Source organism: Euleptes europaea, chromosome 1, assembly GCF_029931775.1.
Source record: "Euleptes europaea isolate rEulEur1 chromosome 1, rEulEur1.hap1, whole genome shotgun sequence".
Taxonomy (NCBI): Eukaryota; Metazoa; Chordata; class Lepidosauria; order Squamata; family Sphaerodactylidae; genus Euleptes; species Euleptes europaea.
This window is the reverse complement of record NC_079312.1, coordinates 64,581,867-64,653,955: the sequence shown is the minus strand read 5'-3', so window position 1 is coordinate 64,653,955 and position 72,089 is coordinate 64,581,867. Positions and strand designations below refer to the sequence as shown.

Genomic DNA, 72,089 nt, shown 5'->3' with positions numbered 1-72,089 from the left:
CTAACAAGCACATTATCTGTATAGCAACAACTGAAGTAATACAGGCCTACAAGCAAGTTAAGAGCTTAATCCATCACTATACATGGACTGCTGTGTTCCCCCAGATGCAAGAAGTTCTTCTTACCTCAGCAGCCCTTGAATCCATGCATCATGAAAGTAGTTGTACATGGAAGCCCACTTTCATATATGTGCATTAATAGCGGGACTGAAGTCATGTTGTTTTAGATGAGCACAACTATGACAAAACTATGCAATAATAATATCTGGACAAAACTTTTACTTCAAAGAAATATATGCTTAGTCACACCATTAACTTTACTACTGCTATTAGTAGTACATAAAACCGTGTTGCTTCTGTCTGATTATGCTGCGTGTAGAAACTGCATATGCAGTTTGAGGTAGGAAAAGGAGAATAGCTTGTTTTGGATAACACAATTTAAATCATACCTAAATTAGTTGTAACTATTGCATTGAAATTATTATAGATGTTTATGTACAAAATATTCTTCTTTGGAAATAATTGTCATTTCATATTGCTATGTGAGCTGATCTGTCAAGTTGGTCAAAAACCTTCAGATGTTATCTTTTGTCTAACTATATGTAGACCAATATTGTCATGGCAAAATAACATTTTCCTGCAATGTATAGCAGTATCAAAATATATCAATACTACATTAAAACGTCCAGCAGCAACTTTAATTTTTAAATCAAAACTATACATAAACGTCATTTGATTGGACAAAACATCTACCATAAACGGTGGAAATGCTTAATTCGAAGGGGCCTAAATGAAACTGATATTTATTAGATCAATTTAACAGATAAATGCTGATCAGATTCTGGTGACAACTGTTCTTCAAGATTGTGCTATTTTCCTACTTTTCTTGGAACCATCATTATCATTCCAAATTGAGATCACGCTTTCCCAGAATCAGAAATAGCTCAGGGGGTTTAGTAAACAGCTTAACAAAACCCCTGCTACCAGGAATCAACGCAAGCAACAACGTAAACAGTTTCCAAATACTTTCCTTTATCATAATCTTCAGTGCTGTCAGACTACCACATCTGAGGCCCAGGTTTCTCCTTTTTTTTTTTTTTCAGATGCTATAATGAAAAAGACAACCTGTCAGTCTTCAAGGAAGTCACATTTTCCTACCTTGGACCAATGCATGTCTCTCCCCATCCCCACCCTGGCATGTGAATTGCTTTGCAAGTCTTCCATCTACATCACGGATATAATGGGTTACAACAAAAAGCACAGCCCAGAAACAGTGAGCCATAGATAAGTTGGTTTTTTTTTGGGGGGGGGGGAAGCAAATACTCTTCATCATTAAAACATCTGAAGTTGACTTAGTTCGAATGTCGACACACGAACCAGAATGGCTGGGGAGGGGGGGGGGAGGAGGCGGCTGGAATAAGCAGGGTGCGAGAAGGAGCCACTCCAAACTAACAAGTCACAGCTTGACTTTCGCGCTAAAACCAGCGAGCAGCCAGACAAGCACCACCGATCCTTCAATGAAAGCGCACGCACTCGCCCAGATCTCTTTCGTCGCCTGCGAAATTAGGCGCAGGAGAGAACGCGCGGGAAGGAGAGGCGGTGCGCCTCGTGGTGAACAGGGCAGCCTGCCAAGGCAAGCCCACCCTTCCCCTTCTCCCTTCCCGCCCGCTCTGGCAGAGCTCAGGCCACGGGGCGCCCCCAAACCGCCGCGGGGCGTGTGGGGCAACAGGCCCTCCACCTCGCCAGTGCCCTCCAGGGCCCAAGTCCGAGCCAATGGCGGGGAGAGGGGGGGGGGAGAGGCTGGCGGATGGATGAACTCCAGCAGGAAGCAGCGCCGGCTCTCCGGCGGCGGCGGGCGGTCCGCGCGGGGCTAGAAACCGTATCCTGCTTCCGGAGTCCCCGCCGCAGCATCGCCGCGCGCCGCGCCCCTTCCCCCATCCCCTCCATCCTCCTCTCGCTCGGCAAGGTCTGTCCCTCGCTCGGCACAAACGCGCTACGGGAACTGACGCCACCCGGACAGGCAGCATTCGTGCCCAATCGCGACAGAACGCAGCCCAGGGAGCCAATCAGAAGCAAGCGATCGGGCGGCACTTCTCGGATGCTTGGGTTTGTCGGGAAAGGGAGGGGAGAAGCGCGAGATGCAGGAGAGGACCAAAGACTGGGGAAGAAGGGGGGGGCGCGTGACCAGGGAGGGAGGACCGCTAGAGAGGGGGGGCGGGAAAACCAGGGGCACGTGACTTCCGAAGCCAGCTTTAAGTGACAACGGAGAGACCCTTTCCTGGCGCACAATGAAAGAAACTCTCCTCCTCCCCCCCCCCCTCCGCATCCACCTGTCCCGACCGTTCCTTTCAAGGTTTAAGGTCCGTTACCTGCAGAAGGGTGACCCAGCCACTCCGGCAGCAGCACCACCGACACCCAGGACCCGGATGAAGTCTTTGCGGCGGCTCCTCCTGCAGCACCGCTACCGCCTTTCGCCGCACTGGATCACGGGAAAAACGGATGACGCTTCCCAACCTCATTGATGGGGGGGGGGGCGAAGGAGAGAGACAACGGGAAGCTCCGCCTTAAAGTCATCTGGTGGGCTAAGCGGGAGAGGGGAGAGGGTGACCTGTCCATCACCCATGCTTTCCCCCCAGCCATTGGCGGAGACGAGGGGCTACACCCCAGTGCTACATCCTCTTGCCTGATTGGGGAAATGCTGAGAGAGGCTTCCTGTGTCTCCCTGTTGCTGCCTACCTGGCTGAAAGAGGTGCTCGAGCGCTGTAGGGGATGCCCGCCCTCAAGTTCCCCCTCTCTTCCCCCCACCCCCGGGCAGCTTTTAAGCGGGAGGATGCCTGCAGCCACGCAACCCCTTCCCGCCGTGAACCTTTGGGGAGGACTGTCCTCCAGAGTCAAAAGAGTCTTACTCTCGAGTAAGCACGCCCAAGGCGATGACAAGTCTATGCATATGAGAGCCAGCGTGGTGTAGTGGTTAAGAGCGGTGGTTTGGAGTAGCGGACTCTGATCTGGGGAACCGGGTTTGATTCCCCGCTCCGCCACCTGAGCAGGGGAGGCTAATCTGGGGAACTGGATTTGTTTCGCCACTCCTACACACGAAGCCAGCTGGGTGACCCTGGGCTAGTCACTCTCTCTCAGCCCCACCTACCTCACAGGGGAGGGGAAGGGAAGGTAATTGTAAGCCTGTTTGAGTCCCCCTTAAGTGGTAGAGAAAGTCAGCACATAAAAACCAACTCTTCTTTATATTTAAAGGATTTATATCCCATGCTGTCCTAAATCTGACCGAGCTTTTGAAAATCTCACAAAAGCCGTTTCCTTGAAGAATAACGGGAACTTGCTCCCCTCTGGAAGATGAATGAACATTTAACAGGTTTATTGTGGCATCAGCTGTTGGGAACCCGCAAAAATTTACACCACAATGAATCAGTCTTTAAAATGCAACCAGGCTGTACCACAGAATAACTCTGAAATCTGAGGAGGAATGAAGTTAAACGCCAGGCCAGGGTGGAGTTATGTTTCAGGAAATGTGCCTAACAAGAAGCGAAATTCGGGGGAACATTAGTGTCTGCTTTGCAAAAGAATTGCCAGGAGTTTCAGGAAGGGAAGAGGAAACTGCCACAACATCCCTGAAAGTATACAGAATCAGAAAAAGGCGACGGCCACCGAGTTGTGAATGGGGAGGAAAAGGGTTCTGAGAGGTCAAGCTCGGTGTTTAGTCTGTGAGGGGAGGAAATGCAGAAAGCTGCTGTTAACCGCTCAACCGAGCAGGGAGGAAGTGAGTAATTCTATGAGGACACTTCCCCTTTTCCCTGTACTGCATCATATGTATGGAAGTGTGTGCTTAATAAATCTGCACCAGATCTCCAAAAGCTACACTGCTCCATAGAACCATTGATTCTAATTCTACTTTGTCTATAGCCCTATTCACAGCTTGAAGTGAACGCACGTACAATCTGTGTACAGGATACACTTGATAGTTCTTTGTATGTTGCATAATTCTCATGTTACAGTCAACGCGCGTACAGCTGAATGTGTTATGCAAACCCCACCTTTATCCAGATACTGGTCCTCAGTTTAATTTGTAAAATGACCAGACATGGCTCTTTCTTACAAATGGATAGACACATGTATACGCAGGAGGTGTGTGCATTTGATATAGTTTTAATTGTAAGCTGCATCAAGTAGGACTCTGACTAGGTGGAATAGAAATATACTAAATAAATAAATAATATATTGACTGTTCAAGATCTTTCCTGTATATTCAAGAGATGGAGATTATGCCTTAATAGTGAGCTCCATTCCCACTCCTATTACATATTACTTATAAACTCCCCCAAAGTACGATTTTTTTAAAAAAAACTACTTACTATATACTCTGCCTTTCTCAATGAGACTCAGTGGATTTACAGTGTAAATTGCTGCAATCAGTGTGAGACATCTAATAAGCAATGTAGTAGGACTAGGATTGCAGAAAGCTGAACAAGCATATTAAATGTCATATGGAAGGCAGATACACTAAAGCAAAATGGGTTTACATCAGTAGAAAATACCGTAATATCAGGGTAATATAAACAGCAAACAGATAATACATCCTATACATGATGGATATAGTCCACAGTCCCATTCTCTTTATAAAGTGCCTTTGTGACGGATAAGGGGTTAATCTGCAGCAAGAGCTGACAGACTAAGTGTGGGCAGAGCCAGAGAGCTGACACCCTGAGCTCTGAGAGACAAAGCATTCGAAGGTTGGGACCCAGCCTGGGTAGAAGGCTGTGAAAGTAGTCGAAGCTTGGGACCAGTCAGAGAGGGCTGTGATAGACTGGAAGCTTGGTAGCGAGACTGAGCGGAAGCCAGACTGTACTCTGTGAACCTGAGGGGGGTTCTGTGAAAGCCAAAGCTATTGAGACACACAACCTGTGGTAGTGACAGGAGTGAGAGTTGGGTTAGAGAGGGCCCATTCTCAGGTCACAAAGGGGAATTAGTCTCTGAGGTACAGCTATTCCAGTAGCAGGGAGGTGTGGAGGATTACAGCCACTGAGGTGGGGTAGTCAGAGAGAACTGGAAGAGGGATTGTGGATATTTTCCCAAACTTCTGTGAGTTCTCTGAGGAGAGAGGAACTCAAACTTCCTTCGCTCCTGTGAGCTAGGCTGGGGACAGAGTCTGAGAGTCTGAATCTGAATAACAGTTCTGAGGGGCAGAACTAAGCTTGAAGCTGAATCCGAGTAACAGTTCTGAGGGAAAGAACTAAGCTTAAAACTAAGAACGAAAGGAACTTGAGTGAAGAAAACATCTAAGTTATATCTCCGAAGTAATCTTATGTAGATAAACCTGACTGAGTTTTCCCTCCAATTTCTGCCTGTTCCTTGAAAATCAATCTCTTGTGAGTTCTGTTTAATAAACTTCTCTGTTTTGTCTGTTTAAGTTAAAAAGCCTCTTGTGTCCTATTTCTCTCTGAGTAAATACTGGTGTGGGACTGGAGAAGGAAAATAATCTCCTCACAAATATACTCAGACCAACGCTTTTCCCTCAGCATATACAGGCGGGCTGAGTGAGTGGGATATTGAAGTGGTTGAAAGGGGGGTGCGTCATAGCCTTCTTTCCCCTTTTCCCACCCATTAACATCTTGTGGCTCCTCACACTGGGTACAAATCAGAAATCATAACATCAGGGACCCATGACCATGTTTATTAATAATCGAAAGGTTAGTTATATATATGCTATTTATGGTTTTAATCACAATAATTTTATATGGTTAGCTGCCTGAGCCCAGCTTTAGTCGGGAAGGGTGGGATAACAATATAATAAATACATAAAATATAGGAGGTTTTCCTGTAAGATCGCTTTTTCACCTGATGCTATGTTAATAGTTTTTAACTGCTGGATTTTGATAGATTGATCTCTGGTGTATGCTCCTATACTGCATTCTTGCATTGTTTTGTAAGTTACTTCAAAGAAACTTGTATGCATAGTGCAAAGCAGAAATAAATAACCAGAGCAAGCAGTTAGGTAACATTCTACTCCAGTAAACCAAGGAAAAGTGTTTGGCTGCCCAAACTGTCAGATTCTAGGACTCCGTTGCCTCTCAGGAATCATCAACTTTACTCCAGACGTTAGCAGAGAGTTAAAGTAGAATTTATTTGAAAGGAAGGGTACAGTAATCTATGAAACACAACGTTACAATGGCGCAAAATCATTTGGAGGGCATTCTTATAGAGTACACAAGCTAGAATGTTTACAAGTAAAAGCTTTGAAATGCAAAACATCAGAGGTTCCCCAACACCAAGAGAGAGAATTCACACCTTAAGATCAGAGCAGGATTACAATCAGGAAGTCACTTTGAAATGGAGATCTCTCGAGCCTTTGGCTGTTGCCTCTTCCTTCCTTTCTCTTTCCCACGGGAAGGAGAGGTGAAACGAAAGTCACCTCGCTATCCAGGGTCCGATTGCATGCCCTCGCTGACACTCCGCCTCCCCAAAGCCCCCCCCAGATTTCCTGGTTTGTCAGGGTAATGGCGATGGAAATCCGCTACAAGGGTTGGAGCCTGTACGTGAACAGCGGACACCCACTCATCGTGACTGGAATTTAAATGTTTCCAACGCACAAGATATTCCAGTCGCCCCCTGCGCCTCCGAGAATCGAGCACCTTGGAGATTTCAAAGTGCTGTTCGCCCTGCACCATGATGGGAGTTGCCGCTTCGGGTTCGGGGTGCCATTCTGGTGCTTGTAGAAAGGGTTTTAGCAGACTCACGTGAAACACTGGGTGTACCCCTTGTAAGGATTTGGGTAGCTCCAACTCCACCGTAACCTCATTGATAACTCGGGAGATAGGAAACGGACCCACAAACCGTTGGCCCAATTTTTTACACGGGCGTAAAGACCTGAGATTCTTAGTGGAAAGATACACCTTCTCTCCGACCCTCAATTCCCACTGAGGTGCTCTGTGTTTGTCTGCTTGTATTTTGTACCTGTCTTTAGCCTGTTCCAGGTTTTTTACAAGCCAGGGCCAAGTGTTCCTCACTGTGTGAGCCCATTTAGACACCTCGGGGGGATCACCTTCTGGTGGGGTAGATACAGCCCCTAATGGTCCAAAATCCATCCCATAAACCGCTTTGAATGGGCTCATCCCGGTTGCAGAGTGTACCGAGTTATTGTAGGCATATTCTGCCAGTGGCAGCAGGTCAACCCAATTGTCTTGGTGATAATTAACAAAACAACGCAAATAACATTCTATCACCGCATTGACCCTTTCGGTCTGCCCATCCGTCTGGGGGTGATAGGCAGATGACACACCCAACTGCACACCTACAATTCCTAAGAACGCTTTCCAGAACTTAGACACGAACATCGAGGCTCTGTCCGAAATTATCTTCTTCGGAAATCCGTGTAGTTTAAATATGGTATGTATGAATAAACGAGCCAGTTTGTGTGCAGATGGCATCCCTTTCGCACGGCACGAGATGAACTTGCTTAGAGAAAAGATCCGTGATTACCCACAGGACAGTCTTCCCCTGACTGGACGGGAGGTCTGTTATGAAGTCCATCCCAATCACTTGCCAGGGTGCCTCGGGAGTTTCTAGGGGCTTTAGTAATCCCGGGGGCTTTCCCATCAAACGTTTACTAGTTGCGCACACAGGGCAGGATTTGATAAATACCTCGATGTCTTGGCGCATCCCAGGCCACCAAAACTGTCTTCTTATTAGGTGCAAGGATTTAGCAAACCCAAAATGTCCCCCTATAGTTGAACTGTGGCTCCGTTCCAATATTTCCCGCCTCAGCTCCCTGGGCACGTAATGTTTGTTCTTACAGATACCGTTTTTGTCCGTCACCTGGGATGGGATAGATTCTTCCTCCCGCTCCCGCTGAAGAGCCTCCCCCCACCTTGTCTTGACTACCTCCGGGAGGCTTTCTGGAACTGCCCAGAGGCGGGGAATGGCAGCATCCGACCCCGGCAAGGAGGTGGGTACCGGCCCTTCAGCCTGGTCCCTTCGCTCTATTTGGGGGATTTCCCCCCCCTCCCCAGCGGTTGTGGTTGAAAGTTCTCCGGGGACTGCTGGGGATGAGGAGGTGGGAGCGACCACTTCTCGAGGAGGACTCGAACTCGAGTCTTGTGCCGCCGCGCGGCTTTGTGCTCTGGTCAGAACTCCTGCACTATTCCCCTCTGGAGTCAAACCCAGGTGTTCCCGTGTGAAAAGAGAACCCACCGGCCGCTCAACCTGACACTCATATTGCGGCATGCGAGACAGTCCGTCTGCTAAGCAGTTTTCTTTCCCAGGCATGTGTTTGATGGTAAAGTGAAACTTAGAGAAAAAGGTTGCCCAACGCACTTGTTTGGCGGACAGCTTCCGCTGACCCAAAATCGATTCGAGGTTACGGTGATCTGTACAAACCACAAAGGGCTCGGCCGCTCCCTCCAGGAACTGTCGCCAAACCGTGAGTGCATGTTTAATTGCCATGGCCTCCTTTTCCCCAATCGGCCAGTTGAGTTCAGGGCCAGAGAACTTCTTAGAAAAATATGCGCAGGGTCTAAGTCTCCCTTGATCATCCCTCTGAAGGAGTGCGCCTCCCATCGCCTTGTCAGAGGCATCTACCTGTAAGGTGAATGGCCTGGAGCAATCTGGGTGCGCCAGAATGGGTTCAGAGGTAAAGCGCTCCTTAAGAGTTTCAAAAGCCGCCTGACACCTGGCGGTCCAAGGTACCTGGTATTGTGCAAAGGTGGCCTCTTGCCCCTTCCCTTTGGTTTTAAGCAAATCAGTAATAGGCAAAGCTATTTGAGCGAAATCCTGAATAAAACTTCTATAAAAGTTCGCAAACCCCAAAAACTGCTGAACCTGTTTGCGAGTTCTGGGAGGTTCCCATTCTAACACTGCCTGCACCTTCTCCGGATCCATGCTTAACCCTTGGGGAGATATCACATAACCCAAAAACGACAATTGGTCCTGGTTGAATGCACATTTTGATAACTTAGCATACAAATGATTGTCCCTTAGACGACACAACACCTCCCGCACCAACTCCCTGTGCTCTGCGGGATCCTTGGAGTAAATAAGCAAATCGTCGAGAAAGACTATCACACCTTTAAATAGGAGATCGTGTAGAATCTCATTAATTAATTGCATGAAGCACGAGGGCCCCCCCGACAGACCGAATGGCATGACTAAAAATTCAAACAAACCATAACAACAAGAAAAGGCTGTCTTAGCTTCATCCCCCTCCTTGATCCGGACCCTGTAGTAGGCTTCCGCCAGGTCAATTTTCGAGAAAACACAACCCTCCTGTAACGCACTCAGGAGGTCCGGGATTAAGGGAAGGGGGTAGGCATTAGTTTCAGTAATCGCGTTAAGCCCCCTATAGTCTACACACAGTCTGAGATCAGATGTACCTTTCTTCTTCACAAAGAAGCAGGGAGAAGAAAATGCAGCCTTGGACGGCCGTATGAAACCCCGCTTCAAGTTCTTGTCCAGAAATTCTCGCAGCACTGCTTTCTCTTGAGGACTCATGGAATAAACTCGGGCCTTGGACGGTTTAACGTCCTTAATCAGTTCGATGGCACAATCCGTAGTGCGATGAGGAGGCAATAAGTCACAGTCTGTCCCCTCAAATACATCTGCGAAATCACTATATTCTGGGGGCAACGTGGGTTCCTCCAAAGCAGCGGCGCTTCCCCCTTCGCCTCCGGGTAAGTCATCCCGGCTGTGTTTTTCGCACTGGGGAGCTCCAAACACCACCCGCCTTTGTTCCCAATCAATGCTCGGGTTATGCCCCGCCAACCAATTGATGCCGAGAACCACCGGGTAGGAAATCTTAGGAACTACCGTGAAGTGGATCTGTTCCCAGTGGTTTCCACCCCCAGCCACATCTTGCGAGTGTGCAAATGAACCGGCCCTCCCATCCATTTGATGGAAATGTAAGGGCTGATCCAGTTCTCGAGTCCCAATTTTCAGACGTTCTACCACCGCCTGATCAATTAGGGTCCGGGAGCACCCGGAGTCCAAGATAGCCACAACGGCCACCGGTTCCCCCCTTGGGGGTTTCGTAACACAACAGGTATCAGCAATGTCTCTCCCTGGTCACTCACCCTACATGGAGCTGGTTTGGTTTCTTCCGAGGGTGCCCTCCGTGCCGGTTCCCTCACAGAAGGCCGTCCTCGTTTTTTGCCGGTGAGGGGCTTCGGAAACTATCTTGGGTACAACGGTTGTGGAGATCCGATGAGGTTTCAGCTTGCAGGGCCGCCGCCCCACGGCGACCGTTCATCCCCTCCGCTCTCCTGTGCTCCAGATTCCGAGGTGGTGTCGCCTCCCGCTCTTGTGTCGCCCTGTTGCTCGTCCCTTCTGACGGCGTGTTGGTACATTTTGCTGCAAAATGGCCCATCTTCCCACACTGAAGGCAAGCTCCCTCCCTGAACCGACGCGCCCTGTCGAGATTGTAGACTCCTCGATGTCTTCCCTCTCGCCGGGAGCCTGCTGCATTGTCCCCTCTCGCGGGCGGGCTAGGGATCGTCTTCGAAGGACGATCCTTGGAGAACTGGAGGGTAAGCTTGCGATTCTCCACCAGGGCTGCCAAACTTATCCACTCCTCCACCGACTCTGGATCTCCCAAAGTCAAACAGCCATCCAGCACTTCCCACCGCAACCCTTAGCGGAAGTGCTGGACCTTTGTGGCCTCACTCCACTCCCGTATCTTGCACGACAAAGATAAAAAGTCCTGTGCATACTCACTTACTGAGCGGGTTCCCTGCTTCAAACGACGCATGGCAACCTTTGCCTTTCCCCCCCGGTGGGGGTCTTCGAACCGGCATCGCAGAGCGGACAAGAACTCATCCAGGGATGCCAAAACCCTAGGCATAGTTTCTGCCGCCGTCACTGCCCACTCCACCGCCTCCTTCTCCAGCAGGCTGATCACATACCTGACCCGAGCTTCTTCCGAGGCAAAGGTCTCCCCCTGGTCCTTCATGAAGCCGGAGATTTGGAGTAAGAAGTGAGACAACTGTGAGCTGGATCCGTCGAAAGATACCTTCAGGTCTCTGGCCGTAGGGCGTCTGGGCGTGGGAGCCTCCCCAACAACGAGCGGCCCTGTAGTCGGCCGCGAATCCGTTTGGGGTGGTTGCACGGGCTGTCCAAGCCCCCTCACTGCCCCTAGAACAGCTGCCAGATCCCGCTGCAAGGTGTCTAGCTGAGTCTGCAGGTCCCGATTCTGCAGAACGAGCATCTGATTCTGTCCGCGTATCAGAGTGGCCGCTTCTGCAGTGAGGGTAGGGGTGTGAGCGAGCGTGGGGTCCTTCCACCCTTCCCCTTCTCCATACCAAGCGGCCAGCGGTCCCCGGTAGAAGTCGCCTCCTGGTTCTGACTCTGCTCTCTGCCGCTGCCCGGCCCCCGAGAGTCGGGGGGTCCACGTCAGCCTCCCAGGGACATCGGTAGGCCCGGGTGAGCGCTGCTCCGGGGTCGCTTCTCCTTGGCCAACCTCAATATCAGCGGGAGTCTGCCGAAGCTCCTCTCCCGCGTTGAGCGGCACCGAGGGTGGTACAGACATCCTAATACTACTTCTAACCCGAAAACAAAAAAGGTTGGGATTGTAACGTACTGTCAGATTCTAGGACTCCGTTGCCTCTCAGGAATCATCAACTTTACTCCAGACGTTAGCAGAGAGTTAAAGTAGAATTTATTTGAAAGGAAGGGTACAGTAATCTATGAAACACAACGTTACAATGGCGCAAAATCATTTGGAGGGCATTCTTATAGAGTACACAAGCTAGAATGTTTACAAGTAAAAGCTTTGAAATGCAAAACACCAAGAGAGAGAATTCACACCTTAAGATCAGAGCAGGATTACAATCAGGAAGTCACTTTGAAATGGAGATCTCTCGAGCCTTTGGCTGTTGCCTCTTCCTTCCTTTCTCTTTCCCACGGGAAGGAGAGGTGAAACGAAAGTCACCTCGCTATCCAGGGTCCGATTGCATGCCCTCGCTGACACAAACACTCATGCGTTCCAAATAGGTAGGCCTGCCTATTGTAAACTGTTGTCTTGTTATTACTGAACTTTCTTGACCTGCATAATCTTTATTTCATCATTCTTCTTTGAGGAAAGAAAACAAAAACAAACAAAAAAACCCTTTGGCCTGTGCTACAATTGGGCTGGGGCTAGGCATAGTCGATGTAGGAATACTCATGTTACGTAATGACTTGAACCAGTGCATGGACTGGAGACAGATACAAACTCAGATGCAAATGGATAAACCATGCTGTTGTGTGGCACAGTTAGGACCACCTATGTGATCCTACATGTTGTTGTATCAGCAGAATAAGAGTACACAAAACATTTATGTGAATGATTGGCAGACAAAAGGCTGGAACTTCAGCTCTCTGCTTTCTGTCACAAGAGGGAGCATGAATCCCATGTTACAGAAATGTGTTTGTTGTGAGTACATGGATGGGTGCATACAAAGAAGAGTCTATGCACTGAAGATATTGCCTTGGCCTAGTGAGTTTTTTATGAAGATCATTTGTGTATTAGTAACTATCATCAGACTGTATATCTTGCCCTTGAAGGAGAGGCATTCACAGTAACACTTGAAAGAAAAAATATTTATTTTGGAAACAGCCCTAAGCAGGTCTGTTCAGATGTAAATCCCATTTTATTTAACGGAGCTTACTCTCAGGAAAGTATTGCTTGGATTACAGTCTTGGTGCAATCCCGCCGTTCCTTCAAGGAACTCAGGACCGCATGCGTGTGTAACCCAGCAGAACCCTGGCTACAAGATCTCTATTGGAGAGTTGGAGGGGGGATTCAAATCAGTAAATTACAGCACCCTTGTGGCTTGGTAAACAAATGTGAAAATGCTTCAAAAAAAGGGGACCATTCATGGTAACAACCATGTATCATAAACACAACAACTTTACAACTATAAGTAAAACTAAATCATAATGGCTATGAACATAGAATGTCTGCATTTTACATTTATTCATTCTATACCACTCCTGAGGTTGCTGCAACCTGCTATTTGGGAAGGTGTTGAGCAAATAATAGGAATCTTGTCCTGTAGGGTTGTCTTGCTTTCTTCCAGTAAGCTACTGGGGCAAGGGGAATGGCAGGAATGCCTTCTGTGAATGTACTTTTGTGTGTTCTCTGGTTGCTGTCCTAATGTCTATTTATCCCCCTCCCTGAGACCTAAACAGTTGTGTGGGAGAGGCTGTGGCCTTTCCTTGGTGGCTTTAACTGCCACATGTGTTGTGGAGGCATCTGGGTGGTAAGGTCAGGCTGTCCATGCTTCCCTCCCTTTTGTCAGCCCAGGAGTGTGGTAGTAGGATTCTAGTGGGCACACCGCAGTCCTCCCAATAGCTCAGAAGGCTGTTGCCTCCTTTGTTCCTTCCCTTGTGTCGTGTGTGGGGAGGGGCAGGGTGACATCAGGGAGGCATGCTGGCATCAATATGCACTGGTTATTTTTTTCCATATGTGACTGACACAACATCATTGGCATGCAACACTGTGATTGGTAGGTGTGAATAATGTTGCTACATTGTTGCTCCATTGGAGTCTGATGAAAGTATAGGATACCGACTAGCTACACCAGCACTGCTCTAGCACCTAGGGTTTCGGATGGCACTGTTAATGGGCCATGCTACATTTTGCCTATGAGAGGATGTCACCTGTAACAAACTGGCACAGCAATGGAAGGGTTTCCTGTCGCTATATTGTGTGTTGAAGCAGAGATAAGAATGGTAAAAATTCCACAGGTAAAAGATATATTTTTGAAACAGAATGTGTTTGTTCACTGACTGCATTCGTCTGAACCTGTCAGTTTGACTAATGGAAGCTGACTCAATGAGGAGTGACAATTACTCACTATCCAATAATAGTAACTCAGCTTCTATTGTACATACCATTGTTCTATATCCTATCCAGTCAAAAAGTAATCTGCCGTAGGAATGCATTCATTTTAAAAGACGCTTGCCACTGTTTCAACATATTGTTTTTGCTAAATTAATGAAAACAGCCAGTACCTTAAAAACAAATCTTTTGAATACATTGTAAAACTGTTTTTTTCTTGAATCAGAAACCCTGCTTAATTTAACGATGTCAACATTTCCAAGCTGGCCAGATGTTACAAAAAGGGAAGTAGTCAGTCTAATAAAATCTTTAAAACAGGGAAGTCTCTAGGCTGTGACTATATTCCACCTGAATTGCTTAACCTTGATCCAGATTGGTGGGCTTTCTTTTTGGCACCTTTATATACTGAGATAAATCAGACTGGGGAAATACCTGATAGTTGGAAATTAGCATTATAGTTCCGTTTTTTAAGAAAAAGGGAACAAAAATTATCCAGCTAATTATTGTCGTATAAGCTTACTTTCTGTTATTGGCAGTTCTTTATCTACCCAAAAGGATTTACAATTTGTATATCATTCAGCATCAATACCTAGTGTGGTAGATCAGCACCCCACTTTAGAGATGTGAGATTGGAGCTGCAAAATACTGATATCTGTAATGAGGTAGGATTTGACACAGAACCAGGTTAAAGAATGACATGGCACCATTAGCCACAGTGATTATCAACAGTCACATTTCTGTTCATGCTACTGTGGTATACGGCTTCTTCTTACAATGTAATATGCAAACATAATCATGCGATATAAGAATAGTGTTCAAACATCTTGTAAGAACTATATAAATTGGTAGCATGCCTTTGTAACCAGGACTTGAGGCAAATCCTGAGAGTGCTCCAGTGTTAGCATCCTTTATACTAGTCCTGGTGGTCTCCAGCTATCACACTGCCCTGTGGTTAGCAAACAATAATAGAGTAGGAAGGTTGCAGCAACCTCAGGAGTAGCATAGAATGAATAAATGTAAAATGCAGACATTCAAATCTTTAACTAGTATGGTAATTCCTGGAGTCACAGGACATATAGCTGTGTAGGATGGGGGAAAGGGTGAAGTCCCCCCTTTCTTCCATGAATAGAAAAGTCAAGTGTTCATCTTTAGTCTTCTGTGCAGTCCCACATTGGGACTGCGCATGAGCAGGCCTGCTGCGGAAAGCTTTTAGTTTAAAAGTCCACTAGAGTGGCACCTAACTGTCCATCTGTCCCATTGTAAATATTTCCCACCAAACGGTCACATGGTTACAGAGTCAGGACCTAGCCTAGTAAACTCAAATCTATATACAGTATGTATTTGTCAAGTGTGCCCTGACCTGGTTGGCCCAGGCTAGCCTGATCTCGTCAGATCTCAGAAGCTAAGCAGGGTCAGCCCTGGTTAGTATTTGGATGGGAGACCACCAAGGAATACTAGGGTTGCTGTGCAGAGGAAGGCACTGGCAAACCACCTCTGTAAGTCTCTTGCCATGAAAACCCCTAAGGGGGTCGCCATAAGTCGGCTGCGACTTGACAGGACTTTACACACACATTTGTCAAGTGTGGGCAGATCTGCAGATACCTAAATCTGTGGATCGGGCCCACATTGAAAGGAGATTTTTCTGCAAACTTGGGAGTGTCCCAGGCAACTACATATGAACAGGATTTTGATATGAAAACATGTCCCATTAGGCTTCATAAGGATAGAAATGTGTTAAAAAGATGTTGTGTTACTTTATTGCAAAGTGTATAGTATACCTTTGACTGTATAAGCTCAAGGCTTACTTGCTGTGTTGTAGAATCCAAACCCAAGATTTTGCTGCTATAGTCAGTGTTCTTGGATGCATACAGCTGTCACAGCTGAAGGTCACAGCTAAAGGTGTGCTCATCTGATTAAGCAAAACATACTGCTAGACAAGGTCATATCTACTGACTACTGCAGATGGCAGTCAATTACATAGTACTGCTTATGAATAAGGCCTACTGACTAACTACTGACTAAGTACTGCTGTTTGTCTACAAAATGCTTTGTCCAAAGGTGACTGGAAACCTGTAAGCTCCTAGCTTACCATAGGTGACTGGAAATATACAAGCTTCTAGCTTAATTCCAGCACATCTCCAAAATAGAGGCTCTGAAAAGATATAAATAGAGACCTTTCTCTGACTACAGGTTAGAGAAGTTCCTGATGGTCTAAACCTATTGACCTATGGACTTCCTCCATCTACCAAAGATGTAAAACCTTGGCAGCCTAATTCTTGCGTGAATTAGGAACCTGATTCTTGTGTGAATTAGGAACAATCATTTATATCTGTCTCTAAGTCTGGAGAACTCTCACAGAGAGAGATAGTATACCACACAGTCTGTCTTTCTGAGACTGATTGTCTGGAATAACTGTCTGCACAATGCTTCATCCTAAATATGTGATGAAGGCCCTCATAATCTAAGGATTATAAGGGTATGGATCTTATCATACTTGAGTATGGTGTCACTGAGAACTTTTAGAAGCCATTGGCCAAGTATAAGTCCTCACAAGATCTATCTTATGTATAGACTTCCTAGTTCTGACAGACAAGATGTAAATGCAGCTTCATTTCAGGGGTTTCTCTAAACAAGGAGGAAGCACTGAATATACTCTGCAGTCAGTTCTAAGACTAGGGTCTCACACAGAGCTGTCTGACATACATATGCATACAAACATGCATCACAGCCAACAATGGATAACACATAGAATTACTCCAATTGGAATACATATAATTGGAATACATGGATGGAGATCCATGGAGCCTTAAGCTCTTAAACTGAACTATACTCAGTACTCTCTAAGATTGGCACTGGCAGAGAGATTGTAGAATAGAGTTTATACTCTACACATAATGTTAAGCTTTACACATAGCTTCAAATACTGATTAATTACAGTATAGCCAAAGCCTTATAGGTGGCTCTTAGCTATACAGCAATGCTTATAGCAAAGCATACTCAAAGATGGCTTTCACATAGCCTTTTTTAATCTGAACATGGGCTTCAGACCCATAAATCTCAAACATATAGAGACTCTATGGTCTCATGCCTTCAGTCACAAACAGACTGCTGGAAGAGCTATAGTATCAGCTCTAACATGAACCTATAGAACCAAAGAGATCTCTCCTACCTTTACAACTACTAAAGGCATTGAAATAACAGAGTAATACTTAGAGAATACCTGAAGGAAATCTAACTATTCTAAGTGAACTTACAGAAACCTTACAGAAGCTCTGCAATGACATGACTAGATAAAGTATGTCTTATATTTGAATAAATTGAAGTGAGATACTTCATGCACTAACCATTAGTTAGTTAATGCACTAACCATTATTTTACAAGATTTCTGTAAACTGTATTATTTCCTGAATGAAATATATACTTGGAAAACTCTTATATAGAGTCTTAGAGATTGTTGATATTGCTAATATTGCTTGCATACATAAGATAGCATTTATGAGAATGCCTATATAATATTGAACTAAACAATATAGTTTTTATTTCTGTAACCATTTACATGCATATATTTAATGTGAAATAAATAGTATTTTACTCATATATTCTTTTCATATTTTTACTGGAGCATTTCAAGAGAAAGTCTTTCTCGAAAGAGGTGGAAAGCATTGATTCTTGCCTATTGGGTAACCAGCTAAATAAGATAACATATCCCTTTTCAGGAAGGGGTTGATTCTAAGAGTTTAGTTACTTGAACGGCACGAACCGTGACAGGGGACTCTCCAGGTTTGCAGAAAACTCTGAAAACTGTAAAAATTACATTGGGGGGTATAACCCCCCCAAACAAAAGCATTGTCTGCGCACGCACAGACAACTCATATATCTCTGTTGGAGTCTCAGTAGTGATGAGGGGAGCCAAGCTCACTGGGATCAGCTGCAAGGGTGGAGGGGCTTCAGGAGCCACAGCAGACCAGTGGCGGAGACCTGAAGCTGCACTGTGCTTGCTAGCCTTGATGTTGGTGTAGCTGGTAATTGCACCAGGCTCACTGGAAGAAGCTGTGAGGGTGGAGGGGCTTCGGGAGCCACAGTGGGCCCAGCAGCAGAAGCCTGATGCCGCGCTGCGCTCACCAGCATCAATGTTGGTGTGTGTGTGTGGGGGGGAAGAGTGCTGCAGCCCAACAGAGGCTGGGAGCTGCACTAGGCTCATGGCAATGGCTGCAACAATTGGGGGATGAGCTACGATATTTGCAAGGGGGATCCCTTTCCTGTCTTAGCTGGTGCTGACCAGGCGAGATGAGTATCGTGGGTCCCCACTTATTATTATTAACAACCACCACCACCACCAGATTTAACAATGCAGAATCCTTCTTCTGAGTTTATCTCTTGGCTTTACCTAACAAATCTACTGTCATCTCTGGTGCTCTTTTCTTTACTTTGCCATTCAAATCCTTTTTTGTAGCCTGTGAAATGATTAATTAATAAGTCACGGCATTGCATGTATCAGATACCATTCCACATCACTGCATTTATAAATCTTTTATTTATTAGTAATGAAAAACCATAAGAACATTTCTTTAACTTTATAAATATTACTTGGACGCAAAAGGTTAATTGTATTTGGACTTCAGTCTTTACGCTGATTCTGTGTCCAGTGAGAAGTCTGTCCCATTTGGTGCATCAGTGGCATTGCTATAAGTAAGATCTTGCTTCACTTTATTTGATTTCTGAAAAAATTCCAGTACTTTTTGGCAGAAAGATTCATTAGAAACTTCATCTGAAAAAGAAAATGCAGGACAATCTGGCCTGAAGATTTCAGACCGCTCATTGGAACTTGCAAGAATATCTTCTGAATTTGATGAAATATAATTGTTAATATGGACACCTCTGATCAAGTCCTTAAAATATTGACCAACTGAAATAGTATAATCTTTTATGTCTTGACATAAGGGATTTCCTTCTACAAGTTTTTCTATCTTACTTCTGAGTAGTTTGTCCTCCTGAAGAAAACACACTGAATTCAAATGCTTTTCCAAAAGAGTTTTCATTTGGTGATGAAGGTGCTTGGGGACTTGAAGCTCGTTTGCCGCTAGCTGTAGCTTCTTTAATTTTTCAAAATAGTCTTTTCCTAATTTTGCTTTCAGCTCAGATATTCGCCACTGGATCCCTTTCAATAAGCTAGCCCCAACAGCATCAATCATAACCTTGACATCAGTAACCGTGTATGTAAGGTCATCCATCTTCTCATCAATGTCCTGTTAAAACGAGATACAAAATCTCTTAGTTATATCGAGAATATTTATTCAGAACAACATAACCATTTTAAAAGTCTCTTTTAAAAGTTGTTGAAGATGACATGCATTAGCCAAAGCAAGGAAACATTCCTGAATGATGAATAATATGTTTTACAATACAGGGGTGATTTTGGCTTATTAGTTTGGAGAAGCAAACACAAAAGATTGTAGTGAAGACATGCCCTCAGACTTAAACTTGTTTAATATCCATTCCCTCTGTGAAGGGAACCTTGGTCCCTGTAGTTCTGTAAGGAAAAGTAGAGATCTCTACGAGAGAATTCTCAGCATCCTAACCAAACCAGGGTAACCAGGTTACTTTGAGCGAAGCCATGACAAACCTAAATAAAACTGGTAGTGTAGATATGCCTTGAGAGCTTTGATTTGTCATTCTTGTGAAAAGTAAAAGGATGGGTGCATTACTCTGTTCAGTGCAATTTTTATCTTGCCATTCCTCCAAGGAGCTTGGGTGGTGTACCTCATTCTCCCCTCCTCCATTTTATCAATACAGCATCCCTGTCTGGTAGGTTAGGCTGAGAGAGATTGACTGGTCCAAGGTCACTCAGAAAGCTATATGGTAGGGGGGGATTTGAATCTGGATCTGCCAGATCCTAGTCCGACACTCCAGAATTCTGTTCAGTTTTTCAGCTGTTCTGTTAAAATATTGTGACATTCTTTACCACACTAAAATTTGCATTAGGTAACTGAACAGCTCGGAAGCATCAAATGTGCAGTCCTTTGACAAAGAACAAATAGTGTATTTTAGATGCGAGTGAATAAAATGCATGTCACTCAGAAGTAAGCCACTAAAGCATTAACATTTGTAGGCTCAGGTTGAGAAAAAAAATCAAAACATTTGGTTTTGTTAATACATGTGATGTACAGAAGACAAGATTTTTCTTTTTGTTGTAACTGTACCTTCTTTGCTTCCTCAGCGCATTGAGATTGCTGGAACATCCAGTCTAAATCTTTGACTAATCTAGTTTTCCTTTCAGCATAGACTTCAGATATTTTTGCTACATTGTGGGAATTGTGGTCTCCAGAGAGTTTGCAGATGGCACAAATTGGTTTATCTTCAGTCAGACACAACTGAGTGAGAATAAGACAAATAGGTAATTATTTGATACAACAATGGATATTTAGGAGACATTGTCTCAAGGCATTTCACAGTGGGTAGCCGTGTTAGTCTGTTTGCAGTAGTCAAAAAGGGCAAGAGTCCAGTAGCACCTTAAAGACTAACAAAAATATTTTCTGGTAGGGTATGAGCTTTCGTGAGCCACAGCTCACTTCTTCAAGGCATTGTCTTTCAACTCTCAAAACAATGGCAAACAACAACATTTTTTATTCTTAGTTCACTACTTTCAGTAGTACTGATACCATATGCAGGGAATTTTGGTCACTGCTTTTAAAAAAGGAAGAAAGAAATTGGGGCTGATACGTGCTCCATGATTACAGATAGGAAGTGTAAAGTCTTCAGAGAAACAAAATAAAGTGAAAGGTTTATGAAATTAGGGGACAGGTGTTGCTGACACTTTTTTTTAAAGGGCTAGATGAGGAGTTCTTGTGTTGAAAAAGTGTATGCAGAGAACAAGTGGCCTTTAGGCTCTTACGCTAGTTTTAAACAAAAACTTCTTAAAAGGTCACAAAGTTGTGTGAATAGACGGAGGAAGAGATTATACCACAGGGAAAATCCAGAAGGTGCAACATCTGCATCCTACCTGGGGGGAAGAGCTACATATGAAGGGGAAATGCAAAATATTTGCAACAATTCAGCTGTGACCTGCTCAATGTGGCAAGAGATAGATGGATAAAACTTTTTATCCAGGTCCCGAGATGTGAACTGGATAATTTGAGGTTTCTTTTAGCAGGGGGTGGATTTTAATATTACATTGGCAGTTGCCAAGTTTTCCCATTGATTAAGATTAAAATTATTAATTCTGTATTGTTTATGCTGATATATTTCTTTTCTTTTAGTCTTAGTCTTACAGCCCATTCCTGAGCTTTCAGCAGCTGGAGGCAGTGTGGCTGAGGCACCACCACGGTGCCTCCCAAGCCGCCCAAAGGAAAAAAAAAACCTTTCAGAGGCTTGGGGGGGGGTATAAATTGGGCTTTTTGCCCCATAGAGAACAGCCTGCTAAAAAGCAGTCGCAGCAACGCCATTTTCACCGCCAGCGTTCTGGGCTGAACGGGAACAGGAAGCTGCCTACAGGCAGCTCTGCCCCTAGCACGCCCCGGGAACGCCCCCCGGGATGCTGGAATGCCCCCCAGAACACTGGCGCTAGCCTTCCTGCCGATGGGACCCTGGCAGAAGGCCCAGCTGGCATCCTGGGATGGTGCTGCCATGCCAAGAGACTGGCGTCTGGGCCTCCCCGCCAGCATTGGAGCCACTCATGATAGCATAAATAGCCTGGGCTCTGACTCGGGGGGGGGGGGGGGGCAACACTGGTGCAGCCCCTTCCTGGCCTCTTGGGGACTTTCATCCTCAGAAGTCAGGAATGGGCTGTTAGTGTGACACTGTTCAGAGCCGAATTGGCTTTATGAGCAGTATCATTAAAGTAATATTCACAACAGAAATGCTTTCATGAGGGACCATGTCTGGATGGTACTCAACAGAGCAGTTACCTCTTCCAAAGCATTTTACACAATTATCTGACAAAAGTAGGGAACCACAGTGTACATGCACTTCAATTAAATAAGCTCAGTGTTCTGCTAATTAGTCAGAAATAATGATTGGATTTATACCAAATTCATACATTCCCCATGTTCTTGACATATTTGAGACAAGTGTTTTTGTTCTTTGGTATGTTGGTTTTCAAGTTCATATTTAAATTTCTCCAGGATATTCTCCACTAGAGTATTTCTTGGCAGCCCAGCGATTCCTCTTCCTCTCAAGTGAATGATCTGAAAGTGAGATTAATTTTTTAATAGTTTTTATGATTTATTTGATTTACTTTATTTATATCCCATGTTCCTCCCCAATGGGGACTCAAAGTGGCTTACATCATTCTCCTCTTCTCCATTTTATCCTCACAACTCTGTGAGGTAGGTTAGGCTGAGACTGTATGACTGGCCCAAGGTCACCCAGCAAGCTTCCATGGTCCGACACTTTAACCACTACACCACAATGTGTTCCTATTGTGTATATTTTGTTAGCTGCTTTGGTGTTCCTTAGGAGGGCAGAAAGGCAAGATACAAATTTTGTTAAATAAAGAAGAATTTAAAAATGACATGGGCTGTGTAAATTTTTTTTGTAATATGCCATTTCTGTGTTTGATCCAAAATGAAAGTTTTCCTATTAATAAGGAATCTGAAATACCTTTCAAAGATTCAAGCTTGTGCATAGTTTGCACAGCAACTATAAAATTGCTACATAATAAATGGAAACATTTTCATTTTTAGCATAGGCACCATTGTAGTTTCTTCTCCACAAAAATATCCAGATGACATGCACAGAACCCACAGCTTTTGCTTTTAAAATAAACAACTAAAAATGGCAAACCTTTCATCAATGTAGATGTGCAGTTGAAAACTCACATATGCAGTTGTTTTAGAGGGGTGATCTATATATATCTAATAGTGAAGTGTGACCCCCCTATCCGTGGATACCTAAATCTGCGGATTGGGACCACACCGAAGCTAAACATATTTTTCTGTAAACTTGGGGTACTCCCTAGGTTTGCAGAAAATTCTGAAAAGTTAAAAAAAATACATTGGCCATTTAAATTCCCAGTTTTAAAAAAATAGCATTTGTGCATGCATAGACATGTGTAGACAACACACATGCCTGTTGAACTGGCAGCGGCTGCTGCCACAGGCATCCACTCTGGGCACAGCCACCATGTCAGCGGACTCCAGGAGCTGCTCTGTGCCCAGCTGCCATGGTGGTGGATGCCAGGAGCGGCTCTGTGCCCAGCTGCAACGGCAGACGCAGGGAGAGGCTTGAGGCTCAGCTGTGGTGGTGGATGTCAGGAGAGGTTTCAAGTCCGGCCGTGGCAGCTTAGCACTCTGGGAGCCATTCTGGTCCCAGTGGCAACTGCAATCGTGCCTGGGAGCAGCTCTGAGCCCAAAACAACTCCCGGCATCCTCTACTGCAGCAGCCAGGGCTGGAGCAGTGCTTAAGGTGGGTGGTGAGGCCTGAAACGTGATGGGGGGAGAGATAGGATTTCCCCCCTCCCAACGAATCTCATGGGCCTCTCACTTGTGCAGGCTTTGATATTCTTAGAATGCCTTCAGAAACGGTGATTTTAAGATTTACAAATTTCCAGTACTCTTAATTGCTGCATGATTTGAGAACAGTGTCTTGCCTGCTAACACATAGAATGAGTTTCTGAAGGTTATTTTTTTCATGTAGCGTTTGATTATGAATATAAAGAAGGTTTTGCACCTCTACTTACTTTTCTGCACATAGGGCAGCTGAACTGCCCATTGACATGACTACAGTTCTGGTGAACGAGGATCTCATCGAGACATTTCTTGCAGAAATTGTGAGTGCAGGATAGGAGAAACACTGGAGGAGTAAACAACTCTAAACACACTGGACAGGACAGCACCTGTACCAATGCCTCCATGACTCATCTCAAAGCGACAGAACAACAGCCCTTCTCTTTCAGCAGGATTCGCAGATCCAGGTTCTAGAATGCCACTGAATGTATCCAAAAAGGTTGTCACAGAAGCTCCATGGCAACCCAAACCAACAGCGTCATTCGTGCAGAAGCAGGTTCCTGTGAATTCTATATCAAAATACATTCCTTTTGCATGTACACGAAAAAGCTGCATTTTACAAGTCATGCCCACTTTGTAAATTGAAGACAGCAAAACTGTTGGTTACATAATTGTGGATGTAAGTGTTATATTGCTTCAATGTGGGATTTGCCAGCAAAGGCAAGGATTGTTGCTGATGCTGAACACACTGGGGGGAAATCTATGGGGAGTTTAAACAGATGTTTAAAAGAAGGTGCTCTGACAGAATTATTTTTATGGGTCCCAGAAAGAGCCTAAGAGGTGTAGGAAGACAGGTATGCAAGTCTAATATAATTAACACAGAATATATATATATATATATATTGACATCCCTCTCAACATTATTTACAAATAAGAGCAGAAGGGAAAGAGCACTTCTGTCTCTTTGATGCGGAACATCAATATTTTGGTTTATTAACAAAGATATTCCTTCATTAAAGAGAAACAGAGGTATCTGTCTTGAATTTGAAGGAACTATTTATTAGGGTGCCTTAAAAACCTATAATGAGTGGTTTTCTTAAAATAAAATGTAATTATTTTCACTTGGAGTTCTTATGCAGCCCTCCACCTCCTCATGGAGGCTATTTCACCATGTGAGAACTACAACAAAAAAGGCACAGGCTCTAGGTCGGGGTCCCCAACTTTTTTGAGCCTGTGGGCACCTTGGGAATTCAGTCACAGAGTGGTGGGTGCAAGCACAAAATGGCTGCAGTGGGAGGCAGAACCACACCCAGAGGAAATTCAGGTGCAGGGGAGAAATAATTTTTAAAATACACTGTGAAAGAAGGAAGAATAAAACCAACACTATGGTGGCAACTGCTGTGAAATCAATGTTATCTTAACCTGCACAGCTAACCATATCTCCAATGGCCAATCAGAAGTCATGCTAGACAAGAGCCCCATCTGGCTTGACCCAATTCTAAAAATACAACTGGTGGACAGGTAAGGTGTTGGTGGGCACCATGATGCCCATGGGCAACACCACATTGGATACCTCTGCTGTAGGTGATGCCAGGTTACCTACCTTAAGCAGGGGATCAGCCAGCAGGTGGCAGCCTATTATAGCTGGTGAATGGAGGCATATGGGAAGCAAAGTTTGCAGAACTATCCATTGTCTAACAAGCTGTGGATTTAAGTATCCACAGAATGAGGACACACATCACTATTAGAATATGTGATTCTGAACTAGTTGGGCGTTTCTGGGTTCTCTTCAACACTCCCTACCACTGGGCAAATTACTGTAATACAACCATGAGGTTACAAAAGTCAGTACTGCTTTTTAGTTTGCTGTCAGCCAACTTGAACACTAAATACAACCTACAGAGTTTAGTTTGTTTTAATATTTGAACTGTGATTCACTTTTGCAAGCTGGTATAGAAACTTGATAAAATAAATAAAATACATTATGATCTACCTATGAGCTGTACTCAGTCTTATTTTCCGGGTTTTTTGTGGTACATTGAGACATTGCCTGAAAAAAGCATGCACAGTTAGAATTGCTGGAATAGATATGTGTACTGTACATAACAAGATGAACATTAGAGATACTTAATCAATAGGACTATCAACATTAATGCTGAGGTGGCATACAGCCCACCAGGATTGAGTCAAGTCATTCTTGATCCCCTCTGATTAAGACCTAAAGGCAGAATGGTAGGCAGGAAAATGCCAAGGGGACAGCCAAGGAAGTTGTGGCCACAAGGCAGAAGTACCAGCCTTATAATCATGGCGTCCCAAGCAAGCATTTATGTTTTCAAAAAGCTCAGGAGTCTACTCCTCAATCTTTACTTCCTCCAGATCAGTTTAAAAGATCTTTTCATTTTGCTTTTGTTTCTAAAAGATACATTCTTATTGACTTAGCCAGGTATGCACATGTCTATCTGTGCATATACAGCCCTATACAGTCTGGGGCAGCATATCTAAAGGATTGCCTACTCCCATACAAATATCCCAAAAACTACGATCAAATTCTGAGGCCCTGCATCATGTGCCCCTGCCTTCTGAAGTTAGGCAACCCGAGACAGGGCCTTTTCAGTCATGGCTCTGTTTTTAGTTGGTAGCCCTGATGGTCCTGAAAGGTGGGATATAAATCTTTTAAATAAATAAATACTGTATATGAGGCAGAAGAACTACAATGACAGAGGTGGATGTGGGGGAACAAAACTGGAGCAAAGACAGAGTATGCAGATATTTTCAGGAGTAGAAGTCCTGGCTCTGTAAGTGCCAAAAGCTTTTCCAAGCCTTTTTATGGTATCTGAAGCCCTATCAATTATCTCAGACATTACCACATAATGGCAGAAGCCTGAACCTTCTGGAAGAATGGGAGGTCAAGGAGATTCTCACCATATCAGCGACAAGGGCCCTTGTTCCAGTTCTGCCTCTAAAAAGACAGTATATTAAATATGGATGATATGTTTGGCATTAAAAGCCACCTGAGATGAGGCAGAGGACCACAGTTGCTTTATTCAGAAAGAGCACCTGGAATTACTAGATGTTGTACTGAAATTAAAAATAAAGCAATCCCTGTCCATAGGCTTACCAGCTAAAGAGCAGTTGAATGAGATATCTGTTAGCATGTATCTTCAAATCAGAACAACCCTCCAAATAATCTGGTTAGGAAACGAGACCTGAAAACTTTAAATATTTCTGTTTATTTTAATTTTGGTTTCTGAGACATTATAATACAGGTCTCATGTTTCAGTTTTTCAACAAAAGGGAGAGTAATAAATTTTTACAGTGTTAAAAATATTTTGTTTTCTAAGAACCTGTGGTCTATGGATTGCCCATTTCTGCACCTCTAAGTTTATTTTTCCCCTAGAAGTTTGTTTTGCCATTACAATCGGTTCTTTTTTGATTCCCAAGAAAAAAATCCAGTTGTACAATAGTTGTCCAAAGAAATAAATGTTTACTCATCACTGTAAAATATAATACCACTGCTGTAAACATCGTAATGTATACTTTAAAATGTTAATATACACAAACATCAACTAAATAAACCATTGCATAACATGGCACTGAATTTATGGCAACAGTTTGTCTTGAAAAACATAGCTTATTAATGAAAAATGTTCTAAATGAACAAAATGTTACTTTTACAACAAAACCTCAAAATGCTACAGTACAAACAGAAAGTGGCAACTCATAAAAATGTCAACATATATATAAGAATGAATAAGTTGCAGTTATTTAATAGTCAGCATCAACTGAGATTTGGTTAACACGAGCCAAGGGATACAAATTGTAATAGCTGGCAATGAAAGGTCATTTTTGAGGGCTGCAGAGAACTACAGCTTAGAAGTGTGAACATCAAACAGGGTTTCCTGTTCCTTCTGTGCAGTGTTTTCTTTGGTGTTCCAGTATCTGTTTGAAAACCTTCCTTAGAGTGTTGTAAACATGCAGACGATGCTCAGAATCAGAATTCATCTGTGGGAAGTAAACTTAAAGTCACCTTATTAAAATTATAACTCTAAATCCTAGGTGTTCGCAAAATATCGCACTAATTTAAAATGTGAGACAAAATGCATATTTTACCAGCGTTCAGATTGTCTAGCTTTAATTATTGTTTGAGTATGTTCTAAAATTTACCACTATCTGTGGACCCAGAGTATTCTAGTAAATGAAAGAGTAGACCACATAAGACGGACGTCTATCAACACAAGATAGAAGTCTTATCTACCCATGCCTTAAAGCACCAAGGTAGATTGGACCCCAGCAGAGACATAATAGCCTCCAATTATGTGTACCATACTGGCAGAGTCAGCAGCCATATTGCACCATGTGGTTGGCCTCCATATACTCAAGTTTATAAAATCCTTCCTTGCGCAAACACTCTCAATTAAGGCCAAGGGGAGCCTCCATCACAACCCTTACCTGTTGCCTGAGATAGAGAAAATTCTGAAGAAACTAAGATACTATGGGCCCTGAAGGGACCTCAAAAGCATCAGGATTATTATGGTTAAGGCACTGGCTAATCTTCTGCAGTCAAATCCTTAATAACAGATCACAATGCTACATGCTACTCGCCTTTGTGAATGCTTTGATGGCACGATCAAGAAAACGTTCTTCCAAATCTGTTGGTATTGTCCCTAAATTCACCACACACTTTAAAATACATAATATAGTTTGATATTTTCCCTAATGAGACAAAAAAGACAGCGTATTAGACAAGCAGTGCTTTCAAGAACACCATGCCAAACACATCCAACAGAGCTGAACATGCTTTAAGACCAATGAAATCAGCGAGTTTGGGTACACCTAATTGTGTTAAATTATTACAATCTATCTCCTGTAGTTCATAGAATCATAGAGTTGGGGCCACCAGGGTAATCTAGTCCAACCCCCTGCACAATGCAGGAAATTCACAACTACCTCCCCCACACACACACCCAGTGACCCCTACTCCATGCCCAGAAGATGGCCAAGATGCCCTCCCTCTCATCATCTGCTTAAGGTCATAGAATCAGCATTGCTGACAGATGGCCATCTAACCTCTTCTTAAAAACCTCCAGGGAAGGAGAGCTTACCACCTCCCAAGGAAGCCTGTTCCACTGAGGAACCGCTCTGTTAGAAAATTCTTCCTGAAATACAATTTATTTAGAACTTAGGTCTATATGTATATGTCTATATATATGTGTGTGTGTATGCATGCATAGTCTGAGCCTATCAGACTTGGGTCACATTATGAGAAGAGTCACTGGAAAAGACTGTAATTCTAGGAAAAGTTGAAGGCAGCAGGAAAAGAGGAAGACCCAACATGAGATGGATTGACTCTATAAAGGAAGCCACGACTCTCTGTTAATGCTAGGACATTTTGGAGGACATTCATTCATAGGGTCTCCATAAGTTGGAAGGAACTTGATGGCACTTATCACTTAACACACACCCACACACAAATATATATATACATACACACCATAAAAAAGCTTTTATATTGAACATTTGTAGAATTTTACTAGCCAAATGTATTGAATGTTAAAGTTCCAGGACTTGGGGAGCCCTCAGGTAATGCCCTCTCAGTCAGGTGCCTTGACCTGAAAGAGATGGAGCATACACAACAAAGAATTCCTCTGACTGTCTATAACCTTGTGTGCCCTACGCAAAGTGGCAGTGCTGTTGGGGTGGTGGGCTATTGACTGGTCTTGTAGAATTTTACAAGCCAATCTGCCATTCTGACTTAGCTTATACAACTAGCATACATGGGAAATAACATTTCTATTACATGCTGCCCCATGGTCACTTAACAGACTGGAAAATTATTCCTCTCTTTCTTTAATGGCCCTTAGATATGAAACTCATAATTTATACAAAGCAAATGCTGTAAAATACATACAAGCATACAACAGTTACCCAGCTATTATATGTTAGGAGAGCGGGAACTGAGGATTAGTGAAGACGACAATGATGGAGATGGAGGGAGGGGGAGGGAGGGAGGGAGGGAGGGAGAGAGAGAGAGAGAGAGAGAGAGAGAGAGAGAGAGAGAGAGAGAGAGAGAGAGAGAGAGAGAGAAAGAAGAGAAAGAGAGAAAGAGAGAAAGAGAGAAAGAGAGAAAGAGAGAAAGAGAGAAAGAGAGAAAGAGAGAAAGAGAGAAGAGAGAGAGAGAGAGAGAGAGAGAGAGAGAAAGAGAGAAAGAGAGAAAGAGAGAAAGAGAGAAAGAGAGAAGAGAGAGAAAGAGAGAAGAGAGAGAAAGAGAGAAGAGAGAGAAAGAGAGAAAGAGAGAAAGAGAGAAAGAAAGAAAGAAAGAAAGAAAGAAAGAAAGAAAGAAAGAAAGAAAGAAAGAAAGAGAATGGACTCAGACCGTAAAGATCAGTCATAGCAGAAGCAATTATACAACTCAAAAACAAACTGAATCCATCCTGAGTTAGAAAAACAGAAAAAAGGGTGCCAAATCTGCTTCTGAAGGAATATAATGGTGTGTGTGTGTGTGTGGGGGGGGAAGCAGAATACCAAAGGGTGGAATAAGATATGTAAGCACTTAGGGACAGATCCACCTACTGTGAGACACAGGGTTTGTTCACATATTTGTTCAATGCCAACATATCATACATATGGTTGGTTGCCTGCTAATTGCTGACATTGTACATTTAATGTAACATATATCCAATCTGGCCTCTCATCTTTTTTTTTTAACTAAATGAGAGAATATGTATAGATTCAGTTCATACATCAAGCTTTATATGTTGGAAATGTAGCATCTCTCCATGCATAAAGTACTTTTACATTGCACAAATGAAATCCTTTTTATGGATGAGCAGAAAAACAGAGTTTCCTCATCCATAAAAAGGATTTCATTTGTGCAATGTAACTGTACTTTATGCATGCGAGATGCTACATTTCCAACATATAAAGCTTGATGTATGAACTGACTCTATACATATTTCTCATTTAGTAAAAAAACGAAAGATGAGAGGCCAGATTGGATATATGTTACATTACATGTACAATGTCAGCAATTAGCAGGCCTTCCCCATTCACCAACCTGCCGCCACGGAACCATTCCAGGGGAAAAGGAGAAGGTCCCACAGCGGGGAAGGAGGGAGAGATGTGTGCCTGCATAGAGGATCACCAGATGAACAACAGTTACAGGTAAGTGAAACTCTTGTTTTTCATCTGCGTGGCTTCTATGCAGTCCCACATTGGGAGAGTAGCAAGCTCGCTTACCAGGATGGTGGGTGTGGGACTTTCACCGAAATAAAAGACTGCAAAACATCACGTCCCACTGCTGCCTCTCTGGTGGAATCCACATCGATAGCGTAATGTTTCATGAACATGGAGGGTGTCGACCAGGTGGCAGCTCTACAGATGTCCTTAAGATTGATTCTGGAAGAAAATGCGATGGATGACGCATACGCTCTGGTCGAATGAGCCTTAATTATGGAAGGACACTTTGTATGGGTGAGGTCGTAAGCCAACTTGATAGCCGAAGTGATCCATCTAGAAAGGGTCTGCGGGGACGCCCAATGGCCTTTACGGTGGCCACCAAAACAAACAAATAAATTGTCATCCAATCGGAAACTTGATGTTCTTTTTATGTAAAAAAGGAGCACCCTCTGCACATCCAGGGAATGCAACGCTTTATCAGCATTAGAGGATGGGTCTGGAAAAAAATGAGTAGGACAATGTCCTGCGCCAGGTGAAAGGATGAGACCACTTTAGGCAAAAAGGAAATTTTGGGCTTTAACACCACTCTATCCGACTGAAATTTAGTGAACGGGGGTGAATGGCAAAAAGCCGACAGGTCGCTAACTGTTTTAGCCGAAGTAATGGCGACCAAGAAGGCTGCTTTAAATGAGAGCAAGGAAATCTCACAGGTGGCCAAGGGTTCAAAGGGAGGCCTCATGAGTTGAGATAACACCAGAGAAAGACTCCATTGTGGACCATGGGCGGATACAAGTTCGTAAGGCCCTTCAGGAATCTTTTTAAAAGCGGATGTGAAAAAACCGAGAATGAGTCAATGTCCACGTGAACTGCCGAAATTGTGGCTAAATGAACTATAATAGAAGAATTAGATAGTCCAACATCTTTGAGAGAAAGCAAATAATCAAAAACAGATGACAGGGGACACTTAACTGGAGAAAGAGCTTTACCAGTGGCCCACAGGGAAAACCTTTTCCACTTAGCATCGTAAGAACGACGAGTCGACGATTTGAGGGAACGCAGCAAAACCCTAGCTACTCTGTCAGACCACTGACCTAAGCCCATATTCTCCATGCCACTAGCTGGATGTCGGACTGGGCATGATAAGAGTCCTTGGGAAGGAGGATGTATTCCCCATGAGCTAGAGACATTAGTACTGCAAACCACGACCTCCTGGGCCAGAAGGGAGTCACAATGATGGCATTGGTCTTGTCTCGTTACACTTTGGCCAGTACCTTGTTGAGGAGAGGGAAGGGTGGAAACAGGTCGAACATGGTTCCGTTCCAGACTGCCTGAAATGCATCTCCCAAGGAGCCTGGGCTCGCCCCTGCCCGCAAGTAAAACTGTGGACACATTGAATTGAGATGCGTGGCAAACAGATCTATTTGAGGGTTGCTCCAAAGTGTGAAGAGGTGCTGGAGACACCGTGAATCTAGAGTGAGTGCGTGAACCTTGGTCGGATGACGGCTCAGGGCATCGGTGAGCGTGTTGTTTGTGCCGGCTATGTGAACTGCGACTAACGTGATGTTGTGAGCTATGGCCCATTCCCAGATGTCGATGGTCTCCCTGCAGAGCAAAATGGACCCTGTGCCGCCTTGCTTGTTTATGTAATGTTGGGCGGTGGAGCTGTCTGTAGCGACCTGAACGTGTTGGCCTTCCAAGTGACCTGCAAATGAAGAGAGAGCAAGCCTGATAGCCCGAAGCTCAAGGAGATTAATGTGTAGTTTAGACTCGAGCCGACCCTGTGCCATGAGCTTGGAGATGCTGGCAATGCGCCCCCCAGCCCAAAATGGAAGCATCTGTAAAGAGGTGTACTTGAGGGGAGGGATGATGGAAGGGGACCCCCGTGAGGATGTTAGCCTGAAGAGACCACCAAGTTAGGGAAGCTAGGACGTATCTAGGAATAGATAAGCGCTTGTATTGTGGGCCTACATTGAGCCTGAATGCACGGAGAAACCAGTTTTGAAGGGGGCGCATCCACAGACGCGCAAACTCCACCACAGCCGTGGTAGAGGCCATAAGGCCCACCAGCTTTTGTATCCTGTGGGCTGACTGAAACCTATTTCTATAGAACTGTGACACCATTTTCTGGACGGCAAGGGCTCTCTGCACTGGAAGGAATGCCCTGGCTAGTGTGGCATCTAAGCGAACGCCAATGAAGTCTTGAACCTGGGCAGGGACTAGGTGTGATTTAGTGTAATTGACCATGAGGCCCAGGTTTTCAAGGACAGAAAGGATTAAGTCTACCTGTGCGGTCAAGCTTTGCTCTGAAGCGCCCACTACCAGCCAGTCATCTAAGTAGGGAAAGATGACGCATCCCCTTAGGGCTAGGTGTGCCACTACAATTGATAGGCACTTAGTGAAGGTCCTAGGGGCCGTAGCTAAACCGAAGGGCAAAATGGCATACTCAAAGAATTTCCCATTGCAAGCGAAGAGAAGGTAGCGCCGGCACTCAGTATGGATTGCAATGTGGAAGTACGCATCGTGGAGATCCAATACCACAAACCACATATGTTCATCCAAAAGGGGAATAACTTTGGGGAGCGAGAGCATACGAAATTTCCTATTGTTTACGAACTCATTGATCCCCCCAGATATACAATATAGGACATTCCTCTCCCTTTTTTTAAATAAGGAAAAAGCAGAAATAATACCTGCGGGCCTGGTCCTCAGGGGGAACCTCTGTGATAGCCCCTTTGTTGAGTAGGTCGTGTACCTCCTGTACTAACTGGGCGGGAGCATGCGAGGTAGAGCACACAGGGGCTCGGTATGTAGGCAACGTGTCAAATTCTATAACGTATCCAACCTTTATTACTTTAAGAACCCAAACAACATCAGTAATTGCGAGCCAGGCATCATAAAACACAGACAAACGGTCTGTAAAGCATATAGGAACCTCTAGTCACGTCTGTTTAGGCTTATTGGGACAGCCAGGGGACATTCTGGGGCCCTTACGGGGGCCTAGGCCTATTAAGAAATTTCCTGTCCTGCTGGCCACTAGGGAAAGAGGAACGGAAATGGGTTTGGTGGTGAAAGGCATCTTGGAACCTGTACGGACGGGAAGCCTGATTGGCTTGTCTGCCAAAATACCTGGGTTTAAAGACCGGCACATTAGGTGTGATACTCAGGGACTTAGAGTTTGACCTGTTTTTCTTCAGGAGGTCAAGGAAAGTATCAGTTTGATCACTAAAAAGCGAGGTACCTTCGAAGGGTAAGTCCTCGATCCGTGACCTGGTGTCATATGGTAGGGCGGGTTGCCTGAGCCATGCATGCCTCCTAAGAACGATGGCTGAGGTGATAGACTTACTAGGCGAATCAGCGACATGGTGTGCCATCATGAGTTGTTGCCTAGCAAGGGTCATGCCCTCATTTTAGACGGCCTTGGCCGAGGGCCGTTGGTTTTCTGGCAGGACAGAGATCTGTGGAGAGATCCTATCCCACAGGGCGTACTGATACCTGGCCATGACAGCCATGAAATTGGAAATACGAAGGCCTACCGCACTTGACGTATAGACCTTTCTAGCTAGGGCATCTAGGTTGCGTCCCTCCCTGTCCTGAGAGGAGGAGTGTGCTCCGGACCTGTATTTACCCGGTAAGGCTTCGACCACTATGGAGTTAGGGGGGGTTCTGACACAAGAATTCCCCTTCTCTACGAATCTTGTAGAGATTCTCTACCCTTTTTGAGGAGGAGGGGACCGAAGCTGGTTTAACCCAATTAGCATGGGCCACCTCTAGGATGCTCTTAGCCATGGGAAGGGCCACAGGGCCCGCATCAGGGGAATGTAGGATATCCATAATTGAATCAATAGGACTTGAATCATCAGGTCTGAAATCAATGTTGAGTGCTTTAGCCATGCGGATAAGTTGTTCTGCATACATTCTAACATCTCCCGTAAGGGAAACTGGTTTAGTGTCCCCCACAGTGTCCTCCGGAGAGGGCAACGAGGTGTGGGATTCCCCATCCAAGTCCTGGGTCATAGCTGCATCAGACTCCCGACTGAGCAATGTCCCATTGCATAGAAGGGGATCTGGAAGGAGCAACTACCCGACGTGACTCTTGCCTTGGCCTTTTGGGCTCTCGAGGCGCCCCGAGGTGCCGAGCCTCCTCACGGTGTTGAGACGAACGGCGTCGGGAGTCATAGCTTGATGAATAACGGCGCCAATGATGAGATGGCGACCGGCTCCAACGACGACCATGTAGACGTCTACGGGAGCTCACTGAAGACGAACGGCTGCGCGACCATTGGCTGCGGCGATGACCATGGGAGATCGACTTCGAGTGCACCGACGGCGTGCAAGATTGACGCTGAGAATATCGACGCCGAGGCAGAGTAGATCGGCGCCAGGAATAGGAGTGGCGTCGGGAAAGGGATCGGCTCCGAGAAGAGTGTCGGCGTCGGTGGTCTGCAGGACGCCGGGAGCGTGAACTGCTTCGGTGGGATTTAGATAGACTGATGGACGGACAGGCGATGGGATCTGGATCGACTTCGATGGACGGAAGGCGGTGAGATCTGGATCGCCGCCGATGGTCGGACAAGCGATGGGATCGAGATCGGCGTCGACGATCAGACGAACGAGGTGACGAACGACTCTGAGATCGGTGTCAGGAGTCTTGTTTGGGGTCGTGTTGATGCTGAGAGGTCGACCCTTGTTTCGATGCCGCAGGACTCTTAGCGGTCGAAGTGTGTCGAGATCCCTGCTGTTTCTCACCAGGAGACTGCCTAGTATCAGCACCATCTTTGCCTGGAAGAGCTGAAGGATCTGCAATGGCAGCAGACGCAGGTCCAGTCTCAGCGCCAAGATTTGGAGGAGACTTCTCCGGCGGCAAGGAAACGTCCTTATAAAGGTGAACGAGGTGATGCATGAAAAGCTCCTTCTCATCCTGGGTCCTGCTCGGAATCGGTGCCGAGGGGGTAGCCAGGGAATGAGGAGGCAAGTCCTCGATGGTGATCGGCAGCGACTGCCTCCCAGCGACATCGAATGCAGGAGATCAGCGTCGCCAGCGACATCGAATGCAGGAGATCGGCGTCGAGAAGAGCGTGATGCTGATCGGTGCCGAGGCGACCTCGAGCGACACTGACATCGAGAGGAACCGCATCCGCGGTTGTCCTGCGACCCTGGAGCGATGAACTTAGCTGGTTTAATAACTTGAGAGCTAGCAGCATTGGATGATTTGTTGCGTTTGGAAGTCCCTCCCGCACCCCGGCGAGGATTTTTTGCTGAGGGCCCTGGTTCGTCTACCTGACCTTCAAGATCCGGTGATCGTTTGGATGGGCCTGCAACAGGATCCGGACGGAGGGACTCCCTGTAAAGATGAGATAGCAGACGAGACGAACGACCCTTTAAGGCCTTTGTGGTGAGCTTGGCACAGCTCTTGCAAGTGGAAGAAATGTGACCTTCTCCCAGGCAAAGGAGACAATCCTGATGACTGACTGTCTTCGCTATTTTCGTACCGTGTGTACGACAATTCTTGAAGAGTGGAGCCTTTTTAGACTCCATTGCTGGAGCAGAAGCTAAACACGTTCTCTCTCCGTGGCGGCAGAAAACTGGAGGGAAGAGCGCTCCCTCCCCCTTGGTCATGTGGCCGTTTGGGCGGGAAGGCTACATGACCCGAAGGGAGGGGGAGCGCTTTCACTTTCGATTTTGTAGAAGCTGACAAATCTTATCCATGGCTGGCCTGCACATGCGCAGTCCCCAGTGTGGGACTGCATAGAGCAACACAGATGAACACACAGTTAGTTCTTCATATACAGAAGAAAGGGCAGGTACTTACCTTTTCTAGCAATTTAAATCCTTCTTGAGAGTCTATGCAATTTTTTGCAAGTAAGTCAACATCATCATTAGTTAAGACAGGTTCTTTTAGTTGTTCTATCCAAGACCACATCAGACCACTGAGAATAAAAGGGTCTCTCTCAGCACATATCCTATCCCAGGCTCCATTTTGAGAATTTAATTCTTTCTAAGAAAAGTAAAAAAAAAAAAAAAAGGTAAACTGTCTTTAAATTAGAAAACTTTTCTTTAATAGTATTAGGGCAAAAATATACATTACTTTAAACAACGTATATTCTCAGATTCATACTTTCCAAGATTATGCAAACACGGGGGCAGGAATAGATTAATGGATAACCTTTGTAGCACTGACTGAATCTTCCCTACAAATGCCCTCTAGGTCTCCCCTCCCGTGGCTAGGCTTTCTAGACGTGGAGCAGACTTGGAGGACAAATGTGTTGAATGTTAAATTTCCGGGACTTGGGAGGCCCTCAGGTAATGCCCTGTCAGTCAGGTGCCTTGTCCTGAAAGAGATGGAGCATACACAACAAAGAATTCCTCTGCTCTGTCTATAACTTTGTGTGCCCTAACTTTGCCACATTCCACAGCTGGCCCTGGATATTTGAAGGGGGAGGATGAGCCAGTGAGGGTAGGGGAAAACATCCCCTTATGATGCTGATTCTGCATGACAAATGCTCCACCTTCACATTAGCGTTTTGAGGCCAACACAGACTAGAGGATCATTAGCTCTTCGACTGGACTGGAGAACATGAAAAAGAAAGAATGACATTATTTGGAATCTCTAGTCCTGCACATTCGTTTTGTTTTAGGGTAGGCTATCTAGTTTCTTACTGAAAGAAGATGAGACAAAGTGTTTCTCTTTTGCCCAGAACATTCTTATGCTGTTCCTTGTGGGTTTGGAGTTTGTGCTCACAGATGCAAACAAAATTACTTGCAGCTGGCTACAGTCCTTGCCCATGAACTATATGGAGGGAAGCAGGAATCAAGTCTACCACCTGAAATGGTGCCGCTGTCCCTAGCAAGCAGATCTGCGGCCGATGTTGGCCAGAACACTCCTCTCAATATCTCTTTAGGCAACAGGAGAATCTGTGCAGGACAGCATGTACCATTTTAATTAAACATTCACTTTTCTGCAACTAAACTCAGACGTGCAGCACTAAAGGGGGCACAGACTTGAATCTAGACTATAGACTTCTTCCCACTTTAGATTTATGCAACATTCCTGCATTTAATTCCCAAATTACACAAGAACAAGAAAGTAGCCTGTAGGGCATAATAAAAGATCGGGGGTGGGGGTGGGGGGTGAGCAGGGTTGTCTTCTCCTTACACATTCACCTGTGTTATAATAACACAGAAGAGCAGCCTCCTTAGCACAGAGAATGCCTTGCACACACTGAAAACAAAGATGCCATTTAATTCCTTCTGGCTGGAGGCCTTTTCCAAGAATCTGCACTTGTAAGAGACAAATACAATAGTAAAGTTACAATATGAAAATACCTGCCACTTTTCCACCTTGCAGTTTACGTCTTCTGCTCCCTCAAATTCATTTAGATCTGCAAGGGCTTTAACTGCTAAAATTCTTCGGGCTTCCAGAGTTAGTTCTGATTGCACAACAATATGGGGGATCGTTTCAGAGAGTTCTCTAAAGCTCTCACGCTCTGCTTTGGAAGAGTCTGAATCCTCAGAGGACCACGTTCTCTTACCACAGCTATAGTTCAGTGCTTTTAGTTCTTCATTGTCTTCCTCATCCTCTTCCTCCCGATCACATATAAAGCCTGAAGAAAATGTTTTACTGCGTTGTACTTCTTTAGGATGTCTGTTTTTATCATAAAGAGGAGAACGACCAGGAGAACAACCTCCTTTTCCATCTAAATTAAATTTACCCTGACTCCAGAAAGTGAAGGTACTACGAACTAAGAGTTCTTTGTTTATCTCAGCCTGGAGAGTTCGCCAGTCCTCTTCATTCTTTTCATCTGCTTTGTTGCAGAATGGCACTTGCACAGGCACTGACCATGGACTCTCTCCATGCTCAGAGGCATATACGGCTCTCCTTAAATCTGATTCACTGAAGCTCAGGCGCCTTTTTCCACGACTCAGAGGCTGAAGGAAGCCAACGTTCCTCCTCTTCCAAAAAGGATCACATTCATCACTGCCTACATGAAAAGCAGTTGATCCTGAGTAGGAGTATGGCTCTGAGGTACTACTGTCACGCCTTGTTAACTCTTTATCAAGCTCTGTGGAAGCTAATTGGGAAACAGTCTCTTCAATTTCGGCTGACAGATCTGGTATTTCTACTACTTCCTCTTCTATCACTTGCCGGCTTTCAGCCAACTCCAACAACAGTTTGCAAATCAAATGAATAAGTTTTGGCACATACTTGAGGTGTCTGCTCTCGTAACCATGAAGCAAATGTCGCTGTCGGATCAGGAACTGGGAAAGAGTAACTGCATGGGCTTTGGGCTCACAGGAAGCGAAAACATTTCGCAGTGGGATTAAGAATTGCGAGAACTCCCTTACACACAACAGCTGCCCTCTAGTTTGAACTGAGTTAGGCCTCTTTGTCCTGACATAAACAATTGCTTGATCCGCAGTCATTCTTGTTGCAAAAACCAAGTAACAAGCTATTAAAACACCTAGAGAGATAAAAAACAAAACAAAAAGGATGAAAGCTCAAAGAAAGGACAAAAATAATATATGTATGCATAGTGGGCTTGGATCCCACAGAAGTTTTTTTGCAGGTGGAAAGGGATAATTTTTGCCAATTTCCCTTCCACTGCAGATTTCCAGCTCTCTTTTCATGTTGTCCTCTGTCCCCCAGGATCACATTCTGGGGAGGCATTTAGGGCTGCAGTTGGAAGAGGGAAGAGAAAAAGTTACACTCTAGAATGAAAATCTCTTCAACCTGCAGAAATCTTCCATGGGATCTAAGCTTGTGAATGCAGTTTATGGCTTTCACATAATAGCTTACTATATTCTCTCTAGTGATGAGTGCTTGGATATATTCGGTCCAAATATATACCTGAAAAATACTGATAAGGTATCTGGATTGATATCTGGGATTCCTGGGAATACCAGTATGCGGGCCCCAAATATTTCTGAAAATATTTGGGAATATCTGGGGCCAGCATTTTAAAGATCCCAGGCCTGTTTCCTCCCAGTTAACAGGTTTCTTGGGCAACAGGAAGGAAGGGGGAAGGAAGCAGCACTTTCAGGAAAATGGGATCACACGTTAAAGGGAGTTCTGTCTGCCCATTCACAACGATTCTCTCATAGCACATAGCTTTCTGACCATGGGCAAAGAGGACAAAAAGCAGGCCTGGATGCAGCTTGACTCCATTTCAGGGCAATATTTTTTGCAGTGCTGGTGTGCCTCTGGCTGCTCTGGTCCGTCTGTTCCTTGGATTACTTCTGCTGCCTGGGAAGACCCTCTTCCTGTTCTGTGCCAGGGCTGGTTTGCACTTTGCTTTAAAATCTTATTTAAATTCTTATTTCACGTTTCCTGTGTTTTTGTTGTTACCAGGTGGGCTGTAATGGGGAAGGGCAATAGAGCCTTTGGTTTTCTTCCTGGTTCTTTTAAAACATAATATTCTTTGGTTCTATTTTGTTCCATTTTTAGTTTAAAGGCTTGTGCTGTTTTGTTGGGATTTCTTGGCTTGTTTTAGAATGTTAAGGTCCTGGAAGTTCTTAATCTTAGGGATATTTTCAAAAGCTGGATCTCATTTATATACAAGCATTCATTTGGCAGACTATTTGTTAATGGAGAAGTTTCAGATAAATTTCCTCTTTATTAGACTTATACAACAAGAATGTCCATCTCCAATTCTTTTTGTTTTAACAACACAATCTTCGGCAATAGCAACTAGGAATAATAAAAAATATGGAGTCTCTTTTGGGAAACAAGTGTATAAATTACGTTTAAATGCAGATGATATTGCTGTTACCTTAACTATACCAATGGAATCTGTAATTGAAATTAGGGATGTAATCTCTGTGTTTGGTAAGAATTCAGGATATAAAGTTAATTTCACTAAACCAGAATGGTTAGGTCTTAATACATCTGATGCTCATCAACATAGTTTTTCTAAACTCTGTTTGATTCCATGTAAAAATCAACCTGTTAAATGTCTTGGGGTCTGGATTCAACAAAATACAGAATCTTTACTGGAGCTTAATCCTCAAAGAGGAATTAAAATTTTGGAGAACACTGCCTTTATCTTGGATGGGTAGGATTGTGAGTGTTAAAATGAATATTCTTTTGGTATAAGGGGCACTTATACTGGCAAATTCGAATCCCAAAACAGTATCAGGAGACCTAAATACTGGTATTTGTTTCCTTCCTGAAATCCAAAATGGAAAAATACCATTTCCCCCCAGGTACATATCCCCAGTTCTCTCTATTTTTCATTTTCACTACCAATTATGAAAAAACATATATCTTGAAGGAGATAGACCTTCCAGATAAGTTTAGATGATTTTGCCATTTATTTATACATTTATGCATTTTCAAAATAATAACACACTCAAAATATTATACAGAAAGAAACACAATTAAGAACCAACAACAGATACATAAACTGATACATAAGATATCACTACCAGTAAAATCAGAGAGGAAACTTTTTGAAACCAATAGCCATTCATTTGCTAATGAAATGAGGTCAAGCGAGGCACCTGATAAATGCTTTAATGGCACAATCAAGAATGTCTTCCACATTTAGTGGTGCAGCATCTCATCTGGTAAAAGCGATAGGCTGGGGAGCTTTGTTGCAGAGGAGATGGAGCAGCTATCACCCTGTTTTCTGGTTTTAAAAACCAAGAGTGATGACCACTCTGCTCTAGAGAGGTAACTGGTAACTTTGAAATAACTATATTAAACATGTATCAGAGCAAAAGGTTTGCTAATGGTAAGACAATGAAGCAGGAACTATGGCAAATGGGATGTTCATGTTTCCCAAGGACTAGATGAACACTCTTATGCTGCACGGTGAGAGCCAACATGGTGTAGTGATTAAGATGTCAAACTAGGACCTGGAAAATCCAGGTTCAAATCCCCACTCACGCCACGGAAGCCTGCTGGGTGACCATGGGCCAGTCACACACTCTCAGCCCTGACCCTGGCTAGTATTTGGATGGGAGACCTCCAAAGAATCCCCGGGTCGTGACGTGGAGGCAGGCAATGGCAAACCACCTCCCAACATCTCTTGCCTTGAAAATCCTACGAGGTCACCATAAGTCAGTCGCGACATATCACACACCCCAAAAATTTAAAAATGTCACACGAATATTCTCGGGGATGATTCAAATTCTCAAAAACATGTTCTGAGGGGCAAGCATGGGAAACAGGGTAGAGTTGCCAATAAAATAGTAACTGACTTTAGCTAGTGTTATCTTTTAACGAATTAGTGGTTGAGTATTTTTACCTGTTCGACCAAGTCCAGCATGGCAATGAATAGCTACCCTTCCTTCCTGTAAGGCAAAAGTCATCACTTTTACCATATCGAGGATAGTAGTGAAAGAAGCCACACCATAATCCTTCCATCCAAAGTTATAAAAATAAACTAGAAGAAACATTTTAGAACGTTGTTATTATTTTTGCAAAGACCAATAACAAGTAAATGTAAGAAAAAATGTAATTAAAAAAGACCCAATCAGGATTACTGGCAAAAAGCCCCCTCCACCCCACCCTATATTTTAGAGTAGGTTTTCTATAACAATTTCAAAGGCTGTGTTACAAATTAGCTACGCCATTTCACACAAAAGCTCAGCTGGAATGTAAAATCTATAACAAGAAAGAGTGAGTCATACTCAGATTACTCAACTATATATATACACATGTAGAGTGAGTAATAATGCAACATTTTGTTTAGGAAATAACAGCATTTCTAACGCAATGCTTTGTTTCATAAACAGCTGTCAATCTCACCAAATTAAGGAAAAAGCAAGCATTTGATGGAAAACCCTTTTCCATAGATACAGAATATAATGAACCTACCTGCAAATCTACTGCTTTGTAAATGTGCAAAATGTAGATTTATGTTTGACATGAATATTACTATCAGCGTTTCAAATTTACAGATACAACTAAACACACCAATCAACTCTTGGTTCTCCAGTCTCTTCCTGATGTGTATGACATTAACTACAATGTCTACACATAGGAGCTGTGTATTTTTCAACTTTCTAATTAACTCAAAGTTATTTTCCTTGGCAACATTCCTCACTGAGCTCTCCTTAACCCAACAAGTAGGTGGCAGAAACAGCCTGTAAGCACCACACTTTATAATTAACAAGGAACAGCAGCAGGAGCAAACTTACTTCCCGCCTCCATGAAAGCTTCAGGAAGGTAAGTGAAACCACTTTCTTGTTCCAGCGGATTCCCGCAGCTAGCATGTTCCCCAGGGCGCTGAAGGTTAATTACTGTTTTTATGCAACATCTTAGGCAAAGGGGGAAAAAGACAACACATTATTGAATTGTGCATGCTTTCAAAGCCTTTTCCCACCTAATGTTCTTTTTTAGGCCAGAATAAATGTGACTAACAACCCAAACCAACACCAGAAGGAAATAATGCAGTAAGAGTTACATATAATTCAGTGTCAATGTATTTCTTTTACCTTTGGAACTGCTCAATAATATTATACTTCTCAATAATTTCTGTTGAGGGCCGAGACATGGCTAATATGTTATCTGTTACCCTGGGGGAAGAAAAAAGAAGTGAAAATTCTTCATACTTGGTTTTTTTTCTTACTAATGAACCATGCCACTTTAAATAGCTTTCTGTTTTAAATGCCTATTATGCCTATGTAATTGAATCCCTCTTTATAACAGAATGCCATTAAGGTAATAAAAAGAATGAAGGCAGCATAGAATATACACATGCTTATTTCTATATATCTATTCCAAATATTTTCACATTTCTTTAACAGGTTTATTCTATCATAAAATGTCAATTACATTTAAATATAAATACAGTTCAAACGTAAATTGTATTTACATATTTATGTAATTAAAATCACATTTTAATGTATGAGGCAAAGGCCAAAAAACCTCAAAAAGAGTCTTACATACTACATAGTCACAGTCATGTCTACTGTTTTAGCATTTCATCTAGTCCACATGTACAAAAACATCTATGTAATCTACAGTTATATGAAGTTGGTTCTCTTTTACCACATGCATAGCCTGATCCTAAAGTGTACTCAGAAGTTCCATGAGTTCAATAGGGCTTACGCTCAAGTAACTGCATATGAGTACAACCTTAGAGGACAATCCTAAACAACTTTACTCAGAAACAAATCCCATTAAGTTCAATGGAACGTACTCTCAAAGAAATGCACATGGGATTAGATATTTTAAAAAAGAAAGATTTTAGAAGGTTGGAAGAGCCAAATATTTCATATTACCAGGATGAGTAAAGTCCTTTAACAGCCTGTTCCTCATCACTCCACCGAGTTGGATTTTCATATTTACAACCACGGCCACCACATGCCATGGAGCATTGCATATAACCAGGAATTACATGGCGAAGACGTTCTCCAACTTTGGTGTATTTTGCAGTTGGACGCCGAAATATTCCTGCAGCATATAGTGTGAGACAGCAATAAAAATATTCCACAAGCTGTAGCCCCTGACCTGAATGTGTGTGAATCATACTGATAAAAATAAATGACTGCAATTATATATTTAAAACAGATCAAATCAACATCATGAATGCACTCCCTCAAAACTGGTTTCTCTTGGAAATCTCCTGACACATTAGGACGTAACACCTTCCTAATAAAGTGTCATATCTAAAAGCATATACTATTTTTTCCTCTTTCACAATAAAAACAAAACTATAAAGATGCTCAACTAACATTCTTGAAAAACAATGCATTAAGCTCTTATTATAATGAGCACAAAAATACAAAACATTCTGAAAAATTCTGAGCATTCATGTATGCTTAGTTATGAGAACATGATTACACACACATTAGTACATAAACATAAAAACCCAAGAATGGTTAAAAAAATAAAATTTTCAATACTTTACTTCTTTTCTCAAGGAAAGCAGCATTTAGCTCCTCAGGGCTCACAGAGGAAATGGCTACCATAACCCTGTGGGTAGAAGTCGAGAGAACCTCTACAACTGAACTCCGTCGCCTGTGAAGTTTGCGGAGAAGAGGATCAGAAGAAGAATGTCTCCGGCCATAAAAAAAGTTGCTAAAAATATTCACTGCCAGACGCTTCCTAGGTGAACTCTGCATGGTCATCCACTATTTGCAGCAGCTTAGAAAAGCTGCACGAAGACAAACTGAACAAGAAATCCAAAGTGCTCTGTACTGAACTTCCACAGAAAGACACGCATCTTTCTGTATGATCTAATAGCTGTTCAGGATAGGCTGATCTGTCTCCATAGAAACCAACAATGAACTCACTAGTGACAGCTACCCCCTTTGGCAGCTAAATTCTATATACATTGATTCTGCATAGGATGTAGTGTTCCACTGTTGATGTGGCGAGCATCATCTGAACCAGATATTTCTGAAGTGGACCAGGAAGTCCAAAACAGTTTACCACAGGATCTTTGGAATTTGAAGCATTAACTTTGACATCTTGACAAAAGCACCCACGGCACCCTGAGAAAGAAATATTGTTCAAGAAATTCAACTAAAGCTGTATTCACACATGCCACTCTAAGCAATTTTCAGCCCTTCTCCTGTTCCTGGTGTGCATGTGTGAAAGCTAGAAACAGAGTTCTAAGTGCATATAAATATCAGGTTTGTGTAATGTGAAAAAACAGAATGTGGTTTTAATTATGCTTGTATCGGATTTCTCAATCAATTGTAAATCAGCCTTCCTGAGTGGTTATCCATTAGATTTCAGCCTTCCAGCATTTTACAGTACGCGTGTAATTTCAATCTTAAGTGATAAGAAAAGCTGAGAACATTTGATTCAGGACTGTAATATGAAAACCTGAAGAGAGAAAATAATTACCTCTCTTGGAGATATTACAAAACGTGTTCAATTTTTAAACAAAATGAGCTCTCACTCATTTTACTTTCAGCAGCAGAGATGAAGATTTTCCAAAGCAATTATGGCATTTTGAAAAGTATACAACCATTCACTTGCATTTTATCAGCAGCAGGGAAAGGTAAAAAGACTGTAGCAAAAAAATTATTCTGTCATCTTACAAGATATGTAAAGGAATATATAAATATGACTTGAAGGATGAAAAAGGAAAAAAAACACTTCTAACTTGATTCAGAGTAGTAGTCGTGTCACTTTCTAAGGCTACTTCCCACCAAAACATATTCAGGCAATCCAAAAATGGATTTGCTCTTCTCATCTGTTTCCTCTATATTCAACAGTAACAGATGAGATCCTGGTCAGCATAAAGGTACATAACAGATTACATGTCATTAAGGACATTTTGCCACTCCTCTGAAAAATAGTTTTACAAATACAGATGATAGCAGTTTTTCTTTAGATATCTATATTCTAAAGGCGAAGTTAGCCAAATCTGAGGATACTTAAATCCAGTGATTGGAGCTGTGAAAGGGCAAGACAGATCTTTCTACAAATCTGAACACTCCAGGTTTGCAAAAAAATCTCAAATCTTAAACAAATAATACATTGGGGGTTTAACCCCCCCCCAAAAAAGATAATCAGAGTGCCTGTGGATGTAGCCATCTTCAGTGGCTGTTGCTAGGCAACCATGGCATTCCAGGCTGGGTTTCTGTGAGTAAAAGGTAGGAGGAAGGGGCAGGGCCCTTTCAAGGGCTGTTTTGGCCTTTGACTAAGGACTCATCAGGGTCAGGCCTGGGGGCTAGGATTGCCAGCTCCAAGTTGGGAAATTCCTGGAGAGTCTGTGGCAGAGTCTATGGAGGGAAGGGTTTGGGGAGGGAAGAGGCCTCAGCTGAACAGAATGCCATGGAGTCCACCCCCCCAAAGCAGCCATTTTCTTCAGGGGGACAGATCTCTGTCACCTGGTGTTCAGTTGTAACTCTGGGAGATCCCCAGGTCCCACCTGGAGGTTGACAACCCTACACCTGGAAGTACCCTCTGAGTGACATGATACCACCTGACTTGCATGATTCACCTAGACCTGGCTGCTTGCTACTATTCAACAGCAACCACCCTATGAAAACCAGTGTGGTGTAGCAGTTAGAGCTTCATACTAGCATCTGGAAGACCTAGGCTTGAATTCCCATCTTGCTGTGGAAGCTCACTGGGTGATTTTGTACCAGCCACATACTTTCAGCCTAACCTACCTCACAAGGTTGTTGTGCAGATAAAAAGGAGGAGAGGAAAATAATGTAAGCTGCTTTGGTCCCCACTGTGCAGAAAGGTGGGTATAAATGAGTTAAATACATAATAAATATAGCTGAAGATGGTAGGTATATAAGGTAGGTAGGTGAATGGCTGACAAGGAATGATGCAGGGAAAGGGGAGATGATATGGAGGTTGCCAGGAGGAGGGAAAGAGGGAATAGTGTAGGGAGGGGGATATATGGGAAGTTAGGTGCCACGCCACAAGTCCTTGAGGGTTCCCTACCATGCAAGTGGGGCTGGCACCACACAACTGGGCTAGTTATCCTTGGTAGAGGCTACTGAGCGGGGGAGAAAATGCTGAAAACAGAAGGGCAGATAAATATAGGTTGGCTGTTGAGTGGGAAGGAGAGAAGGAAGCAGGAAAAGGGGAGAGGCTATGGGGGCTTGCAGGAAAGGGAAAGAAGAATTAGTGGGGGAGGGGAAAATGAGATGCCTCCCACAAGCACTTGCAGGTTCCTGCTTGTGAAAACTAATAGCTATAGGCCCTAGTTTATACTTATAAACATTTCCCATTTAAAGTTGCTGTCAGTGATGTTGTGAAGAAATAGTCCGGGTTCATGCACAATCCTCAGGATGTCCTGCTTGGGTAATTTCTCCTCACCTTCCTTCTTGAGGGAGTGAAATCATGTAATCAGGGCTTCTAAATGAATATATGAGTGCTCAGGCTCATATAATTTCTTTTGGCTGCCAGGGAAAATTGAGCTGCTTCACATGGGTGATTTAAAATGTATCTAATGGTGTTTAAAGGTGGGGAGTTCAGGGCAGTTTCTTTTAGTTCAGGGGTGGGGAACCTCAGGCCCGGGGGCCGTATGCGGCCCCCGAGGACATTTTTTGTGGCCCTCGGGAGCTTCGGGGCCCTGCTGCAGAGGCGGGGCGCAGGGTGACCCTCACAGAGGGTGTTCCTGGCACCACGGCTTACAGCGGCGCTGCGGTGCCCTTTGGACCTCCTCTCGCCGACTGTCGGCTGTTGAGCAGCAAGAGGGAGGGGGAAAGAGGCTGGCAGCTCCCGGCAGCAGAGCATGCATGCAGGAGCCGATCGGGCTTCAGGGTGGCCCTTTTGTGGACTCTGGGGAGGAGAGGGCATGGAGACTGGGGCCCGGTTGCGTGGGGTTCTGTGCGCCGCCGGGTGTGTGTGTGTGTGTGGGCAGGGGAGGCTGGGGCCCGGTCGCACGAGGCCAGCGTGCGCGGGTGTGGGGGAAGGCTTTTTTCTCTTCCTCTTTTTCTGTCACTCTTTCTCCCCTCTCTTTCTCCCTCTTTCTTTGTCTCTCTCCGTCCTTTTCTTTGTCTCCCTCCGTCCTTTTCTTTCTTTCTCCCTTTCTCTCCATTTCTCCTTCCCTCCCTTTTCCTCTTTCTCTGTTTTCCTTCCTCCCTTGCCGATCGACTGTGGGCTGCGCCCCCCTGGCACCTCGTTTGCTCGGGCCCACTGCTGGCTGCCCTTCCGCCTGGGAGGGGGGAGTGGGGGCACCCTGCAGGCCTTCTTTGTGTGGCCTCCCCTGGGTTGCCAACCTCCAGGTGGTGGTTGGAGACCTGGCAACCCTAGCCTCTTCCCCCCCCCCAGGAGATCTACACCTGGTATGGCCCCTGAATGATGTCATAAATGTGCAAATGGCCCTTGGCAGGAAAAAGGTTCCCCACCCCTGTTTTAGTTGAATAAAAAGTAGACACTTCAAAATCTGTATATTACCTTTGTAATCTGTTCATTTACAAACATACAGCATTACTCAGATATCGTGAGGGTTCTGAAATACCAGATGTTTTTGGGGGAAAGGGATCTGTGCTACTGCTACTACCACATGCCCATTGTCCTCAATAAATTCTTGGCCCACACAGCAGGGCTTCTTCCACATAAAGACTTTTTACCTGGGTTTTACAGCATACCCCTGCTTTATTGAGGACCTTACACCCAACATTGTGCTCTTTCCAAGTATGAGTCATGGGGCTCCTGGGCTTTCCCTTTTAAGACAGAGCAATGAAAAACCTCCTTTGCTCCAACTTAAAGGGGAAACAGCATGGCAACTGCAGGCAGAGCATTCATGTGAAAGCTCTGCCCACAGCCAATCTGTGCAGGGCTGAAGTTTAGCACCATCTTCAAAATGACAGCACTAAACTTTGGAGTGTCCCCTCCGCCACTTTTAGCCCTTTTGCAGGACTTTTTTTTCTTTAACTGATCCACAGACCTGTTGTTGGGAGAAACTAAGATTACCAGGGGAGCAAAGTTCTTGTCAAGTTGGTGCTTCCGTGCTGACGTAATGAGGGGGAAAAATGAGTGTGTGTGTGTGTGTGGGGGGGGATACCAACAGCGAGTGGTGCAGGGAGGGAGCATGTCCCCACATGCCTTTTGTGTCCCTGTGTGGAATCAGCCAAAGTATCCCCACTTTAATGCATAAAACAATAGCAGGGCTCACTGCACCATTAAGAATATTTAGATAGGTGCTCCAAGGGCAACTCACTGCAATATCTGGATTGGATATTACTTGGAAGCTTTTTTCCCCTGCTCCATCTCTCACTATAAAGTTCTATGGCTAGATTCTTAGTAGTTATTCTGCTTGAGTTAGTTTTGCTTCCTGTAACGAAAATCCAATTTCTTTAATAGTTTGGTAAAATACTGTGTTTACTTCAAATACATCAAATCTCTCATTTATTAGTTTATTTAACTGCCAGCCAAAATTGACATGTTGCTTATATGCATGGCCAATACACAATCAGCACCAGAGGTATGAATGAGATGGTGGTTACTGGTTAATTCCAAAAAAGCACATCAAGCAGTAAATCTAAACAGAGCAATGATGAGCACATTATACAATATTTCTGCCTTCATTAACCTTCAAAGCACTCTGACAAAATGATGAATTAGAACAACAAGTCATGACAATAGCTATTTGTTAGCCTGTGATGTCAGTGTCATTCCACTGTTATACCGAGCCAGGGGTCGGCAAACTCATTAGTCAAAAGAGCCAAATATCAACAGACCCAACAATTGAGATTTCATTTGAGAGCCAAATTTCTTAAACTTAAACTATATAGGTAGGTACACTGTTTATTAACTTAATAAACTTTAATTAACGTTTTAAGTCTTAATTAAACTATAGGTACATTGAATAAAACTTGATATCATACTTAATAGTGATCTTATTTATTGATAAAAATTAAATTGTAAGTCCCTGCCATTTCCCCCTCCCCGTCTGGAGGCCTGGTCTACCGCCATAAAAGCCTATTGGTAGACCTGGCCCTGACCTGGATGGCCCAGGCTAGCCTGATCTCGTCAGATCTCAGACGCTAAGCAGGGTCAGCCCTGGTTAGTATTTGGATGGGAGACCACCAAGGAATACCAGGGTTGCTGTGCAGAGGAAGGCACTGGCAAACCACCTCTGTTAGTCTCTTTGCCATGAAAACCCCCAAAAGGGGTCACCATTAGTCAGCTGCGACTTGAGGGCACTTTACAAACACAAAGACCTGGTCTCCGGCTGAGTCCCATTGGGAGGCCAGGTCTACCTGGCCTCTGGAGGCCCATAGAAGCCAATTGGTAGACCTGGCCTCTGAAGGGGGACTTTTTCCCCTCCTCAGAGTCCAGGTCTACTGCCAAGAAAGCCAGTGGGTAGACATGGCCTCCCAATGGGACTCAGCCGGAGGGCAGGTCTACCAAAAGAAGCCCACCCCACCCAACAGCTGATAGGTGGACGGGGGGGCAGGAACCGCCAAGCCGCCCGCCCAGCAATCGCGCGGCTAGAGGGGAGGCTTTAGCCTCCCAACCATTGAGGGCAAGGGAAAGGGGGACCTGGCCATTCTCCACGGTGGGGGGGTGGAGAGACAGCTCCGCAGCCCGGCTTCCGGTGCGAGCGGGCAAGAGAGCAGGGGCTCCGAACCAAGTTCAGAGAGCCGCACTCAACGGGCCAAAGAGCCGCATGCAGCTCGGGAGCTGCAGTTTGCAGACCCCTGTACTGAGCTATTATTATTACCCATCTCCGATCCATGTCTAAGTGAACAAGAATATCTAAGGAGAAACAGAAGAAGCACCTCCTTATTGGGGTGCTGTGGTGCCATCAGCACACACTGATTTCTGACATTGCTCTGCTTCTGCTCTAGACCACTCTTCCCACTGAGCTGCTTAAGTGAATGCCTAACTAGGGCTTCTACTGCTCTGCGTAAGTGTTTTCCACTCAAGAAGAACAAAATGTAAAGGACAGACAGGGGAACTAATAATATAAGAAAATGAAAAAGGGCCTTTTGAAGGGCCAGACATCCCAGCAGCAGTGAGGCCACAGGTGAAATATCCACTATGTACAAGGAGCGGATAAAAGTAGCCAAATTGAAAGTTGAATGCCTATCATAGGATAGGTAACCAAAGGCCTGAGAGACTCAAATTCTAGAATATTAAAGAAGAAAAAGTCACTTTAATAATTTCGGCTAGAATGTTCAAGACAAACTGAGACTTCAAATGTTTGTCCTGTACTAGTTGCTTCAGCTGCTGCCATTTTACTGTGTAAGTAGATGCAGCCCAGAGATGCTAAAACTCACTTTTAGGTGACTTTTAAAAATCAAACCAAAAGAGAACTACAGTTTCTGACAAGGGTGTAGAACACTGTAGAACACTGAACTTGTACAAGGGTGATTCAAGGTCATGTTTCAGTTCAGCTCATGCCCTCAGAGCTTTAGTTCCTTGGGTATAAAATGTATTTATCTAACTAGTATCTCACATTTGTATTTAAAATGCACAAAGCAGTTTACAAAATATTAAAAATGAATCATAAAAATCAGTCAAGTCAAAAGAACGTCTTAGCAAAATTTACAATGACAATTGCCTATTTAATGAAGTTGTCATTCAGTTGAATGAGATAAGAGTTAAAAGTGTTAATAAGCTAATATAAAATCACAGAAGATTTAAAAACTATCTAGTCATACTTTCTATTTATAATTTAAAATGCTCAGAATGACAACTAGTCATTGCCTTACAAAAATACAAATATATCTGCTAATCTAGGTCTTGCAAGAAAAGCTTTTGATTTTTTTTTTTGGTTGGGTTAGTTCATTTTAAAATGTCATGGACTAAAACATAGTATTAAAAAACAATTACCTGTACTCATACTTGAAAGATAAGCACTGCTCTTTACCAGAGAACAATAAGGTAGCTCATTTTGCAACAAAACTCCAGCAGCCATTGCAGTACCTGTTGAAACATAACATTTGTAATAGTAGCTTTACTTACTTTTTAAATCTTCAGGAGAAAAATGACAGCAGGGAACCATTGTTTTCATCTAATGGGATATTCAAACATCTTTGAAATTCTTTTGTTTAAATCAGTCATTAACATTTTATATAAAACCAGTTATCATAAATCAAAGCATGAGAACCAGAGTGGTATAGTGGTTAAGTATGCCAAACTATGCCTGTGGCAAATGCAGAAGAGCACAATTCAACCCCCCCCCCCCATAATATAACTACTCTTCAGAGCTTTCTTTTCTGAAGATGTCTTGTTTACATTTTCCAAATAATACTTTCCATAAACCAATACATGGAAGAATTATCTAGCTCTGCTTATCAGGAGTGAGATGAGAGACTTCATACTGATCCCACAACTACAAAAGGTCTTCAATGATCTACTATTCAAAGGTAAAGTTCCGGACACATGGAAAGAGGCACATATCTCTTTAATTCCAAAAGATGAAGCAGAAAGCTATCTCCCTAAAGCATACAGACCAATTTCACTCTTAAACGTCAATTACAAAATTTTTGCTTCAATACTAACTCAAAGACTGAAGAGATGTATCACGAAGATAATACATTCTGATCAAACCGGCTTTATTCCAAAGAGACAACTAAAAGATAATGTTAGAGTGGTTTTGGCGGCGATCAATTATATTAAGAACAAAAAAGAAAAAGCTGCAATGTTATTTTTGGCGCCGAGAAAGCTTTTGATAACATTTCATGGAACTTTTTGCTTTAAACGTTGCAACAAATAGATTGTGGCACACAATTTTTGAAAGCCATAAAGACCTTATATACCAATCAAAGAGCGAGATTATTGATTAATGGGATGTTAACAGAACAATTTGAAATACAAAAAGGAACAAGACAAGGCTGTCCTTTGTCCCCCTTATTGTTTGATTTGGCAGTGGAGATACTTGTAAACAAGATAAGAGCTGATTCTAAAATAGAAAGAATAAGATATGAAGATCAATAATATAAAATCAGAAGTTATGCAGATGACGTGGTTTTAATATGTCAAAAACCAGAAATGTCATTGACGGAAATAAGAAATCAAATTGATCAATTCAGTTATTACTCTGGATATATGCTCAACAAAACCAAAACAAACATGATTCTCTATAATGTTACAGATGAAGAAAGACTGGATATACATAATAAATTCCAATGGTCAACGCCAAAGAAGAATGTGAAATATCTGGGTGTTAAGATACCAGTGGGACTAGATACACTTTTTGATCTAAACTACAAAACAGTTTGGGGAAAAATAGAAGATCTTCAACGATGGACTAGATTACAAATTTCATGGTTGGGTCGTATAGCAGTGTTGAAAATGAATATTATGCCCAGACTTAACTTTTTGTTCCAAACAATCCCAATCTATATAAACTCAATGACACTGTCCAAATGGCAGAGAAGATTGAACAATTTTGTTTGGAATGGCAAAAAACCTAGAGTGAGATTTACAGTTCTACAAGATGAGAAAAGTAGAGGTGGATTGAATTTACCTAATCTCAAATTATACCACCAGGCAGCTACTTTGGTCGCACTGACAGATTGGATTATACGTCCTGAAGATAGAATGATTAGATTAGAAAAAGCAGATCTTGGTTATGGCTTCCACCAATGGCTTTAGACAAAAAAAGATACTATAAGACCTAAAAAATTTAATACAGAGAATCTACCACTGCAGATGATAAAGGTATGGAATTCACTAAAGAGATTTCTCAGCCCATCGCCACCTGGATTAATGTCTCCAATAGAAGCATATGCAGATTTTGCAAGCAGGAGTAATAATGACTTATTTACTTACAATGACTGTATCAAGAAAGACGGTCAAGTGAAAACATTACAGGAACTTCAAGGAGAGAATATTAAGATTCCTTGGTTTGTATACCATCAAATAATACATGCCCTGTGAAATGATTATGTACAAGAAGGTAAACAAAGGAAGCTAACAGAATTTGAAATATTGATCCCTAAAACACGAGATCACCTTCTGTCAAAAATCTACAAATTATTGCTGACCATAGAAACTGCACCTGAGCAAGTAAAATAAGTATGGTGAAGTGGATGCAGAACTTAGGGGAGATGATCCCGGTGCAAACTTGGGAGAAATTGTGGAACACAGACATTAAGTTTACTAGATCACAAGCTGTAAAAGAAAACTGGCATAAGATGTTTTACAGATGGCACTATGCACCGAAGGATTTGCAGCAGTTGTACAAATCAAATCAGGCAAACTGCTGGAAATGTTCTGATACAGAAGGGACATATTTCCACCAATGGTGGACATGCAAGAAAGTGCAAACATTTTTGGAAAAGATACATAAGGAAATACAAGACTTAACGAACACCAATTTTCAACCAGAAGCTAAATATTTCCTATTGGGTATTATTCCACCCCAAATTTCATCTAATCAAAGAGAGTTGTATCAATATGCTACAACGGCGGCGAGATTGCTATTGGCGCAAAAATGGAAAGATAAAGAGATACCAGATTTAAACAAGTTGATTACAAAAATGCATGCATATGCGATGATGTCAAAACTTTCTACCTTGTTACATCATGAAATGTATGAGCACAAACAGAAATGGCAACCCTTCTATGACAAATATGACAGTCCATAAATATATATTTCAGATGATATTGTCATGACATTTGTGATCGTTTTTCATAAAAGATTGAAAGATAATACCAGAGACATTAAATATAATATTAGAGAATTGCTATATAATAGTAATAGAAGAGAAAGCAAGATTATGATATAGTGACCTAGAATGTCCGTAAGCCGGTGCATTAGAAATGTAACATGAACAAAGATTGATTATCCCTTTCCCTGTTTCCCTTTTCCCGTATCTTGTAATAAAACCAATTTCAAAATTTCAAAAAAAAAAAAAAAAAAAAGTGAGATGAGAAGTCCTTCACAGGATGCTCTATGCTAGCTCAGTTTTGTATGCACATTCACGGGTTCACAAGAATGCAACTACAAGCCTTCCATCCCTCCATGCTTTCACATTGAACAGCATAAGCTTCCTATTGCCTTTCTTTTCTGATAGCCAGTGCTAGAAACCAACAAGCATAGGTTCTGATATGAAGTGTAAATGTGCCTTTTACCTTAAAGAAAAATCTGTTCCCCCCGGCTCCTCACTCTGTACATGTTCACTTTTTAAAGAGTTGGGTTTGGGTGTGACTGTAGGGAATAGCTGTTAAGAAATAAAACATATGCTGCTTGAGTTAAGAACCCCACCACGGGGGAAGGAAGGGCTTCTGCTTCTTCCCCCCCCCCCAGCCATTTTCCACTCCAAAACAGTGCTGGGGGGAGTTATTTCTTCATTTCTGCTGCTCCACATGCGCAGAATGCTTTATGTGAAGCTGCAAGAAAGGGGAAATAACTCCTCCCTTGGTGATGTTTCAGCACAGAAAACAGCTGGGGGAAGTCAGGAGCCATTCCTCCTCATCCCCCAGTGGAGTTCCCAGCCCAAATCGGCTCTGCTTTATTTTTAACAGCCATTATCTTCAGCCACACCTGGAACCAACTCTTCCAAAAAAGTGAATGGATACTTTGGCCCAGAGGTCTCCACTTTAAAGGCATTATAAGAGGTTTTCTTTCAATTGAAATACTAAAATACTAGGTGCTTTGTAACCTGAAAATTTCACTGATGTTGTTACAACACAGAAGATTGCTTCTTCTGAAAGATTTCTACTATGCACTCAATATATTTGTGTACAAATGGCTGTATACATGTAAAATGAACAAGAAGCTTATGGGAGGGAAGGAGGAATTCTCATTCTCTCTATTTACAGAAAGTATGCAAATAAGCAATTAAATCAGTAAAAGTGTCCAGTTTCATATGCAATATCTAAATTATGTTAATCTGTATTTCTGGTTGCCAGGATAACTAATTGAATGAGATAATGTACTGCAGACCATTTGATAAAGAGAATCAAAGAGGTTTAGCCATTTGCTCTCTAAGGTACTGGTAAGATCAGTTATTTCCAGAAACACTAGAATCCTATCCTTTCTTCCCCAACCCACGCGCCCCCCGCCAAAAACCTTGAGTAGCTATTATGTTTGTCACATTTGCTATTTACTTCAATAATTTCCCACTTCTGGAATCCTTTTGAGTTAGATTTAAACATTACCTGAGATTGAAATTACTTTAAGTCAGCTGTTCAAACTTCAGTATCATGAGTAATACTCAGCCTCTGCATTTATATTTAGAAAAGTAGTAGGATGACTAATCTCTACGGGGAACAAAAAGACTTCACAAATTCACCTGCGTATCCCCATCAAGAAGTGACAGAAAACATCATTTTTCCCTTTCTGCAGCACTACACAGTTACTGTATCTATATTTAGGTGTTTCAGCCTTACTTACTAACAAGCGAGGGAGTTCAACTTACTAGGGTACTTTAAAAACACGTAACTAAAATCTCATGTGTTTGGGAGTCAAAGCAGTAGTAAAGTCTTAAAAAGAAAAATGTAGACCTTTCTCCCTTGAAACTGAGGACATGAAGTTTGCCCTAATGATAGCATAGTGCAAGCCAAGGCAGAAACAGAATGGAATACTGGACAATAGGAGTTTCAACTCAGCTTTTGATTGGGAGAAAGAAGAATTTTGAATGGCAGACAGAAGTATGTCAATGATTGCAGAAATCAAGTTGGGTTTATTTACCAACATAAAGAAAGTGCCATGATTCAGTTTACAGAATGTTTTATTTTACATTATAAAGTAGAGGGTAGTGTATGTGATACTTTTTTTTTATTTCTCTGAATGGGTGAAGGGTTTTTTTGTTGCACAATTATGAATACTGATTGCCAGAAAGAACTCACATTAACTATTAATTCCTTATACACCTTTTTTGGTTGGTGCAGGGTAATCATATGGCACATTTTCAGTGTTATTTCAGGCCATGTTCCTAATTCTCCTGGAGAGCTAATAAAGACACAAGCCTTTTGATACACAGGTCATTGGAGTAATCAGATCAACTGCATTTATCCACTTAACATGTTCCTCTTTTGCCACGACAGCTAAGAAACAGACCCTTAACCTTAAAAGCATGGTTAAAATGGAAATATAGCAATGCTTCATTTGACCACATGCAACTATACCCTCCAAGTTACTAATTTAAAATGCATATAAGAAATGAAACATACTATACAAACATATTTTCTCACTAACACCTTGCATGTTCTTCAGATTCCTACCCCTGTACTGCACCGTTTCCTTGGTAAGCATGTGTGTGTGTTAAGTGCTGTCAAGTCGCTTCCGACTGATGGTGACCCTGTGAATTAATGACCTCCAAAGTGTCCCATCGTTAACAGCCTTGCCAAAGTCTTGCAAACTGAGTGCTGTAGCTTCCTTCATTGAGTCACTCCATCTCATGTTGGGTCTTCCTCTTTTCCTAGCACTATGGTCTTTTCCATGAATATAGTTTCAGAAGGTAGCCACATTGGTCTGCAGTAGAACAGTTAGTCTTTTCTAGTGACTCGTCTTCTCATAATGTGACCAAAGTACGATAGCCTCAGTGTAGTCATTTTACCTTCTACGGAGAGTTCAGGCTTGGTAAGCACAATAGATTGCAATATCATGTTTTTAAAAGCACATTAGAAAATTATTGCTCTGTTCAAGTCTGTACTGAATGATAGACATTAATAAAATTCTTTGGGACTGATGTACTGGACATGATTAGTGGTGGGTTTTGTTTTGGAAGTTTTTCACATGACTAGTGTTTATAATTTGCATTACACTGATTACATTTTCTTTGCCTTGTCTTCACCTAGATTCTGCCAACCTAGACTGAAATGCCAAAATGAGTGCCAGTTGACAAGTCATGATGTTAAGATTTACATCATTTTGAACAGTTATCCAAACAGGATTATAGCGTTGGTGATAGTTTATTCTCTTTTCACTACATCTCAATACTGATTAACCCAGCAACAAAACTCCATTCAGCGTCTCTTGTTGTTGTTGTTTGCTTATCCACCGGCCTTAAACTTTCTTGCTTAGCTAAATAATTTTCGGGTTTCACATGGCTAATAGCAGGGTTCCTAGACAGAAGTTACAAGTTAAATCCCAGATTAGTCCCTGCTCTGTGTGGAAAGATCCCTATACTTTAAGTCATGGAACTGGGGCACAAGTGGTCAAGAATTTTTAATCTCACTTCTTTGCTGATTGAACTTTCATATTTACCCTTCTCATACATGTAGATGACACTATGAATTTGCCCCTAAGATAGCAGTGAGTAACAAAGGTAAGATGTAATACTAAGTTGTCCATAGTTTTGTTTTACTTTGATTCAGTCTTTGTAAGTGGCCATATTACTGAGTAGCAGTGCTATACAGAGTTACTCCAGTCTAAGACTGTTGATTTGAGTGGGTTTAAACTGAAGCATCTCTACATAGGGTTGTACTGTAAGGCCCATCCTGCAATGTTAAAGCCAGTGGTAGTATTTACAAACAGACTTCAGTAGGAGCACAATTAGACCCCAGGCTCTGATCCAACCGAATGCATGTGGAACAATAGTGCTATGTTTATGCAGTGCTTTAAAAAAAAAAAAAAAAAAAGCTAAAACCCTACCAAACAGTTATTTGGCAAGACAATAGAAGCGGGAGTTGGGAACTGACAGCAGTCTGAGAAAGACAGAGGTCTCACAAGATCTTAACAAAGCTATCAAAAGCAAAATTATATTGACACTACATATTAAGGCTGAATGACATGACAGAACTGAGAGCAGATCGTCCCAGCTTCTTTAAAAAGGTAAATTACAACCATGGGAACCCCCCAATTTAGATCAGAGGGTGTCTGTGGGCAGGATTAATCCTTATTTCTCCTCCCTCCACCCAAATTGATTTCACCAATAGAAATTTACACCCTCTCCCCAGGTTGTAATTTAATCCAGAAGCAGGAACACTTGGACTGTATCATATCAGCTTTTCTGTTGGCAAAAGAGAGAGGATTGGCCCCTTTGGATCAATACAAAGGTTAGGCCTGGGACTGTGGGACCCACATGGAGAAAAACCCCTGGGGGTGGAGGCTGCAGTGAGGAGAGGAATCAGATGAGATTGAGCAGAAAAGGTGATAGGTTCCAACCTGGGTACAGATCAGTTTCAACTAGAAAAACTGTGCGGAAGAGAAGGCTTAAACTGCCCCTCCCCTTTTACACACCACTACAATTTAACAATGCTGGGAAGATCCAATCAAGGATATTCCAGTGTGTCCTCTGGTTTGACTAATATAAGCTAAATTAAATTTATACATAATACTTTGCACTAGAAGTACGTTGACTGTTGCTGATAACGCAGCCAATGGGGCTTACTTACCAATTTTTATTTTTGTTCGTTTACCTTGAGTTCTTCAGTGTTTTGTCACCTCCAAATTATTTCATTTACTGGCCAGATATAACCTTCCATCATCTGCCAGCAGTCAACAGCTACTTTGATTACTGTTTCCCTGTTACGGAGAAACTATGAGAACAGGAATGTAATTTGGGGCTAAAATACTGTGTGGAAGCACTGCTGTGTTGGATCCTTCCTGTGTTGCTAGGATAATGAGGCACTCTGGGCCACATGTGAGGAATCACAGTGTGACTCCTCACACTATGGCTGCCTCAGTTTCTAGAATGGTCAACACTGGTGTGAAGAGGGGCTTCAGTTTCCAGATTAGTGTAAAAAGAATCTCACCTGATTTATAGTATTTATAGCCTCTCACTGCTCTCTTTCTCTCTTCACCCCTCCCCTTCTATAATTTTTCTGTATAAAATGAGGGAAATTATCTTATTTCATCACATTTTATCTGAGGAAGTGAGCTATGACTCATGAAAGCTTGTACCCGAATAAATGTTGTTAGTCTTTAAGGTGCCACTGGGCTTCTATTTTATGTAAGAAGAGGGCCTTGCCAAGGGTTCAAAAATTCCCTCTGGGGCTTGTATACATGATCAAGTCATCAGTAGGGCTGGCATGCCAGTGTACTGACTAGTTATATAATTGCCTATTATTTGATCACCATACATTTATATCTATCTATCTATCTACCTCCCTCCCTCCCTCTATATTAAAAGATTTCCTGAAGCTAAGAAAGCCACTAAGAAAGCTGAAAGATTACCATTTTTATTTCATGATGGTATCATTTGTTAGAAAGGGCAGAAGCAAGATCTGCTTGCCCCCTAATTCTGCAGCAATTGATGGCAGACAAAACAACACAGCAAAGCTTTTTCTACTGGCCATGACTTCAGGCACATACAAACAGGAAAAATTGGCCTCCTGCCTACTTAACCCACCAGGCTTTTTAAAGTGACTTTTGTTTCTTTAATAGAAGATGTTATTCTGCTTTGTTCAAAAAAATTTCTCAGTTTTGTAGCTATAGGTGTCAGGCCTGCTCTCTGCTGAGACAGCCAGACTATGTGTGTTTTGATTCCACCAGGTGCGTCCCAAGGCCAAGCCTGGTAACTGCCAAATTCCTTTCCTCTGTGGGAACTGCTCTCAAAGGTTTTTTTTTTTTTGCCATGGCTGCCACCACTATCTGATATGACCAATGCTTCTCCGTATAGGCCTTAGTCTGTGCCTTTAGTTCTCATTCGTGCCAATTTACCTGTTAGCTCTGTATACCTGTAGGTTTTCTAATAAATCAACTCTCTTTTGGACTACTCGTCTGTGAATGTTGTTTATGGGATTGCCACGGGGACAAGTGCTCACATTCAGCCAACCTTGCTTCAAAACAAGTGACAAAGAAAGCTTCACTGAATCATTCACATCTATAAAACATTATTTATGGTAATTACAAAACTTAGTTAATTGTGTAAATCAAATTAACTTTTTAAAAATATAATGCATGCACGACAGAAGTTCTATGGATTTACAGTAAACTTGCTAAAGGAATAGTATGCAACTTGTTCCAGAAAGAGTTATATTCCCCAGAAAGATCAGCTACACAGCCTGGGGGTACTCTTGCACTTCTCATTATTCCTGGATAATGGCAGAGATAGTGAATTGTACCTTTTAACTGTTGAGATGGTAAAGTGTGCCTTTTATCTGCTGAAGCTTCTTTCCTATCTGGGGCTCTTGCTTGAAAAAGTCAACCTGACCACTAACATACATGTGTGTGGGCTGGAGTTGCTTTTATAAAATAAAAAATTTCTAAGTACTCGTTCAAGAACCCCAATTTCCTAGAATACAATATAAGAAAAATCCAAAAAAATGTGAACAAACATGTGACTGGACCCAATCCACACACCATATACTTTTCTACATGATTGTCATACTAAAGCTTCAATAGACAATATCGAGAAAACACTGGCAAAACACACTGGTTTGGATCCAAAGGTTCCATTCTGCTAAGGGCATAACATTCCACCAATGTAAGGAGCCTTCAATAGTAAAACACCTCTTCTGTCAGAGCAAGGCTCCTTACAGTGGCAGAAGATTCCTTTACCAGAATGGAACCTGTACCCAACCCTGTGTGTTTAAACAGCAGAGTAGATTTTTTAAAGTATATTGGGAAAGCATCTTAGAATACCTGGCAGGTCATGAACATGGCATACCCAGAATATACGACCTCATAATATCTGTTTCAGTTGGAACTGTAAAATTCCAGAAAATGAAGAACAGATGGTGGATAGATGGGAAAACTACATCCAATGTCTGACAACAAACAACCTACCACTTGACTTATCAGCTTGCTATAACACACAAATTAAATATTTAAGACTCATGAGAATATTAACTAAGGAAACGTTCAAATACCCTCTCCTACACTTTGACATTTGGTTCTGGAGGCAGATTAACAGCTTCCTGTTCAGCATTATATAGGGAAATTGTTCTACAGTGCTAAACTTCTGAGTTTCAGAGCTATTCATTTAGACCCAGAACGTTTCCCACCTTATTGCACCAAGGGGAGGAATTTCGGTTGTATTTCTCCCTGCACAATTCCTTCCAGCCCTCCTTCCCCATTAAATAATAATTTGAGATGGACCTTAGAAATGCATACATTAGCCAGAGGAATATGGTTGGGAAATGGGATGTTGGATGAGATAGGAACCTGCTTGCTCAGACCTATGTTCTTAAGAAAATTATTCCTCACATACATTTTACACTGTATACCGGTAATTATTTAGAATGTACCCCATGTGATAAATCAGACATAGTGGCCTAAACTGTGAGCTCACGTGTTGCTATTGTAGTCAATATGTCTGAACACGTAGAATGGACTGAAGAGCAGGTACAAGGTCAATCCTAAGAACTGACCAAAGTAGCTCTCAGTCAGTGCTGGCACAGAAGCAAATCTGCTGACAGAACAGTGAATGTGAATGACTGCCAACTTTGCGCTTCAGACTTACGGTCCAAACTGATTGCAGAACTCTTCTATGGGAAGTGGCAAACGCGCATGTTTCTGTGTCACTGATACAATGACAGCTACAGCAGTGCATACTCCCATCACTCAAATATGGTGAAAATGGCTTATAAATACCATTCAGAAACAAATTTATGAACACTAGCAGGGAGCGATGTAGCAATATATCTTATAGAATGAACAGTAATTCTGTACGATGATGGTTCAAATAATCTCAGCCACAAGTTCATTAATGGCCTTAATCAAGTCCTTCTAGGGATAATAATACTGGCAATTCCAATACAATATATTGGAAAGAGCTATATATTGGCGAGCTATAATAAAGATTCCTGTGATGATAGAAGTTTCATGAATACTGACAGTGTTGCATAATGCTAAGTATTACTATTTTTAGGGGCATGGGAATTGCTGCCAGAAAGGAAAAGCTGAAAAGCACTCATGCATAATACTGCACACAGCAGGTTGGACCTCAACTTAAAAAAATTCTAATCAGCTTGGTGCTACAGAGCCATGCAGCATCAACTGACAGAATGAACACATAACACATCTACAATAGGAACTTACATACAGCAAGTGGTAAGGTACATTTTATGATGCTGCCTATTGATTAAAATTAGCGTACACACATCGAGTTCTACTCTGACCTAAAAGTCATTAGGAAAGCACAAGTATGAGCCTGCAACTCTCATGGGAAGAAGCCCATCTCTCTCCCCCCCGCACTTTCTCACCCGGCTCACCATGGCTCCCTGTCTTTGATGCCACCACCGGGCTCCACCACAGCCACTGCTGGGCCCAGCGTAGCTCCCGGGCTCCACCACAGCCACCAGAGACTGTGCGGGAGGTAGGTGTTTTCTCTGCACTTGTGCAGAGAATGAACTTTTATTGGGGAGGGATTTAAACTCCCCAATGCATTTTTAAGATGTCAGTCTTTTCTGCAAATTTGGGGGTTCTCCCAAGTTTGCAGGAAAATCTGTTTAGTATCAGTGTGGCCCGATTTGCAGATTTAGCTATCCGCAGGTGGGGACCATACTTGAGAAACAGATATACACAAGAAGGAACCTGCAAGGACTTGAGGGAGACATCTTGTTTCCCACTCCCTCACTATTTTCTCTTTCCCGAAAGCCCCCACAGACCCTCCCCTTTTCCTGCTTCCTTCTCTCCTTAGAGTTGCCAGCTTCTGATTGGGAAATTCCTGGAGATTTGGGGGTAGAGCATTGAGAGGGCAAAGTTTGGGGAGGGAAGCAACCTCAGCAGGGTATAATGCCATAGAGTCCACCTCCAAAGCAGCCATTCTCTCCAGGGGAACTGATCTCTGTCATCTGCAGAGCAGTAGCAATTCTGGGTGATCTCCTGGAGGTTGGCATCCCTAGATCCCCTGGAGGAAATGGGTGCTTTGCAGGGTGTATATGGAATTTTACCCCTGTGAGGTCCCTCCCCTCCTCAAACCTCACTTTCTCCAAGCTCCACCCCCTCCAAATCTCTAGGAATTTCCTAATCTCATGTTGGCATCCCTATCGCCTTCCCACCCAACATCCAAACTACCCTTACCTGCACTTCTGTTTTAGGCTTTCCTTCTCCCCCCACACACCCAGCAGCCTCTACCAAGGAAAACTGTGGCCCAGTTGTGTAGTGCCACTGGGCTACGCTCACTTGCATGGTAGGGAACCCTCAAGGACTTGTGAGGAGGCACCTAACTTTCCCCTCTATCCCCCTCCCCACACTATTTCCTCTTTCTGTCCACCTGGCAATCCCCATTCACCCTTTCCCTACCTCATTCTATCCTTCTCAACCATTCACCAGCCTACCTTTTATCTACCTATGTAGAGGCACAAGAGCCACTGAGTCCAGTTGTGGAAAAAAAGTTGGTTTACCTCCACAGAGGTACAGACTGTATGTTATACACATGTAGATAAGGTGTCTGACTTTTTAAAAGGAAAATTCCAGGTACAGTACAATCCTTTTCCTACGAAACTAAACGGATAATACGAGAAAGCCTCAGAAAGAGCAGAGATACAAGAAAAGGATCAAAATAACAATTGATAACTGCATTTCTTTTCTGAAAAGCCACTCACCATCTGTTTTAGTCACAAATGACTTTTACTTAATCATTAAGCACCGTGTTTACATAGACTCATGACTGCTTATTACGTACCAAGTACATACAAAAGGAATAAAGGCATACAATTTAGTAGAACTGGGGATACGTGCTGTTCTGAGGCAGCTCAGCATTTCAAACTACCAGGCATTTCTCAGCAAGTACTTGAATACTAAATTGTTGAACTTAATTAGCAGTAAGTAATCCACTGTCAGAGGGTCATTAAGGCAGGGGCTGCTCAACAATTTCCAGATAATTTAGAATACCTCAAACAGGTTGCCAGCCAGTAATTAGTACTGCAAACAATGGAACAGTGAAAAATTGAATACATTAACTGCTTCAAAAACAAAACTGTGACATTGTTTCACCTTTTCAAGTTTTAAATGAGAAACTATATAAGAAAACATGCTTTATAACTGACCTGCTTTATTAAGCAACTACAGTTCTATTGTCCTGGCACATTTCAAATGTCCAGAACTAAAGAATACCTAGTTTTAAATGAGCTTAGCAGGCAATTACTTCACCGTAATTTCAGCTTGCTACGCTTACCTGTCACCCAGAAAAAAGAGCTGTTGATAGTTGTTCCTGTCATTATTACTACCAGTTCTGACCAATCACAAAATCTGCACTGGGTAGAAACAGTTGCTTATAGAAGTGGGTTCTGAATAGCATTGCCACAGTTTTTGCTGTAGTTAATTGGATTTGTATAGTAATCTAGGCGGAGCCACTAACAGCCTATTTCACCCCTCAGGCAGTTATTTATCCCCTATAGTCCTTCTTGTGTCTATGCTATATTTTTAAAGGAATTTAAAGACAAGCTGTAATCAACTGAGGCAATGCAATATTGTCCTTTTTAAAAAAAAGGCAATTAAAAGATATTCGTACTTCAGTACTTTTGAATTTTGAACTGGCATGCTTTTTGAAATCTTTACATATGAAATTAATAATGAATAGTTTAATGGTGTATGCATTCATATATATGTGGTTTTATATATATTCAGAAGTTTTATTTAAATTACAGTGATTGTTGTATCTGTTGTCTCTGGTAGGTTTTGCTTGCTCATGTGACCTTTTCAACATAAGACACTGGTAGATATAACTAACATAACTAGGGCAAGCATGTTATATCCGTATTTAAAATAACTACTGCTGCTAGCATGTGGTAAAGCAAACAGTAAGAAAAACACTTTGGGCAATTTATCAAGATATGCAAAGAACATGAAACAGTCTACATATGCTAAAGTTCTAATCACTGGCTGGACAATGTTTTATCTTATACTGCCACCAGATATTTATCATGGCCTAATCCCTTTTCAGTACAGTAACCTATATTCACAGAATTTCTTAGCTGCAGCCTGCAGGTATCTATTCTATTTGTGCAAGCAAAAAGGTTCTAGAGGCAACTCTGCCTGAAGCCTAAGCTGCAGTGTAATTAAGCCTGGAAAGTAGTGTGTCAGCTAAGGTCTGTGATTAGCCAATGAAGATACTGGGCTTGTAACAGAACTCAATTGTTGGCTCATTCCAGACCTATCCATTCAGTTGTATTTAGCTGTGTTCACTTAATGGTGAAATCAGAAATACTCAGGAATTCAGAAAACATATCCAATGATTCTTTGTTTCATTAAGCTATAAACTAAGTAAAATAGACCTCTCTACTTCTGAGCAGTGGAGTGTTTTTTGACTGATGCATGTGAGGAAAAGGTCCAGTAGCACTATCAATGGCTATAGTAGAGGTTATACTATAATAGTCATCTGAAGCCCTGTTCAGCATGGGACATATATGCCATTTACATCTGTATACACAGATTGTCTCCAAAATGCCAAAATATAAAATATGCATACACAGTACTCATGGCATGTCCAAAGATGGTCTGCTAGGAAGATGAAGCAGTCTTCTTCTATACAGAAATAAGATTCATGATCACTCACATACAGCAGGGATCAACAAATATCAGATGCCAGGTTGCCTAGAAATTTCATTATATCAACTAGTAATTTTAGCAATTATTTTAATGTAGCATTTGTCAGTTATCTTCAATAGAAGTACAAATCTTATTTCATGACAGAATATTTTGTTGCATGACACAAAAATGCTTCTGTATGATGATTTTGTCATTGCTTGTTTTTATATGGTGGTAGATGAGCTAATTTCTTAATCAGTTACTTTCTGTCCTGGCTCAAATATTCAATTCAAATGCGTTTTTTAATGAAATAATGAAAATATGAGAAATTGGAGAGAAGTTTAGGGGTTAGCTTTTTGTTGTGGTGATAACAACCAGGGTTTTCACATAACACTTTTGTCATAACTTTAATAAAATTACAAGAAACTGTGACAAGATAATGATTAGGTTTAGTGCTGAAAAAAGGCTGAATAGATTATAGATTACCGGTGACATAGAGTCCACAACAGGGCCATTATTGACAAAATACCACAAGAAGGAAGGCTGAAGCTTCTCCTCCCCCTGTGTCAGGCTCCTGAGCCAAATCAGCCCCTGGCATGCTTGGGACCATTAGTTCCCTGATGTCACATCTGTCTGCAAAAGGGATTTTGGCTGAACTCATGTCATAGGCAACATGTAATATGGCCTCGAGTCTGGCTTCTAAATTTGGCAGCTGGCTCCTAGAGCCAAAGAAAATTTGTCACGGCTTCATATACTAAATTTTACATACAAGTGAATTCTCCAAATAAGTATGGAATCAAGCCTTCTCAGTTGGAGTGCCCGCACTGGGAAATGCCTCTGAGATGTGCCTAGTGACCTCCTTAACGGCATTCCCCCAACAAAAAAGAGGCATTTTTGGATTCAGAAGATTGTCAGGGGTTCAGTGGAATATGCTGCTTAGATTTGTTACATTTGCTTGCAGACTATGTCAATAGTGCTATTATTATGTTCACTGATGAATGGATCTTATTGATTTTATTAACTGCTCATGTAGTTTTACAGTTTGTACTTTTAGCTGCCTTTGAACAGTGTATGCAATGTTTGTATTTAATAAATATATCTCCACCCTATTTAATAGGAGGAAGAGATCTGTTCCTAGTCATTCTGAGCTAGGCACGAATGGGGGGTCGGATGTTCCCAATGCTGCTGGGTATAACTGGGTATAAGATGCTGGTTCATCCCAGGTTACTGTGCAGCAATCAGCCATGTTCTCTCTCCTCTCTTTTCATTTCCAGCTTGGAATAGTACTTCCAGCCAGGGGGCCTTCCCCCAGGTATGACTGACCTGGAAAGATTAACCAGAGCTATACTCTCTAATGCCCCAGCAGTCTGTAAGAACTGCAGGAAGGTCATACCATTTCTATCCAGGAAAGGCACAGTATGATGAATAGTTGAACAAAAAACTCAGCTTCTTAAAGTCTCCTATCTTCTTCTCTAATTCATGAGTAGCAACAATCTAGACAATGTATTCTACTAACTGGCGTCCCACTACTGGGACAACTAAAAGTGGACCCACTAACACAGTGTAAATGTTATGCCAAAACAGCTGGTCAAATCCAGGGACAGAAACCTGATAATGATTATACCCCAATGCTATCATGCTATGGCACTGACAAAGCACTGGGAGGGAAGGAAGGGCAAATGATTTTAACTACTGAATAATCAGACAAATTAGATCACATTAAAGCATAATGTACAAATAAAACACAAAGAGGCAAGAAAGCCCTTGCTGACCAACAACACAAGAGGGCTGCACACGCGGCGGCTCCCGGCCTAAAAGACTCGATGGGCGAAGAACCCACACTGCCACGGGCCGCCGCCGAGAAGCAGCGGGGGAAACGGCCCCTGGGTGGGATCTTGTGGAAATACGAAAGGGGGACTGGGGCCCTTGACACCGAAAAGAGGCGTCGGGGAGTGGGGGGGGGGAGCCTTGGAGCCCGGGGCCAGCGCTAGAGTGAGCCGTGAAGGCGCTGAGGCTGGGCGTGCAGGACGACGGCCAAGAGGGACAAAAAAGGCCGGCCGGCCGGCTGGCGGTGGCGGGAGAAGAGAAGCCCATTGAGGCGCCGGAGACGAACCCACCTCGTCACTCTCGCCTCCTAACGGCTCGCCCGCAGCTCCCGCGCCTCCTCTCTGGGCCGGGCCCAGCCGGCATTGGGAGAAGGCCCGAGGGGGAGGCGGGCCCGCCACGCCCTCTAGGCGGTGGTTGGGAAGCGTGAGGCGAAAAAAGCGGGGGGGGGGAGCGGGGGGCCGGGAGTGCGCCTGCGCGGCGTGAACCGCCAAGCTGTGACTTTGGCTTGTCACTAAGGCGGGAAATAAGAAAGGGTGACCTGGATGGCCCAGGCTGGCCTGATCTCGTCAGATCTCAGAAGCTAAGCAGGGTCGGTCCTGGTTAGTATTTGGATGGGGGACCACCAAGGAAGACCAGGGTTGCTGTGCAGAGGAAACCACCTCTGTTAGTCTCTTGCCATGAAAACCCCATAAGGGGTCGCCATAAGTCGGCTGCGACTTGACGGCACTTTACACACACAAGAAAGGGGGGGCTGCCGTAAGGGGAGGCCGATGCCGGACTCATAGTCGACGTTTTGAAATGAAACTATTCCTTTTGGTTAAGAGTCCAGTAGCACCTTAAAGACTAACTAAGTAGAGGAGGGTGAATTCAGACAAGCATTGGTATGTAAATGTTATTAGTATGTAAATGACATCACAGACTCTTCTGCATACCACACCTAATCCCATCATGCCTGCTATTCACATTTACATACTGTTAACTTTTACATAAAAATGCTTGTCTGAATTCACTCTCCTCTACTTAAAGACAGATGGATTCACATTCTAGCTGTATCTGAAGAAGTGAGCTGTGGCTCACGAAAGCACATACCCTGCCAGAAAATATTTTTGTTAGTCTTTAAGGTGCTACTGGACTTTAAGGTGCCCTTTTCTACTACTGCAGACTAACACGGCTACCCGCTGTGAATTACCTTTTGGTTAAGTTCTTGTGGTGCCTTGAAGACTACTTTTATTGTCGTATAAATTTCCGTGGACTAGAGACCCTTGGTCAGATACAGTGTTTGGGGGTCGTCACTGCGTGTGTTAAGTGCCGTCAAGTCGCTTCCGACTCATGGCGACCCTATGGAATCAGGGTCCTCCAAAACGTCCCATCGTTAACAGCCTTGCTCAGGTCTTGCAAACTGAGAGCCGTGGCTTCCTTTATAGAGTCAATCCATCCTATGTTGGGTCCTTGAACACATGAAGCTGCTGAATCAGACCCTTGGTCCATCAAAGTCAGTATTGTCTACTCTGACCAGCAGCGGCTCTCCAGGGTCTCAGGCAGGGGTCGGTCTTTCACATCACCTACTTGCCTAGTCCCTTTAACTGGAGATGCTGGGGAGTGAACCTGGGACCTTCTGCATGCTAAGCAGATGCTCTACCACTGAGCCACGGCCCCTCCCCAAAAGGGTCCTCTTCTTTTCCTGCTGCCTTCAACTTTTCCTAGCACTAGGAGCACCTTTTACATAGGGGGCATGAGAAGGGGGGGGGGACAGAACAAGGCTTAATGCGTTTAACGAAGCCAGTCCTAAATTACGCAGGAATAAAAAACTCTTTTTTGTTTTCCCCTTTAAAGTGCTACTAGACTCCTGTTTTTTTTTTTTTGCTGCAGTAACAGTATAATCTTGTGCAGAATGACTCCTATTTAGGCCCACTTACGGGCTAGACTGGAGTCACTATGTTAAAGAGCCAAGGTGGATACAACTCTGGAATTTGTTTTGATTGGAATGTCCTTTGAATTTTTTTGTCTATTGTTGTCCCTTTGTAATGAAAATGCCCTGGAAATGCTCAATCCCACCTCTGGAGTTGCCCCCATATGTTCTTAACAGAAATAGTGAGGTCCCTTGAGCCAAGGAAAGTGCTGCCATTCAAGCACACAACAGGCTATACTGCCAGGAAGGCAAAAGACAGCACTTTTCCGGGCAGTGGCAGAACATTGATTGCTCCCAGCCCTGCCCCCCTGCAAACAGGTCAAAGGAGACCGGAGGGAGGAGGATGACATTGGACCACACCATGCGCTGGGGTCTTGCGGGGACACAGAACGCAGCAGAAATAGTGAATTGCTCCATTGTGCCTCTGCAACGCCAACTACCGCAAGAGATGCAGGAATGAGGACACAGATGTCTTTGTTGTATCGATTACAATAAGTGGATTTGAGTTAGTGCTATGCCTCTTGGCCCAAAGTTCAGCTAACTAAGCGTTGCATGCAAATGTGTGTAACTAAAATGGCCTTTTTTGAAATGCTTCGGGGGGCAGGGTTTGAAGTAGAGAAGCAGCAGAGGGATATTTTACAGTTCTGCAGTCACTTCTTCACTCTTAGAACTGCCATGTTGAGCATAGTCAGTCATAAATGCTAAAACTCCCTCATGCAGATTAAGGAGGTAAAATATACCTCTCCTGCATCGTTGTGTTCAAATTTAGTGTGCTCAGGTTTCTTGCTTACCCAGCTACAAACTCAGATCTCAACAGTCAAAGTCTAGCTCTCATTCTCCTTTCATTCTTAATGCCACTAGAGACACCTGTATCTTAGTTGTTGACTTCAGAGAATATAACGTTCCTAGACACAATCTTGCTTCTCACTAGAGGCCTGTCCCTCGTTTACATCAATATATCACATAATCTGTAATTAATGAAAAATTAAGAATGGAACAAAAGAAGAGGACAAGACATTCAAGAACATTGAGTGAACTGAGCACTTTAGGAATGCTTCGAGAATGGTGGCACAAATGGAAACATCTGGATTCAAATCAGCAGATGGCTTTTCTGTGGAATTCAAGCAATTAGTGCAGTGAAAGGACATCTCATCCCACTCAATTGTCTACACTTAATTTTGGAAGGTAAATGTGTAACTTTCACTCTTCCAGTGTTCAGAGACTATTCTTCCTAGGTAGAAAAAACGCTGTAAATCAGTTCTTTTTCCCATCTAGCTTTCAGTTTACAATGACTATGAGAATGACCATTGATGTGTCTATGGGGAGTAGCAAGCAAGGCAATGGGACTCTTGTGAATAACAGGTAGAAGGTCACAATTGAAGATATTAACTCAGCTAGTAATTTTCCACAGGCCAAAGGTGAGGAGTCTGGTGGTGCTCAGATCAGCAGGTTGTGGCCTTTGTTGGAGCCTTGACTAGAAAATAACAGGAATGGCAGGGTGTGTGTGAGAGAGATATGGCCTAGCTAAAGAGAAAATAACTTCCTAAGAAAATTCTCTAGAGGGAATCTACACTAAAATGGAAACAAAATTGTTAACTGCAGGTTTATTCTGCCTACCTCGTAATTTAGTATCATGGAGGGATGCATTCCAGGCCTAGGAAAAGAAGGTGGTGTCTATCACGCATTTTGTTTAATCTTTGATAACTGAGGAATTAATTTATTTACTGTAATCAATTACTTTAATTACAAGTTAAGTTTTTATAAATTGGAAATATTGTGGTTTTTCTGTGCCTGGATAAATCCCAACTTGGCGCGCACACACACAGAAAAAAAGTAAGGAGACTCCTGCCTGGATTTTAATTATAACTGGTAAGATTCCCATGTATTCCCTTACATTAGGGTTGCCAGGTCCTTTTGGGGTGGAGCCTGAGGAGGGTGGGGTTTGGGGAGAGGAGGGACTTCAATGCCATAGAGTCCAGTTGCCAAAGCGGCCATTTTCTCCAGGTGAACTGATCTCTATTGGCTGGAGATCAGTTGTAATAGCAGGAGATCTCCAGCTGCTACCTGGAGGTTGAGCAACCCAATTACACACCTCTGCACCTCTACCTAAGGTTAGAAACTCAGTACAGACAACAGCTACTACTAGTTGGTGATAACAATGATATATTCAGTGTAACAATGTGCTACAAAGTCAATAGAGTCAAAAATGTACTATTGAAAGTACAGTCAC

The 72,089-nt window shown here is 43.1% G+C and overlaps 1 protein-coding gene across 4 annotated transcripts; it reads right to left on the bottom strand.

Moving 5' to 3' along the window:
* Positions 1-27,117: 27,117 nt before the first annotated feature.
* Positions 27,118-68,362, bottom strand: PTPDC1 (protein tyrosine phosphatase domain containing 1). 4 transcript variants are annotated; one of them, XM_056856134.1, is made up of 11 exons: positions 68,241-68,267; positions 51,645-51,737; positions 44,293-44,402; positions 43,664-43,835; positions 42,875-42,955; positions 42,578-42,696; positions 41,683-41,820; positions 37,760-38,895; positions 36,246-36,431; positions 27,863-27,973; positions 27,118-27,262 (listed from the first exon to the last, which is right to left on the bottom strand). In XM_056856134.1, the coding sequence occupies exons 3-11, from the start codon at positions 44,351-44,353 to the stop codon at positions 27,146-27,148; spliced, it is 2,121 nt and encodes a 706-aa protein (XP_056712112.1). In that variant the 5' UTR covers positions 44,354-44,402; positions 51,645-51,737; positions 68,241-68,267; the 3' UTR covers positions 27,118-27,145. The 4 variants fall into 4 exon arrangements, with proteins under 4 accessions (XP_056712112.1, XP_056712103.1, XP_056712094.1 ...); XM_056856125.1 differs by lacking the exon at positions 44,293-44,402 and having other exon boundaries at positions 68,241-68,362; XM_056856116.1 differs by lacking the exons at positions 44,293-44,402; positions 68,241-68,267 and adding an exon at positions 64,772-64,792.
* Positions 68,363-72,089: the final 3,727 nt, after the last annotated feature.

Bases quoted from the DNA above. Each gene is read 5' to 3' on its own strand.
- PTPDC1 (XM_056856105.1), bottom strand. From the start codon at position 44,512: ATGACCATGCAGAGTTCACCTAGGAAGCGTCTGGCAGTGAATATTTTT. The intron at 36,432-37,759 runs GTATTTTCATAT...TACTTTTCTTAG, and splicing joins GCAAGGTGGAAAAGTGGCAG to AAAGAATTAAATTCTCAAAA. The intron at 27,263-27,862 runs GCGAGTAGCATG...TACTTCCCACAG, and splicing joins CCATCAAAGCATTCACAAAG to ATGAATTCTGATTCTGAGCA.